Raw genomic sequence first — 59,095 nt, 5'->3', positions numbered from 1 at the left:
GAATTAGTTGGCGTAGGCTCCGATACCAATGCAACCAATATAAGAAAAATCACTGCATGGTACAGCTATCATGCACAGTTGATGCCAAAATAAAATAAAATAAAATAAAAAAAAAAAAAATTGAGATCATTGCATAAAACTTGGGAGCATGATACTTTTTTTTTCTTCATAAGCACACATTGCATAGAAGTTAAGATCATTGAGATAGTAGTATACCTTGATGTTTAGAGTATACTTGAGCCTAATAATATCTTGGATATTACAAAGTGTTCAATTCGTAGAATAAAATGGATAATATTTTATAGAAATTTTAACAGGCTTAAGAAAATAAAATCGTCTAAAACTCTCTCTCTCTCTCTCTCTCTCTCTCTCTCTCGCTCTCTCTCTCTCTCTCATTTTTCGTGTAATATGATTTTGCTGCGTGAAAAAATATGGCACTTATCAACGCGAACTTGTAGATTAATATTGATGAAGAGCAATCCCAGTAATTGATACGTAATTCCAAAAGGTAACTGTTATAATAAGATTCCGAGTTTCCTTAATTTGGGGTGGAAATAAAAATGTGATTCAGTGCTAAATACGATTGTCGTGGTGTGAAGAAAAGTATGACCTTAGATGGTTGACATTTTGTTTTTAATTTGAGATTTGTAACTAATTAGACCACTTATTTTGGATCTAACCTATGTTTCATAATTTTTAGCGATATAGGCAAATGACTTATGTGACAATAATTAAGGTCTGATTTGCCCATATTTATTACCGAATTCGTCACTTTCTCTCTCCTATTTTTTTTCAAATAATTTTTTTTTGCATCAAAATTTTAAAAATTCGTATCTTTCTCATACGAACTCGAAATTGAGTGATTTCAGATCTTACAAATTCGTGGCGTCGAGATCTTAAAAATAGACCAATTGTGTTTGATGAAAAATAGCCAACAAGTTTATGTGGCAATAATTAAGGTCTGATTTGTCTTTACTTATTAACAAATTCGTAATTTTTTCTCTCGTACTTTTTTCATACACTTTTTTTACATAAAAATTTCAAAAAACCATATCTATCTCATATGAACTCGAAATTGAGTGATTCGAAATCCTACATATTCGTGACGCCGAGATCTTTAAAAATAGACCCATTGTGTTTGATGAAAAATCATGTTTAATACCATAGATGTAGAAAAATCATGTTACTACCTTAAATATGGAAATAACTGAAATTTTTTGAAATTATCGACATAAATATAATTTTTCATCAAACACAATGGGTCTATTTTTGAAGATCTCGATGCCACGAATTTGTAGGATCTGAAATCACTCATTTTCGAGTTCGTATGAGAAAGATACGAATTTTTGAAATTTTGATGCAAAAAATATTATTTGAAAAAAAATTGGAGGGAGAAAGTGACCAATTTGTTAATAAATAAGGGCAAATCAGACCTTAATTATTGCCACATAAGACATTTTGCTATATCCCTAAAAATTGTCAAACATAGGCTAGATCCAAAATCACATGTTTAAAGTGATCTAATTAGTTACAAATCTCATTAATAATTATAAACATTGAATTAATAAATATGCTAATATAAGAATGCATATCAAATTCTTTTGTTTTATTTTATATCATTATTATGGATTTTAGTTTATTTTTATTTTATTTTATGTCTTTATTAAATTACTAAAGATATTTTCCATACATTTTATTTTTGTAATTTATTTATTTATTTTTACATTGTTATTAAATCTATGTTTGTATGTTTAACCAAATTATCAATTTATTTTTGTATATATTTCCAAATTGCTAAATTATTTCTTAATAAAAAAATATAACTTATTTTTTTGTATACATCCATTAATTTTAAAGGCGGAATTACCTACGGCGCAACTAAAGTGTAACATTAGATATTTTTGCCGCAACAAAATAAAGATTAAGTTTATAAGTATAATTTCTAATAAACATTAAATATTTTCCTGCCATTTCCTCAAGAAAAAATTACCCTAGACTTTCAAGAACATACAAAACGATTCGATAAATAACAACTACATAACATAATTTATCTTAAAAACTGATCCATAGACACTACTACAAACATTGCGTTTTAAGACATCAAAATCATGACTTAAAAAACAATCCGAGTCGTACCAGAAAATGTAGCGACTCGAAATTGTAAACTTAATGTTGTAAATTAAGTTTAACCAAAGGACGAGAAAATTATGTGATTAATTTTCTATGAAGTATTTCCAGTATTTTTGAATTTGAAATATATTAAGGTAAGGAGAAATCTCGGAATAAAATAAAGGATTTATCGAGTTCGTTTCGTATAATAAATTATTTTCCGATGAGATATTCCGGAATTTAATTTAAGAAAATAAATTCTAAAGGACGAGAATTAATTCCGAGAAACCTTAAATATATTTTAATTAATCGAGAACGAATGAGAAAATTCTCGGTTCGAAACATATAGTTATAATCCGTTTGGTTATGGATTTAATTAAATAATTATATGAAAGGACGTGGTTGTAACAATTTTTAAGGGACCCATTTGAAAGAAAACAAGGAAAAGAGTTGGTTTGTAATTAAAAGGATAAGTTTGAGCTTGCCACGTCATTAGTGTGTGGAATCTTCTTCAAGTGATTGGTGTCACTCGGCCAAAGAAACCAGAGAAAGGTAAAACGCAAGAAAGGAAAAGAAGAGAAAAGAAAAGAGAAGAAGAAGAAGGAGAGAACCGAGAGGGAGGGAAAGAGAGATCGAGCGAGAGAGAGGAGAAGAGAGCGAGGGAGCGCTACTGAGAATAAGAGAGAAGGAGAGGACGCGCTCGGCCACCAGCTCCAGAACCCGAGCTCCAGCGCGCGCCCCGACCGAGAGAAATCCACCGCCGCGAGCTCACACCAGCCGCCGTCCGAGAAAGACACGCCGGGAAAGAGCGGGAGCTCCTTGTAGACGTCAGATTTCACAGCAACAAGGTGGGAAGAATACTTGCCTGAATTGATTTGAGATCTAGGGTTACACATGACAATTTGGGATTTTCGATTTCTAAAGGGATTTTCACGAGATTGAGTGTTATTATAGTTGATTGAGTGGATTTGTGATGTTTAGAACTCGGATTCATGAATTGAAATTGTCATTGGATTTATTTCTTGGATTTTTGGCCGAATTTCAAACGAGTTAGGGTTTGTTCATATGGGAATTTGGGGGTTTTTGATTGTTGAGCTAGATTTGATGATTCTGGACTGAGATTGTGCTAGAATTTATATTTGTGATGGATTATTTTCGGATTTGTGGATTACTCATAGGATTCTGATTCAGGATCGATTTGATTTACTGTGATAGGACTCAAGTCAAGACTGAAAGTCGTTTAGAGGGTTCACGGAGTAAGTGAACGTCTGGATTCTCGGTTTTAGTGAACATTTGGGTTCACAGGACGAGCGAACGTCTCGTGGACGAGCGACATAGACGTTTAATCTCGAGGTAGGTTATTATAACCCTTCTCTCCTGATTTTATGGTTTGGCCTCAAGTATATATTATTTTCGAAATGAAAATGGTTGTGAACGTGCCACGAAACCTAGACCGTTCTTAGAAAATGTGGCGGAACTTCATCTCAGGATATCTGATCATGAAGTTGAGAATATTTTCAGTATTATACATATATCCCTTATTTGAAAAATATAAATATAATATTTTTCTTTATTGGCCTGGGATAGCCGGATCCTTATATATACGAAGCGGAGAATGCATGCGTATATATAAAAGGGTGTGGAGAGTGCACCATTCTGATCAGAGGACTGCCACGAGTTATATGGGCAGGCGGTGGCAGGCCACCAGCATAAAAATCGCATTTTGCATTTGCATATTTCATCATTCAATGCACGTTTACTTTTCTGCAAGCTAGACTCGTACGTGGTTGGATATCAACACGTGACGATGGTTATACTTGTACGTGTATGAAGATCTGCACGGGACAAGGATAGTACTATTATATGAAAGTATTATTGTTTTTTTTTTAAAATGATATATGAGAATTATTATTCTTGAAAATATATTTTTTAAAAAGCGAGCCAAATATTATAACACCTACTGAGCTTAGGCTCACCCCTATTTCCCTCAATTTTTTCTTATAATCAGGATGTGAGAAGGAGAAGGGTTAGGAAGACCTCGGAGTTAAGTGTGGTCGAGAGTTGGAAGGTTTTCGCTGGATAGTCTATCAAGTGTCGAAGGTTGGTTTTATTTTTCGTTTTCATTCTTTTATCTTTGGACTTGTAAAGTAATCAACTGAGTATGCACCGTGGGTTAGTTTTGTAAAGTATATTAGTTTATTTTATATTCTATAATCGCACCCCGCTTTTTCCCGGGGCGTGAGAGGGTGGTAACAGAGCTCTAGGTTAGGAGTCTCTAGGGAATGCATACTCGGTTTACTTTACATTTATAGTCCATCGATAGTCGTTTTAGAAGGTCGTCGGATGCGAGTCCTTCGAATGTTCCTTTGTTACAAGGATCTTTTTGTTCACTTGAGCCTATTGAGTATGGCCGAGTAATGAATCATTTTTCAGGAGGTGACAACACGTGTTTAGGATGAAGCGCGTGTACGTCTAGAAGTCGATGTCTTTGAAAGTTTTAGGACTTCTACATTCACGTATTTAAGGATATATGGTTCTGCAAGTTGCAGGTTTTTGGGTTCAGAATATCGCAATGCAGTTGGATATAGTCAGAACTCCGCTAGAGTATTGCGTAGAGTTCATGGTAGCTAAGCACGAAGCTCGTGCTAGTTTAACGTAAGGACTGCACACGAAAACGTACGATGCTCGTGACGTAGGAACAAATAGAGGGATTGTTCTACGTACAATGCTTTCTGGATGAAAGTTGGTGGACCTCGATAAAGGAAGATGATAGCGTCTCAATAAGGGACAAGGCTACGATATGGTGCGTTATGCACTCTCAGTATCGAAACGAAGCATATGAAGTGCATAAGGTTTGAGGATGGCTTTGAGGCTTTTGTTTAAAGATAGCCAAACGTATGAACAAGGATGAGCTGGATATCGAAAGTCTTCTAGGATATGGCCTAGAAATGTTGGTTGAATACAAGGAAAACCTATGTACGTGAAAGGTAATGTTCTGACATAGATTGATTGTCAATGTATAGAGTTCAGTTAGATCTCCATTGGCAAAGAGTTACGCTACGTATGGAATCTAGGGAGATAGTTCCTTATTAGGAAGGCCAAGGGGATGCAGAATCTCATGAAGTCCTACGTTGGAGGACGAAGAAACTTTTCATGATATGCACTTCTTTCGGCATCTGAAGCCAACGTAAAAGACGCTGATACATGATTAGTTATTTCTGTTGTGGATGAATTTCCCAACGTTTTCCAGAAGAGTTAACTAGTGTGCCGCCTGATCGGGAGATAGAATTCTGTATTGATCTTATCCTCGGTACATTGCCAAGGGTTGACGAGTTGTTTGATCAATTGGGTGGATCTCGATTCTTTTTCAAGATAGATCTGAGATCTGGGTGTCATCAGCTAAAGGTTCGTGAAGAAGATATTCCCAAGACGGCTTTCAGGACTCTTATGGTCATTTTAAGTTCCTGGTAATGCCTTTTTGGATTAGCGAACGATTCTACAGCTATCGTTCAACTCAAAGATGTACCGATCCAAGAGGATGTCACTTACGATGAAGTTCCAACCCAGATTGTCGATAGAAAGATGAAGAGTCTTCGTGACCGTGAGATTCCGTTGGTAAAGGTTTTGTGGACACACCATCGAAGCGAGGAAGCGACTTGGGAACTGGAAAGCGATATGATGGAAAAATATCCGTACTTATTCCATGTACCCACTTAGATCTTAAATTTCGGGACGAAATTTCTCTAAGGAGGGGAGAACTGTAGCGACTCGAAATTGTAAACTTAATGTTGTAAATTAAGTTTAACCAAAGGACGAGAAAATTATGTGATTAATTTTCTATGAAGTATTTCCAGTATTTTTGGATTTGAAATATATTAAGGTAAGGAGAAATCTCGGAATAAAATAAAGGATTTATCGAGTTCGTTTCGTATAATAAATTATTTTCCGAGGAGATATTCCGGAATTTAATTTAAGAAAATAAATTCTAAAGGACGAGAATTAATTCCGAGAAACCTTAAATATATTTTAATTAATCGAGAACGAATGAGAAAATTATCGGTTCGAAACATATAATTATAATCCGTTTGGTTATGGATTTAATTAAATAATTATATGAAAGGACGTGGTTGTAACAATTTTTAAGGGACCCATTTGAAAGAAAACAAGGAAAAGAGTTGGTTTGTAATTAAAAGGATAAGTTTGAGCTTGCCACGTCATTAGTGTGTGGAATCTTCTTCAAGTGATTGGTGTCACTCGGCCAAAGAAACCAGAGAAAGGTAAAACGCAAGAAAGGAAAAGAAGAGAAAAGAAAAGAGAAGAAGAAGAAGGAGAGAACCGAGAGGGAGGGAAAGAGAGATCGAGCGAGAGAGAGGAGAAGAGAGCGAGGGAGCGCTACTGAGAATAAGAGAGAAGGAGAGGACGCGCTCGGCCACCAGCTCCAGAACCCGAGCTCCAGCGCGCGCCCCGACCGAGAGAAATCCACCGCCGCGAGCTCACACCAGCCGCCGTCCGAGAAAGACACGCCGGGAAAGAGCGGGAGCTCCTTGTAGACGTCAGATTTCACAGCAACAAGGTGGGAAGAATACTTGCCTGAATTGATTTGAGATCTAGGGTTACACATGACAATTTGGGATTTTCGATTTCTAAAGGGATTTTCACGAGATTGAGTGTTATTATAGTTGATTGAGTGGATTTGTGATGTTTAGAACTCGGATTCATGAATTGAAATTGTCATTGGATTTATTTCTTGGATTTTTGGCCGAATTTCAAACGAGTTAGGATTTGTTCATATGGGAATTTGGGGGTTTTTGATTGTTGAGCTAGATTTAATGATTCTGGACTGAGATTGTGCTAGAATTTATATTTGTGATGGATTATTTTCGGATTTGTGGATTACTCATAGGATTCTGATTCAGGATCGATTTGATTTACTGTGATAGGACTCAAGTCAAGACTGAAAGTCATTTAGAGGGTTCACGGAGTAAGTGAACGTCTGGATTCTCGGTTTTAGTGAACGTTTGGGTTCACAGGACGAGCGAACGTCTCGTGGACGAGCGACATAGACGTTTAATCTCGAGGTAGGCTATTATAACCCTTCTCTCCTGATTTTATGGTTTGGCCTCAAGTATATATTATTTTCGAAATGAAAATGGTTGTGAACGTGCCACGAAACCTAGACCGTTCTTAGAAAATGTGGCGGAACTTCATCTCAGGATATCTGATCATGAAGTTGAGAATATTTTCAGTATTATACATATATCCCTTATTTGAAAAATATAAATATAATATTTTTCTTTATTGGCCTGGGATAGCCGGATCCTTATATATACGAAGCGGAGAATGCATGCGTATATATAAAAGGGTGTGGAGAGTGCACCATTCTGATCAGAGGACTGCCACGAGTTATATGGGCAGGCGGTGGCAGGCCACCAGCATAAAAATCTCATTTTGCATTTGCATATTTCATCATTCAATGCACGTTTACTTTTCTGCAAGCTAGACTCGTACGTGGTTGGATATCAACACGTGACGATGGTTATACTTGTACGTGTATGAAGATCTGCACGGGACAAGGATAGTACTATTATATGAAAGTATTATTGTTTTTTTTGAAAATGATATATGAGAATTATTATTCTTGAAAATATATTTTTTAAAAAGCGAGCCAAATATTATAACACCTACTGAGCTTAGGCTCACCCCTATTTCCCTCAAATTTTTCTTATAATCAGGATGTGAGAAGGAGAAGGGTTAGGAAGACCTCGGAGTTAAGTGTGGTCGAGAGTTGGAAGGTTTTCGCTGGATAGTCTATCAAGTGTCGAAGGTTGGTTTTATTCTTCGCTTTCTTTCTTTATCTTTGGACTTGTAAAGTAAATAACTGAGTATGCACCGTGGGTTAGTTATGTAAAGTTTATTAGTGTTTCATTTTTATATTCAATAATCACGCCTCATCTTTTCCCGGGGCGTGACAGAAAACGACCTCCAAGTGAGTGACTTAAAAAGTCCATATTTTTTTAGACAATAAAATATTGTCTCCAAATATCTATAAAAAATTACTACAAATCCCTAATAAAAAGACTTAGAAAAGGTTCCACTTTAGCATAAAAATGTTGACGTGGAGAGGTCTACGAAGACGTTTGAAAAATATCTTCATTTCTAAAAGAAAAATGACTTTATATCTTAAAAAACGACTTAAAATTGATCCACCTGGGCAGCAAAATGCTGATGTGGACTCCACTTATGAAGACGTTTATTGTTTAATAGGTGGCTACTCTTATTTTGTAACGGTTCCTCTTTTCTATTTTCTGATTTATATTTAATTAGTTTAGATAAATTAATATGGAAATATTATACAACATTCAATTTAAAAAAAAAAGACAAATAAATAACTGTACCAAACAGCTTTTTGAAAACAACTGCAAAATAATTTTTCAGTAGAACTACAAAAATTAGAAAATAGAAAACAAAAACTTTTTGAGTTAACTACCAAACACAACCTAATAATTTGGAATACATTTAAAAAAATTATCGATAAGGTTATAGGCAAAGTACAATAATTTACATACGAAGTTAAGAAATCAAATAAACTACAACATAGATTTTATGTAGACCCTAATCCTGGTCATCGTCCCCATTCCCCTCCACGCTCGGGTTGAATCTCTAACGCCAAAAATGTAATACCATTGCATCTTGTAGATTTCTAGAACTACGTCAGTGTATCATCAGCCCCTTAATCCCCCTTATATTGGTATTATCATCAACAAAGTCCTCTGAAATAATGGGATTAGGATAAAAGACACAGATAAGATTAAGTGGCTCAACACAGGCTACGACTCCAAACAATCAAAGGTTATTTACCATTTCACATTTGAACAAGCAAGTTATGAGTGTCATGAGAATGAGACAGTCAGAAGAAACTCGATCGAGGTTCTATTCCAGTGCTCAAATGCGTGGCCATATCTCTCATGTTGTCTTGTTGAGTCGCGACGCTCCTGAAAATGTCGATTTCTGTAATTACAATCAAGCTTTTAATCACAATCTTGGTAATAAAAAAATAGAAATTAAAAAATTAGTAAGCATTTAAAATCAAGAACATAAGGTTGGTTATATTTAGAGCCGAGAAGGGATGACAGAGTCAGATCTGGTGAAAAAGTGTCAAAAACGTAGAGGCGGTTCATGAATCATGATGGTCGACTTTCCGACTCCCAGTGGACCCATTACTCCCAAATCTATACAACAATCTAAACCGTTCGTTATCTTTTGCCGACCCCATTGTGAATTTGGATTTCAAATTGAATTGTCAATTTGAAAGTACGAATCGAATATTTATCAAATGAAAAATTAAGTTGAACAAAATTCTAAGTCTAGCCCTTAATTCTAGATTCAAATCGATGTAAATTCGAATTGAGCTATGAAGTAAAAACTCAAAATCAAATGAACACAAAAATTCATGTACAAGAGAAGTATCAAAACTTGAAAAAAAAAAAAAAAGAAAAAAAAAAAGGTATTCATGTTGTTCTTACCATTTATTTTCAAGAAAACATCCCTCGAGCCATAAACCTTCTACACAAAAAATCGACCGTTTGAATCGGCGACGACGGGGTAAAGCAAGGACGGAGTTGGGCCCGGCTAGAGTGGAATGAAAAAAAAAATAGTGCGAGTCTGAGAGGGGAAGAAAGAGAAAGTGATAGAGACAACCCTGAGAGGCGGTGGCGAGGAGCAACCCGGTGGTGGGGTTGTTTGGGAAATGGTGGGGGTCTTCAAATTTTTTTGGCAGCGAAGTGTTTTTTCCTTTGTGAAATCGCAAGGAAGAGGCAGAGAAGAAATGAAATTTGTTACTGCGTAGAATGAAAGAATAGATAGAGATGTGTGGTAGAACTTTGGGGGCGGTTATTAAAGATTAACATAACCCTAACAACATTGTTTTTTAATTTTTTTTATTTAAAAAAAATCTGTTTTATAAAACGATTTGAAAGCCTTTTTAAAACTTATTAATAGACGTGGATTTTCTCTTACACTAATATTAAAGTGGGCTTTTTATAATAAAAAATTAAATCAAAGAATACGTGTCAAAATATTTTATAAAAATACTTATCTCAATATAGACATATTTGAGACATTTATAAAATGACTTAAAAGTAAATAAATTAAATCTATGTAGATGATATAAAGTCGTTTACCAAAAATACTCAATATATCCTTTAGAGTCGATCTTTAAACGTCTTTAAAATATATAAATATTTGAACTCTTTTTTTTATTGTCCTAAAATATTAATGTAGACATTTTTTAAGTTGTTATTCTAGTGACTGAAAAAGTTTATTAGAGTCGTTTTAGAAACGACTTGCAATGCGATTTGATAATTTGGACTTTTTAAGTCGCGCGATTTGAAATATGTCTTAAATTTCATGTCTTTAAATCTACAATATGTAGTAGTGAGAGAGTGTAGATCTACCATTTTCTGCTTGTTTTTATTTGTGCTGTTTAATTTCCATTAGTGCTTTTTAGGTTGTTTTAAGTTTCGTTCTGAGTGCAATTAGTTGTTGAGTGCTTTTAGTTGTTTAGTGCACCGATATGTGTTTTTTTTTGGAGTACCAATATGAGCTATATATTTGGGTTTATGAATTTTTGGAAACAATAATATAGGATGTCTAGTTGGAGATACATGTACGACGTAGTCTCTTGGCAGGTGTTGAGTGCCTTGTGCATTGGCGGTTGGTGTTGGATTCGAGCTCTTGTCTATTTCTAGACAGTGTTTCTTGCTCGATCTAGGATTTCCAGAAGATATCTATTTAAGGAGGTTAAGGGAGTTTTTGACAGGCTTGGCTTCATGATAAAATAGACCCTTGGTCTCATTTGTTTGCTATTTCCATCTTCAACTTCTCATTTTCTTTTGGAATAATTTCACTTTTGCCCCCTGAATTTATTGACGAACCACAAACCTTATCCCGCCTTTTGTTTTGTAACAACCGGCTACCATCAACTTTATTAACTTTTTCAAAACTCATCCTTCCGTCAAATATTTAACAGATTTAAGGGTAAAATCGTAAAAAAATGACATTTATCATTAAGCAGCTTTTATTAATTGATAATTAGATATGCTTGGAATTCGGGAGGATAAGAAAAGTCAATATTATATTAAAATGTTTAATCTTTCACTAGCAGATTGTTTCTTCAACTACCCACACTTTTTTTGTTTAATCTTTTCGTATTTATATTAAAATGGCTTTGCATAACTGAATTTATTTTAGTCTAAATAAAAAAAACACAATATTCGTTCCATCATGTAAATACACTAATTAGTCCATCTATTTAAAAGAGTAAGCCGGCCAACATGAATCACGATGGATGATTTTTTTTATTCATTTCTTTATTTATGTTTTTTTTTGGGACTGTGATGATTTTATTTATGATTCAGAATTTTGATCCTATATATATATATATATATATATATATATATATATATATATTGAAAAATAAAATAAAAAATAACATATTTCTATCTATGATATTTTAATTACAATTTACAAGATAATGTACTACTACTATTAAATTAATTTCCTAAATAAATACACATTGTTCGTGTTCAATAAAACCTACTCATCAAACAGAGTCACATAATCAAACGAACACGAGACGTAGCTCAACAACTATGGGATTTCAATAAAACCTCAATCTAACCTCAATCTGATTCATGAAATTCAGATTAAGAAGAAAACGTGATGTTTTCCTTGCCTTGACGTGAAATATGACGAACGCTTCTTCAGTCTTTGGGCCATCCCTTCTTTAACTCCGCCGCTGCATCACGGCGGTCGAATCCCTCGAATCATGCGAGCCAGATTTCGAACCCTAACAAGGAAATCCCAGTCCACGTAATCAATCAACCATAACAAGAACATCTAAACCCAATACCAGATTCAAATTTCGGTTTCAACGCCATCTCAACAAGAATCCGAAATTAAACACATATCCAAGCAAAACAATGTTCAATAAACGTTACCCAATACTTGTATCAAGGTTTTAACCTCAAATCCATCATCAATTTGAAGGTCTACGCTCGGAATAAGAAAACCCCCAATTATATGAACGAACCTTAACCTCAAAATCCATTTTCGGGTTTGATTTTCTTACCCAAGTTTTCTGCGAATTCAGACTCCTTGGCACTCTCTCCTTCCTTTCCCGGCGTTCCTTTCCCGGTCGGCCGGCCACGGCGGCTCGCGGCGATTTTCTCTCGGCCACGGCGCGCGCATCCACGGAGAGCGCGAGTCATCAACTCCTCGCCGGTCTCCTCTTCTTCGTCCCTCTCTCTCCGTTGCTCCTTTCTCAGCGGGTCTCTTCTCCTTGTTGAACACCGTCGAACACCCGCGAAGAACCCCCGGCGAAGCTCTACTTCCTCCTGCGGGCTCTCCAACGAAAGTCAAGTCCTCGTGCGGGTTATATTAAAAAAAATTAACCGTTAAAAATACAAAATGTAAGGGTATATTGGTAAATTTATGTTTAAACTCATTTTATACAACGACACTTGTCAAATTCTGTTAGAAACTTTAACGGAAGGATGCGTTTTGAAAAAGTTAATAAAGTTGATGGTAGCCGGTTGTTACAAAACAAAAGGCGGGATAAGGTCTGTGGTTCGTCAATAAATTCAGGGGGCAAAAATGAAATTAATCCTTTTCTTTTCCATGGCATCTATTCCTTTTAATGAGGTACCAGTCTACGTCCGGGATCTTTGTATAGTCGAAGTCAGTATGAAAATTTCCGTTAAAAAAAAAATTATCCTTGAACTATTGATGAAATCGAAAATTAGAGGCTAGGGAAGAGAGATAGAGAGTGTGTGTGAGAGATATGAATTTAAAATTTGAAAATATTGTATGGATGATATTTTTTACACATAAAAAACAAAATCTCCCTTAGAGTTTGATAAATTTCATTTTCTAGACCCAAAAGTTATGGAAATATCTCAATTAGACCCGCTAGTTAAAAAATATCTAAAATTGGACTTTTATACAAATTTTGGACGAAAATACCCTTAATTCAAAATAAACCCTCTCTCCATCTCTTTCATTCTCACTCTCACTTTCTCTCCACACCAAAGAACACCAAATCCGATGAGTTCCAACGCCCACCACACCAAATCCGACCGAAACCACCATAAATCCGACCTCCACCGAAAATACCCTTGATTTGAATGAGATTTGGAGGTCAATTTTTTTTTTTTTTTTTTTAAATATGGGAATTTCCGATGAAGATCATCGGAATCCATCGGATTCGGTCGGATTCTGACACGTTCCGATGGATTCCGACGGGTTCCGATGGATTCCGACACGTTCCGATGGATTCCGACACGTTCCGACAAGTTTCGATGGATTCCGACACGTTCCGACATGTTTGAATTTTTTTTTTTTAATAACTTAAGATAAATAGAAAGAGTTTTTTTATTTATTTTTTATTTAAAGCCCATATAACACTACTAAACAAAATTCATTCTCTACTTATTAGTATGTTGTTCATAATAAAAAAAACAACTAATCATTAATTAGAAAAAAAACAACTAATTATGTTGTTCATAATTAAAAAAAAAACTAATTATTAGTATGTTGTTCATAATTAAAAAAAACTAATTACAAAAACAAATAATTATTAGTAATGTTGTTCATAATAAAAAAAAAACAACTAATCATTAATTAGAAAAAAAACAACTAATTATGTTGTTCATAATTAAAAAAAACTAATCATTAATTAGAAAAAACAACTAATTATTAGCATATTTTATTAGTATATTTTGTTCATAAATAAAAAATTTTAAAAAAAAACTCTTTCCATTTATCTTAAATTATTAAAAAAAAAATTCAAACATGTCGGAATCCATCGGATCCCGTCCGAATCCATCGGAAATTTCCGATGAAGACCATCGGAATCCATCGGATTCGGTCGGATCCGACCGAATCCGATGGATTCCGATGATCTTCATCGGAAATTCCCATATTTAAAAAATAAAAAATAAAAAATTGACCTCTAAATCTCATTCAAATCAAGGATATTTTTGGTGGAGGTCGGATTTATGGTGGTTTCGGTCGGATTTGGTGTGGTGGGCGTTGGAACTCATCGGATTTGGTGTTCTTTGGTGTGGAGAGAAAGTGAGAGTGAGAATGAAAGAGATGGAGAGAGGGTTTATTTTGAATTAAGGGTATTTTCGTCCAAAATTGGTACAAAAGTCCAAACTTGGATATTTTTTAACTAGCGGGTCTAATTGAGATATTTTCATAACTTTTGGGTCTAGAAAATGAAATTTCTCTATAGTTTTGGTTGATTTTAGTAAATATATATTCTCAAGTACTATTATGTCTATCCGAAACCCATTTCAAAGAAGGAGAAATTGTACATGATATTGTGTTTTTTTTTTTAAATTAGTCACAACACAACATCTGTGAAGTTTTTATCCTTAAATAGTTGTAAACTTGTAATCACTAATTTTTCTAAACATTTTTTTTTTATGAAAAATAATGTTTATTGTACTTAAGTTTTGTTTAATATCGACAACTTCACTTATAAGAAAAATAGTTTCAAATATCTATTACGAATAAAATTTAAAAAAAAAAAAACTATTTTCCCTAAGAATTAAGACAACCACTATTTTGGAAATTTTTGCATTTTAAAAACTCTATGCATGCAATTTTCTCTGTTAAGAGTACCTTATATTTTCAAACTTTTTTATAAAAGAAATATTTTATTTAATTATTAGATGATTTTTCCCTTAGAATAATAAATAAGAGAATTTTTTTTTTAATGAAACTAGAAAAATAAAAATCATCCAACTCCTGTGGGCCAATGCATTTAATTAAGACAATATCATTATAGATTCTTTCTTATCAGTTCCATATAAAGACGTGGTGATGCGTTTTAATAAAATGCCATCGTTTGTTCTCTTTATTGGTGATGTTTCTTGTTTATTTTGTACTTGGAGCATTGAAATTATAAACCATATGATTACAGCACATGTTATCGTATATAGTAAAGAAATATGCGATAATCAGAATGTCCAACTTTTATTGTGTGCCTCACGTTAAACATCTGGCGGAGATGAAATGACTGACAACTCTTGTGCTGATTATTGTTCCGGATTGCTAAGCAGGTCACAATTTCCGAGCATGCCATTCGCAGCAGAAATCCCGGACTGCAAATGTAAAGTTTTTTTTTTTTTTTTCTTTTAAATTTTAAATCTTATAAGAAGAGAAAATTGTGATGCTTATAACATTCTTTTTTTTCTTTTTCTTTTTTTATTATTACCTTTAGTCCATGCTCATGGAAGCCATAGCCTGAAACAAAGCAAAAGGCACTGAAAATTAGTACAAAATTTAGTAGACGTAGAGCAGTGACCACAAATAGTTCATGAATTACGGTGACTATATTTTTAAGAGCAAAGTAGTCCATAAATTATAGATTTTGTAGCAATATAATCAATCATTTAAAAAATTAACTATACACAAATTTTTAGCTTGTAAATATATTTCAAGCTGTTTAGGTGTTGAATACATATTGAACAGAATTTCAATAGGTTTGCAAAAAGGAACTAAAATGCTTCAAAATTAATAATTTGAACATTATTATACTCATAAAATTAGCTTAACGACAAAAAGTGATCCTCTGTATTCTAGTTCAAGGATTACTGCACACAAATAATTCATAATAAAATAACCCCAAAATAAAATATAATTCCTCAAATAAAGGCTCACCGATTTATGCTCCCCCAAAAAGAAAAGATATGTAATAAAAAAATAATAATAAATAAAAAAAGGCTCACCGGTGTATGCTCCGCAGAACCAAATCCCTCTCTTGCCTTGAATTTGATGAAGCTCGAGTGAAGCTTTTAACGCAGCAACGGAAGGTATTGAGTGGCGGGTTGACCACTTGAGCAACGTGTTTTTCGGTGCTTCTTCGGGATCGAGTGTCAAAAGAAAAGGACGCTTTGTTTCGCCGAGGTTCTACATAGAGAAAATATCACTTATTAGGTGTGAAGTAAATTGTAAAGAAGATCTCATTGATTTGTGTAGAACAACGTACTTGAATAGCATTGAGCCAGTATGTCAAACACACTTTGTTGTCTCTATAATTTCCCAGAAAATTAAATGCACTCCATGCAGATGAGTTTTTAGGCATCAATGTTGTATCACAATGCAGGTAAATTTCACTGCCCATAAAAGAAAATAAGTATAGTTATATTGATCTGAATAATCTATACTACAACAATTATAAATACATAAATAAACAACCTCTCCGCATATTGGAAAGTACCAAGTACTCTTCGTTCGTTAGGGGTTGCTTGGTCGCCAAGAATTTTAATGGCATCAGGGGCGGGGACGGCCAAAATACACTTATCGTACAAATCGTTAGAACCATCTTCACAATGTACTAAGCAACCTGAAAATTAGAAATTTAATTCAAAATGCTAGTTAAGGTACAAAAGTACATTTACGCTGCGTGGTTATTTATATTTGATCGAAAAGTATTTTTTTCTTTTAGTATCTTACCTTCACCAGTTGTTGTAATCAATCGGACCTCGCAATCCGACCTAATTTGACATCCTTTACTCTCGAGTGCATTTCTTACCTGAATTTTCATCTCGAATTACTTGTACATATTTTATAAGAAAAAATAATTCTCTTTGAACTTGTAATTGAATTGCATGATAAGAATTTAAGAACTACATAGGTAGAAGTACATATTGATTCGGATTTTAACAAAATTGAGTTACCTTCTTCACGTAAGAATGTGAACGGCCTTTAACGGTAAGATATTGAGGCGGGCTTAAGAGCTGAAATATAGATAACGTAACTTAAATTCAACAATACTTGAGAAGCAAGAGACAAGAGACTAATCTCTTAATATATAGAATATAAATACCTGATGAAGGTGGTGATGGCGAAGAAATGAAAGTACTGTGAAAGCTGAGAAATTCAATACACCTTCAGATGGACAAGCCTTGATTACACTACACAATGGAATCTGCAGAAACAATGTGATTTGTTTGTTGAGTAAAAATAAGGCAGATAACTTATTTAAAGAAGAAATAATTAGAAGCATTTATAATCTCACAAGGAAAACTTTCTTGAAGAGCTCAGAGTAACTACGAGACTTGATGAACTCTCTCATTGTTTCGTTTTGGTCGATATCTGGGTTGCTCTCAATCTCATCAAGATAACTATTTCAACCAAAGAGTATTAATAATTAAAGAAACGTAGATCAATGAATTAAGTTAAATGAAATATTTTATAAATTACCTAATCACATCACTCTTGAACTTGGTGATTTCTATGATCATTTTGTAGAAGTAAGGGTTGAAGAGGTTCGTCCTTTGGGAAAATAAGCTTGAGAAGCCATTTTTGCTCCCCCACTCATATCCTTTGCCTTCTTCCAAACTCACTGAAAGTGACATATCTGATCTCTCTACTTCAACTCCAATGCTGTGGAAGAATTCCAACATATTTGGATATGTGACCTGCTCATTATCCACACATTGTTTGTAAATTAGACACAGTAATCATACCAAATCAAATATATAGGGTATTCTTTACATATATTGTTTCTCAGTTTTTTCCAAATGATTTTGAAGCATATTTTTGATATTTTGACACCTAAAATCAATGGCGGTCTAGTTTGCTAGCCATTTTGAAACATTAGATTTCAATTTGACCAAAGTTTTAAAACCTTTAACTAATTGGCCATGACATATTAGTTTATTACTTAAATACCCTTTATTATTTATTTTCATGATTTAAAATAAGGAAAGTAATTAAATCCCACAAATTAAGTAACAACTTCCATAAAACACACAAAATTAATTATTTCTAAGAACTCAATATATATATATATATATATATATATATATATATATATTTGTTACACTTAAACTTTTCTTTTAACGAAAAAGTTAGAGTTGTTACTGCACCAAAAATCCTAAAACGCATTCATTTATTAACAAAAAGTAACGATACTGTAATGAGGATTCAAAAGTAAAAAAAAAAAAAAAAAAAACTCAAAACTATACTAAATAAGCAACCTAATAACAATATATAATTATCCAAAATTAACTAACAATTCACAAAGAAAAAATCAACCGAAGAAAAAATAGTTGTTACTGATTATTAACTACACAATTGGTAGAAAAAACAGAAAACCAGAGAAATGATGTACATTAGGAGTTAGGAAAGATGAAAAACCATGAGATCAAACGAATTCTACATAGAAGTTGACTAAAATCATCGGATGCTCGTGACAAAGTTATGGGGTTGTATTTGTTGGCCCTTTTACCTTCAAAAATCACTACAGATTTGCGAAATTTCGACGTCGCATATTGTTCCAATACTGTATCGGAGATAGAAGATATTTTTCTTGGAGAGAGAGAGAGAGAGAAAGAACAATTTTTGGAGAGAGAGACTAATAAATTCGAATTCCAATCAGTTTGTAATATCTTATTAATTAGGAAATTTATTTTTTTTAATTTAAAAAATAAATATAATTACTTAATTAATAAGGGTAAATTAGGTATAAAATAATTAATTTTATTTGCCACATCAACGTGAAGACCTTTTTTTTTTCTAGAAAGATTGAAAAGTTGGCTAACATGAAAGTCCAACATTTCAATTGGATTAGTTGGTAACAAAACTCTAACATTATTGTAGTTCATTGCAAAAACATTGTGTAGCTACGTTGATAAACTAAGTTTGTAGTTTGGAAAATTCTTCTAAGATATCATATATCATGTTCTTAATTAGTATCTTTTAAAAAAAATATGTTGATATGTTTTGCAAATCTCCCTAGATTCAATTTTGTGAGTATTTTGCTAGTTCCGTGTTTATGAAATATGCTTTCAATTTATCTTCACCTAATAAGATCAAGACAATCTTCAGGAAACCCTAGCATGGCATCATGACTATAGTTAAGACTCCTATTGAAGAAACGTTCTTCCTTACAAGAATCTGACTATGCTTTTTACTTTTTGAGAGGTATGTGAGCGTAAGCTTATTATGTCTTGTGAGTGTGATTATCGATATATAGTTCATCAGTATCGCTTATTTGCGAGTGACATAGGTAAGATTTATGTTTCGTGATATTGTAAAGATCACATCCTGTTATAAACGTTGATTGAACATTTGGTGAATGGTGTGAGTGAATCTGAAGCTATTTAAAATCAAGGAAAGCTTAAGTTGATCATTCAGCTAAAACCATTATATACTATATTTTTTTATCATTGACTAGTAAATTTTCTTTCAATCCTAGAATCATCGGCCAAACTACGTACTATTTATGTGTCTTATTTATTTGGGTTATTAAGTTATATAGCCACACGGATATAGTGGATTGAGATATAGCCCACCTTTGGTTAATTTCTTGTAAATAACCAAGTAAATTTATTTACAAATTAATAAAAGCCTTATTTAACACAACCAAACATATATTTTAGGTAGTTAATAGGTTGCCACGTATGCAACTTGGCTATTTATAAATTATTTACCAAAGGTTGGCTAATTTACAATTCCTATAGTTTAGGTGGCTTACGTAGCCAATTTTTTGTATTTATTTTTATGCTTTTACCTTTGTGCATCTAATCAACCTTATCCTATATATTATCAGTAACATTATCATTGACATCATAACACAGCAAATTCAAAATTTTATCATTTTATATTGACATTTTCTTGTTTGGTGAATGTATGTCAATTATTTGATGTTCTGCCATTAATTGTGATGATTTTAGTCGCACTCAAGCAGATAAAAAAATATACTTTTTTTTAATAAGTTTTTTTAATGTATTTAATTGAATTAATTGGCTCCCATATAAATCCATAACAAATTAAATTAAAAAAACCATATTGAATTTCATTTTATTTTTTTACAATGATAAAAATCAGTTAGATCGAAATGCATAAGAAAAAAAAAATTGAAAAAATAATAATGATGACATTTAAAAATAATAACTATCCTGTCACTACGACTAAGTAACCATCGAAATCATTATAAACCATTGCAAAATCGTACTGAATGATTAAAAAAATGTTATATATTATTATTTCTGCCATCGAACTGAAAGCTAATGAAGAAAAAAAAATCGTCATTAGTTTTCACTCTAATCACAAGTGATCAACTGTCCATTTTTGTGTGTGTTTGAGGGGAGACAAAGTGCGTTCACGAGGCTGAAGGTGTTATTTCTCGGGCAGTGAAATACATATTTTTTTTCTTCTCATTTTGACAATAATGATAATTAAAATTCAAATATTTGAATATATTTATTTCAAGTTTATCTTTAAAAATTAGGCCAATGAGAGATGGATCTAGATTAATTTTAGAGCATGGCACTTTCACAAGTACAATAATGATGTCACAGCAAAAAAGAAAAAATAATGATGCAATAGAATTTCGTACCAATAGAACAAGATTGTGGGCCTTAAAGACCGACTCAAAATCAATTGATATCAAATGAGCAGGTTCAACCGATAAATAAACACATATTCATTTACACATATTATCAATGTGAGATTATCTCATTTTAATACTCTTTCACACACATAGTGTGATTAGACCGAGTAACAATCTCTCTCACGCTTCGCGTGAGTCGGACCAAATTCAAATTGGGTGAATCGACAAGTATCTGATATCATGTTAAAGTCCAACTCAAAATCAATTTGCGTCAAGTAGAGAGGTTCAACTGATATAAACACATATCTATTCACATACACACATATAACCAATGTGGGATTATCCCACTTTAATAGTTGAAAATTCAAGTCTCATGACAATATCGATTGTGAATAATCAGGTAGATAATATCCCAAAATAGTTTGTTAAAAAAAAATAAAAAAAATATCCCAAGATAATACGAATTAAACAATAAACAACTTAAGTACAATAGAAATAATACAAATTAAAAAAAATGTAAAACTATTCCTTTGGTTTAAAAATTACATTAAATATTGAAGCATTATTTTAATTAATTCATGATTGATGATTAAAACTACATAGTTAATCTATATTTAATTTGTTGGATCATCGGTGTCACGGTTTAGTTTGGCAAAATAAGTTTGTTAAAGTTGTTTAAGATCCGGATCACTTAAAATCACATGTATTCTGACGTGAGTAAGATTGGAAACATTATATTTTTAGTTCAAAATATTATGAATAGATATTCTCAAATATTATGTTTCATTGAAAAACATATTCGCGAGAGATTTGGTACTAACCTAATAAAACTCTTCTAGGGTACAATTAAGTTAATCACTTTACTCTGTTTGGTCAATTCACGTCGTCCTTAACTTTGAACTTGTCTCTCTACTCTAGAAATCCTCATCGACAACAAGTTCAACGTATTTCCTACTGTTGTATTGTGCTTGTGCAGATTCTATGAATACGTGCTTTGCATGGACGTGTTGTCTCAATCTTCGGGAGAGGATTGCGTGGAAAAGAGAGAGAGAGAGAGAGAGAGAGAGAGAGAGAGAGAGAGAGGGGCATAGATTATCATCAATTGGAGAAATCAAAGAAATTAGGAGCTCGAGAGAGAGTCTGGAAACTTAAGTTTTGTATATTTGATTATGGAGATTCCGAATCGCTTTTCATCACCGGACATATCAATCCCCTTGAATATGTGCTTTATTACCAAACAGAGTTACCAAATCTTTGTGTCCTATAGTGTTTTCTATATGTGATTGCTTGTTTGACTTTTTATTTATTTAATCGTGCTTAATAAATCAGTTTTTCAATAATTTGTCATAACTACTTATTGAACAACCATCTTGAAACACGTTTAGCAATTTCATAATCAATATGCTTTTAACTCTTTGGAGCTTTTTTCATAATCCAAATTATGTTCTTCAATACAACTTAAATAAGTTAGTATACTTAATTTTTTTTATAGTAATTATTTTGTAATATACAAAATATGTTGTATTATCTATGTAATGAAGTTTCTTAATTTTTCACATTAATTAATTATTTATTTTAGTTTTTGAACAATTTATTATTAAGTTATACATAATATTACACATAATTAATAAATAAAATACAATTACACTTAAAAAATATAATTAGACATATAATAATAAACTTAAGAAACTTAATCTAATCTAAAAGTATTTTAGATTAAAAAACTTATATGTTACAACTAGCCAATCTCCTAATTTTTTATTTTTTTTTTTCAAATTTTCATTTTATTAAGAAAATAGCACACCAAACCAAAGTAAATTAAATTAACTAAAACAATTAATTTAGTTTATTTTGACTTGTTTAGATATTTTCTTATTAAAAAAGAATTTTGGCTATTTTCAAAAAATGGAATATTTGGCTGTTGACCTAATTATTCCTTAAATATATAATTTAAAAATATATTATTAGAATATTTTCATTGGTGTAAAATATAGTGTAGTATTATTGAAACAAAAAAAAATATTGGTGTATAAAATTACACTATATTTGATGCGTAAAGTTGCATGTATTAGTGCGTGTGAAGTGTGAACGGTGTTCTTCGCTTTTTTTGGTGGGCATGGCGACCAAAGCATTTTTGTACGTTTCTTGAGTATGTTATTTTAGTTATCTGATTTTGGGGGCAATCAGATCAATCAAATCATCTTTATAAAAATAATAAATTAAAAATACTATTAATAAAAATTTGTCACAACTAGATAATTATCTATCTCATTTTAAAAATCTAGTCAAAATTTCATTTTATTAGGAAAATCGTCCACCAGGTCGAAATAAATTAATTTGGTTAGATTAATTTATCTATTTTGGTATGGTTGACTATTTTCTGAACTGAATTAAATTAACCTAACGAATTAATTTATTTATTTCGTCCTGATGTGCTAATTTTTTAATAAAATAAAACATTAACTATACGTTAAAAAGGTGGGTGAATAGATTATTGGGGTACACACCTAAATGCCTCTAACAAAAATAATGAAGAGAAAAAGAAAACTAAAGATTAAAGGATCTTCAACGGATGTATTACATTATACCTTACATAAAAATGAAAATTCTAATAATACGTTTTTTTATTAAATTTTTTAATCTAAATGCTTTTAGATTAAGTGTCTTAATTTTATTAGTTATTTGTAATGTCTAATTAGATATATAAAAAATGTAATTGTATTTTATTTATCAATTATGTATAACATATAATATAAATCAATAATAAATTATTTAAAAAATAAAAAATATAATTAATAAAAGTGAAAGTTAATAAATTTCATTACATAGATAATACAACATCTTTTAGAAAATAAATAATACACTATTAAAAAAATATATGAAAATTAAATATTCCTAACTGAATTAATTTCTATTCATTAATTACATAAAAGATCTAAACATCATCCCAATGATAATGAGGTTAATTCATTGTAACCATATATTAATTACTTCAGTGGTGATGGATCGTCTGGATTACCAGATTGTTAGAATGTTTATTTGTTAATCCGTTCCAACCATATATTGATTATCGACTTAATTTGGTTTGATATCTATAAGTTTTTATTTTATCTTATTATTATTGGCATAATTGAAGTGGCGCGCGCTGAAAAAATTAATTTGGATTATACACAAAACTTCAAACAGTTAAAAATATATTGATTAAACTTGGATTACATAAAATATGTATTTTTAATTAGGATTATGAATTAATTATATTATAATAATTCTTAAATATTTGGAGTAATTTTGACACCAAATGAGCAGTGTTACACTAAATATGGTGTAATAATGTTTATTGTGTGTTAAATTGTAAGAACTTATTACACATACTAAAGATGTTCTAACGACAAGAACACGTTAAAGAGGAAGCGAAAATGATCGAGTTACCTCCGGCCATTGTTGTGTTTTCCGGCGAGTTTCAGACTCCGACTCTAGCGAGCTATTTGGAGGTTCTTCTAAGCTCTCGCTATCACCCCTAGATGGTGTTGGTTTTCTCAATGTGTGAGTGAGCTTAGGGACCCCAAAGTCCTTGTATTTATAGCCTCATAGCCATCAATGAGGAAAATCACAATCCTACTATTGTAGGTAATTACTTGATTTCAGCCATTAATTTGAGCATGATTTTGGCCATTAATTAGTTGGTCAACTTTATATATATGGACCATTATATATTTTTTCATTAATGAAAATATTCTTACATTCTCTCACTTGGTCCATATAGCTCAAAACTTACAAAGAAACAAAATATATGAATCATGGCGATAGGTTCTCTATGAGCGAGTATTATCTTCCATGTATTACAATATATTTAGTCTCTTAACTCAATAGCCATTTTATTCTTTAGTGAATAAACCATATGTTTCTTCTAGGTCCACTTAAACGATATTTCTCGATAAATAAAAATGAATGTGCACAACTATATGAGAAAATATCAAACTGAAATAAGAGTATATCAAAATAAAGTATCGTACAACGAAAGATTACATTATGTGTTGGATGGTCAAATCATCAAATCAGTGCTAATGTGTTGGATGGTCACTTTATCATCTTTAACACGTTCTCTTATGGCTAGATACTTGATGTCGATGTGCTTGCTTTGACGTCCACTTTTATTATTCTTAGCCATAAAAACAGCAGCTGAATTGTCACAGTACAACTTTAGCAGCCTAGAAATAGAGTCGACAACTCTAAGCCCAGTTATGAAACTCTTCAGTCAAACACCATGTGATGTAGCTTGAAAACAAGATACGAACTCAACTTCCATAGTGGAAGTAGCGGTCAATGTCTGCTTGGTGTTTCTCCAAGACACGGCTCCGCCAGCCATAAAAACATATTCTGAAGTGGATTTTCTTGAATCCATATAGCCAGCAAAGTCAGCGTCAGAGTAGCCAACCACCTCTAATTCATCGGTCCGTCTCAACATAAGCATGTAGTCCTTTGTTCCTTTAAGGTATCTCATAACGTTCTTTGCAGCTTTCCAGTGGTCAAGACCTGAGTTACTCTGATATCTACCCAATACTCCAACAACATATGCAATATCAGGTCAGGTACAAACCTGAGCATATATAAGGCTTCCTACTATGGAAGCATATGGAATATCCTTCATTTGTTCCCATTCAAGGTCATCCTTTGGACATTGATCCAAGTTGAATTTGTCGCCCTTCATGATAGGAGCTACACTTGGTGAACAATCTTTCATCCAAAATCTCTCTAGAACTTTGTTGATATAGGTCTCTTTGTTGGAATTGATCTAGGGTTTAAGAAAAAGTTTAACGCTTTGGGTAAGCGACGGAATTTAAAAATTTTCTTTTGACAAGTAAAACGATTTTACTAACCTAGACAAAGAGCAAGTACACGTAAATAAAAACTATTATGAGCATTATAAATTTACTAACGTTTTTAGAAGCTTGAACGTTGAGAAGCTTTTGGAAAGTTGCAACGTTCGTCTCCCTTTGCAGCACGTCTCTCTTCTTTCCTCGGCAACACGAGCAACCACGACAGTTTCTATCACAAGAATCACTCGAGAGAAAAGGAATTAGTGAGTGGGCACTTTTAAACACGACGGCTTGAGAACAAGTCTCAAAGTCGAAGAGCTAAAAACGCTAGGTCAAATGAGGACCTAGGTGCCAAAACAAAAACGAAAAGAACTTAGAGAGAGAAAGAGAGAGGATGGGCGGCCAAGCTAGAGAGAGAAGCTCTCAATCTCTAAAACTTGGGATGAATGAAATGTGAAGAATGAGAGCTCTATTTATATGAGAGGTTTCACCTTCAATAAGGTAGTTTCCTCTTCTATAGAATATCACATATTCATGAGCAAATATTCCCTCTTTCCCTCTTTCATTTGGGCGGCCAAACAAGGCTTCTAGAAGCCTTGGATTTGTTTCCTCTTTTGCTTCCCTTAAGCCTTGGCCGAAATCCCTCATTCCTCTTAGAGAAAATTTGTTTCCTCTTTTTCTTTTGGCAAGTATATTCATACATTAATGCACAAAATAATCTCTCTTTCACACTAAGGCTGCACAAAATTTTATCTCCCATTCCCTTGGGTTGGACGGCCAAAAGGTAGAAAGACTTTCTAGATTTTTCTTTACTTGTTCATGACAACATAAGAAAAGCCCATTAAGAATTTTTAAGTAAAATTCTATGAAATGAAATTAATTCACAAGGCCCAATGAACACATCATGGCCGAGTGATTTAAGTCATCATATGACCATGTCAAAAAATTTATTGACATTCATTTCATGTCATGTCCAAAAAGACAAAATTACCCTTTTCGACAATTTTCGTAAAACTTGTCTCGTTCTTGTTTTGACTTAGCTTCTAGTTTAACTATTCCTACTCAATATGATTTGTGACAGTGACCTCATGGATCCAAATGAACAAAGCTTGCGCTAAATACTTGGACTCAAAAGTTCACAAACCTTTTCCAAGTTTAGCTTAATGTCAACTGACTCCACTAAAGAGTTGACACTGAAAATCTCTCGGTTCAAATGAATTTATTTTCTACTCAAGAATTCAACCTAATTGTAATGAGTGGATCCATTGAATATTATCTATGTTTACCCTTCATGAATATCATCAGCTAGTCGTGATGTACAAAATTACCATTTTACCCTTCTAGCTGTTATTTCCTCAACTCATTTGTCGCTTGTGAATAAGTTAGAAACAGTGTATTGACGAGGTGCTAACAAGTCACATTGTTTCATCCAAAAGAGTCAAGACTCAATTTGGACACTGACCAGTTCATTTATTCACATTCCAAGGAACAAAGCATGAGGTGATATACATTGCATTTCAGCAATCGTGTACATGAATTCCATATCTATGAGAACTTCACAAAGTTACTCATGACATCTTCACAACTTAGTACTTCACCAATAGGTCATGTTCAGAATCACATAGTGAGTCCGAACTCTGACTTTCTCAAATGAGAATCCGTAAGCTGTGAAATGACATGTCTCATTTCAGGATTAAGGTAAGCATGATGCAATTCATACGTAGTGACTTCGAGACATAAGAGGTTAAATGGTTTGTTCTTATCTTGTCTCTAGAAGTGCACTGGTCAATTCAGTACCTTCGGAAGATACCTAGAAGAACTATAGAGTCTCCAACTCTCAATGTCCCATAACCAGACATCATAGATTCTCCTAGCAATCGTACTGAGGTCAATAGTCCTTTGACCCTTAGATTGCGAATATATCGTTTTAAGCAAACTATGAAGAGTTTGTTCATGCAAATCTACATTTGTCTCTTCGTAAGTTGTTAAGTTTGTTTATGGACTAAAGACTAATGTTTTATCATAAAGCTTTAAACAAACAAGGAAGAATGAATGAACGTTTCAACTTTTTATTAAATGAATAAGTAATTACCAGCAAGAGTCTTCGTTAGACTTTATTACATCAAATGTACAAAATAAAGACTACAACTCTTCTTGTGGGCACCATTGACAACACTCTTGAGACAAACCCAAAATTCCCCGTGCTCTTTCTCTAGTATCTTAATGCCAATGACATAAGATCCCTCACCCATATCTTTCACATCAAAGCTCTTTGAAAGAAATTGTTTCACATCATACAACATTTCATTATCATTAGTCGCAAGCAAAATATCATCCGCATATAAAACAAGGAAGCATATCTTACTCCCACTAACCTTTTGGTATATACATTGATCCATGACGTTCTCTTCAAAACCGAATGAAGTGATAACATCATGGAATTTTAAAAACCATTGGCGGGAGGCTTGTTTCAAACCGTAAATGGATTTATTAAGCTTGTAGACTAAATGCTCACCATCACTAGAGGAGAATCCTTCAGGTTGTTTCATGTAAACCTATTCATTTGGATCCCCATTAAGAAAGGCCGTTTTCACATCCATTTGATGTAGTTCAAAGTCAAAGTGAGCTACTAATGTCATAATCGTGCGAAGAAAATCTTTCTTTGATACGGGAGAAAATGCATCTATGTAATCGATTCCTTCTCTTTGGCTACTAGTTTTGCCTTATGTTGCCTTGTGAGTCTTTCTTTGTTTTAAAGACCCATTTGCATCCAATGGCTTTTACACCATCAAGCAATTTGACGAGATCCCAGACTTGATTAGTTTCCATAGAGTTCATCTCCTCGATCATGGCTTTCTACCATAAGTTAGATTCTTTAGAACTTACATCTTTGTGAAAACGTTTCGGGATCATTCTCGGCTCCAATGTTGCAGTCCATTTCTTGCAAATACACTTTACAATCACTAGCGATTGCTGATCTTTTAACTCTAGTAGATCTTTTCAATGTTTCTTCATCATTATCTTGAGGATCTTGTTGTTCAATTGGTTGGTCGATTGGTTGTTCAGCATGATCTTGATCAACAACTTGATATAAAGGATCAGCATTATTAGCTTATGGAATTTTAACACTTGGTTGTCTTACACACGATTGAGCTTGATGAGTGTGTATGATAATCAGTCTATCACTTGAACTAGAAGGTTGAACTTCATTGTGATCTAATGCAGACTGAGACATGCAGTTGGTCACTCATACTAATTAAGTCATTCTCAAGAAATTTCGCATTTCTTGATTCCACAATCCTAGTACTGTGAGATGGACAATAGAATCTATAACCTTTAGACTTTTCGGAATATCCAATGAAATACCCACTAATAGTCCTAGGGTCTAGTTTCTTTTCTTATGGATTGTAAATTCTTACTTCAGACGGGCATCCCCAAATGTGTATATGTCGCAAACTAGGTTTTCAACCTTTGAATAACTCAAAAGGTGTCTTCAACAGCCTTGGTTGGAACTCTGTTTAATATATACACAACCGTCTTTAGTGCTTCAGTCCACAAGAATTGAGGAAGTTTTGTGTTACCCCTCATACTTCTCACCATGTCCATTAAAGTTTGATTTCTTCTTTCTGATACACCATTCTGGTCCGGAGTACCAGGTATAATGTATTGGGCAACAATCCCATGTTCTTGAAGAAACTTCGAAAATGGCTCAAGTGATGTCCATTCTCAGTGTATCATAACCAACAATTTCGGATTTATTTAGTAATGTAAAACCAATATCCGAAAAGTTAAAGTCAAAACCAAAGGGCACAAGTCTTGAAACTGAAATTAAATTCCTTGAAAAACTAGGTTAGTCTTTTCCAAATGCAAAATAAATCCACTACTCAACACCAAATTGCAAGAACCGACAGCCTCCACATTTGAGCTCATCCTACTCCCTAAATGGATGTATTTCTCACTTCCCACTGGCTTCTGTAGGTTTTGCATACCCTGCAAGGTATTTGAGACATGAATTGTAGAACACACTACTACAAATGTTGGATTCTACAACGCACTTTCTACAACGCTTATAATAAGCGTTGTAGAAACTATGGATTCTACAACGCTTACCATAAGCGTTGTAGAAACTTGATGTTTCTACAACGCTTATGGTTAAGCGTTGTAGAATCTTGGTGTTTCTACAACGCTTATGGCTAAGCGTTGTAGAATCTTGATGTTTCTACAACGCTTATGGCTAAACGTTGTAGAATCCTTTTGTTTCTACAACGCATATTATTAAGCGTTGTAGAATTTAATATATTTCAGATCTCTTACAACGCTTAGTCGATCCGTTGTAGAATCTTCGCTGCGGCGACGTATTTTTTTCGCCGCGGCAAGACTTTTCTACAACGAATCGACTAAAGGTTGTAGGAATATTGATATTTTATGAACCTCGCCGCGGCGAGAATCCTTCTTTGCCGCGGCGAGAATGTCCTACAACGGATAGTATATCCGTTGTAGGAGTTTATGAAATCATCATTAATACCAGTCTTTTCTCTTATTTTCCAAACTCGCGTAAGGACGAGAACCAACGACGAGAGTCGAGACTGAGCCTCTCATCAACGACGAGAACCAAAATACCGTACCGGAAAACCCGTAGCGACGATTGATTACGTTCCTTCGAAGAGCCTCGAGCCGATTCCAAATCACGATTCGAAGATCCAGGTTAGTCTCTCTTTTCGTAACCCTAAATTTTATCCACGACTGGTTTCTGATTTTTTTTCCCCAAAAAATTTTTAGAGCTTGATCGACTGTGTGGGTCGTTAAATGATGCAAGGCGTTTCACTATCCATCACGCCGATCTTCTTTTTCCTTTCTTGTAAGTTGTTTGATTTGATCCAATTTTATTCACGACTTGTACGTTGATGTGAAATTGTCATCTGAGTATGATTTATTTTGTGCAGCTATTACTTTCGTACATAGGCACGCAACGCTACGAAGGCTTCGATGTTGATAGAGAAACGGTTTTGAAGGACGCGAAATCTCTGTACAAGTCGGGCGAGAAAAAGCTAGGGACTGACGAGAAGGCTTTCATTCACATATTCAACGAACGAAGCAGAGCTCATATCGCTCCCGTTGCCGAGGTTTACCATGAGCTCTACGCGAATTGACTGAAGAAGGTGACTTTATTTAATTTTTTTTTTTCAGAAAGCTCGTGGTTTTAGTTACCGGATCGTACTATTAGTTTCATTGATCTTTAATAAACTGTTTTGTATGCCATAAAGAGTGAAACATCAGGGCACTTTCAGTTCGGGCTCTTGACAATTCTACGTTGTGCCCAGAACCCTGCTAAATATTTTGTTAAGATAATACTAGGTAGTATGTTGTCACAAATTCTTCAGTTGCTATTGAAAGCATGCCAAGACAAGAAATTCTCGTGCCTTTGCCTTCTCCAAAACCTTCTGATTCACAAGGGACGTATTGACGATGCTCGTTAACTGTTCGATGAAATGCCCGAGAAGGATTTAGTGGTGAGGACTAAAATGATTGGCGGGTATTGCAAGGCTGGCCAACTGACCGAGGATGTTTATACCTTAATCTGATTTGGCACCCTCAAACTTCGATAAACTTTCAGTTTTAATTAGCTTTATATTTTCCATTAGAGCTTCAGTTTTAGCTCCGAGAATTTGCTAGTTTTGCAGGGAAGAGATTTTCAATTAGAGCTGCAGACACTGATGCGGACAAAGCTCTTCTTAGTTTCAATAATAATACTGTTTTTATTTTATCTTCTGCTGAATAGATATCATTGTTATTATATTTTTAAATGAAAAATAGATGTAGATAGACTGATATTTTTGGTGAGTGAATTAGGGTATTATGGTTTATTTATGTCATTTTAGGAGTGAAATCTGCGGCACCTGAGACGCCACCGCCAGCATGTAATGGATCAAGCTTCAACCAGCTTCTGGGGATTAAAGGAGCTTCTCAAGAAACTGTAAGGCTTGAAATTTGATTTTGATTTTTTATCTTCGTCTATGAATCATGCTGGTGATAAGGTTGAGTGTCTACTTGATTTGGTAAGATTTGGATGAACTTAATGCTCAATATTATGATATGGGTCAAAACAAAAACACAAAATTGATTAACTGGGATACTAGGCAAAATGAGTTGCGTTATTTGTGTGTGGTAGAGTTTGAGTGGGTGACATTAATATGTACAGAATAAATGGAAGATTCGTCTTCAGCTGACAAAGCCTGTTACTTGGCCTCCATTGGTCTGGGGAGTCGTCTGTGGAGCTGCTGCTTTAGGTAACTACTTTTTATGAACCTTTATCTTGTACCAAGTGAACTCTAATAAAATGTTTGTCACATTGAAGGAAATTTTCATTGGACTCATGAGGACGTCGCCAAATCAATTGTTTGTATGTTGATGTATGGGCCATTTCTCAGGGGATATACGCAGGTATAGCTCAATATGTTAGCCCAAAAGTGGTTTTGATTGAAAAAGTACTTTGACATCCCACCATTTTTCTTCAGACAATTAATGACAAGTATGAACGAGAGATAGACGCCATTAATGAACTTCTTAGATGTTTGGGTGAGTTTGCTTAAAATTGTTTAAATCCTTTGAGAAAAATGCATAAATGAATCAAAAACTTCTTAGTCCTTACCTAGCTTTTCTATAGTCAGGGCATGATTTCCCGACGATTTTTTACCTTGCTTTGGGAGCATCCCTGCTATCATATATATACTCTGCCCCACCTCAAAAGGTATAGTTTTTTGTTTCTTTGTCTGACCAAACAAGTTAACTCTCTTTATGCAAGCTCTGCATGTATATTTATTTATATTTTGTTATGACTTTTTTCATGGTTACTGATTAAAACCCACAACCTTGTCGATGTGGCCGAGGATGATTACCACCTGAGCTAACCAATGTTGTCAATTTGATTTCAAGAAACTATATTGTTTGACATTGAATAATGATGGTTTTGAACATCTTCTGCAGCTGAAACAGAATGGATGGATTGGCAATTGTTCCCTTGGAGCTAGTTACATCAGCTTACCATGGTGCAATAAATTTTCCATTCCTTAAAGCTTTAGATTTTTTTTTTTATGTTTTTTTATTTTCGACACATACCTTATATCACTATTAAGGAGCCACAATTTCCTATATCACTATTAAGGAGCCTCAATTTCCTTATATTCATAATGGCTTGTACTATCAAAGAAAACCTGTCAGTGTGGATACCGGTAACATCTTGTTCAGCCTCTTTCCGTTGTGTAAATTTTCTCTGCAATTTTCTTGTAAATTTTCTCCGACAATTTTCAATATATACATTTTTTTCACGTTGGTGTAATATAAAATATATTCTTTTAATTGCTATGACATTCTGGAAAATATTGGGGTTGAAATAAAAGAAATATAACTTTGTAAAAAGAATATTGCAAGTCGCTCTATTGAAAAGCGACTTTTAATTCTTGCCGCGGCGATGTACATTTCTTGCCGCGGCGAGACTTTCTACAACGGATTAGAGATCCGTTGTAGAAAGTCTCGCCGCGGCGAGAAATGTACATCGCCGCGGCGAGATATTTTGGAAGCCTTGAAGCTTCTACAACGGATCCGTAAGCGTTGTAGAAGCCTTGAAGCTTCTACAACGGATCCGTAAGCGTTGTAGAAGCCTTCAAGCTTCTACAACGGATCCCTAAGCGTTGTAGAAGCTTCTACAACGCAGTATTCTACAACGCTTAATAAGCGTTGTAGAATCATTCTACAACTATTTTTAAGCGTTGTAGAATCCCAGTTTTGTAGTAGTGACATGAGTCAATCCACCAAGTATTATGACCGAACATTTGTTAGATTTAATTCATAACATACAAACGAAAGTTGAATACCTTTCTTGTCAAGCCAATTTTTGAACTTAGAGTGTATTCTTTCTTTATGTGTCCTTACTTCTTGCAAAAGAAACACTTTGACTCTTTCTTAATGTCCGGTTTGACAGGGATCTTGCCTTTGTCTTTTGCATGATCTTTCTTCTTCCTTTCAGAGAAGGACAGATTCACTTTCTCACCCTCTTCCATAGTCAGCCGATGCTCTTCTTGAACACACATGGTCATAATTTCATTAATTGACCATTTATCTTTTTGTGTGTTATGAGAAATCTTAAAAGGGCCATATTGCTGGGGCAGAGTGCACAGAACAAAGTGAACCAGAAAGGTTTCTGACATATCAACTTCCAAAGTCTTTAATTGAGCCGCAATATCCCTCATGCGCATGATATTATCACGCATACCTCTGATAGGTGCATTAATCACGCCTAAAACTCCTATATCTCGAACCAAAAACCGATGAGTCATCAAGTATTTTAATGGTTTTTAGTAGGTTTTTGAGTAGTTTCAGGGTTCAGAGGAGCAATAGAGTGTCTACAGTCAATTTCGTGGAAAGACTTTGGGATTTGGAGACAAAACGGTCGAAATAGAGTCAAAAAGCGATGAGCAAGAAAATTGGCGACTACGCGCGCCGCGCTCATTCCCTCGCGCGCCGCGGGAAGACAAACTTCGAGACCGCGCACCGCGTGCTTCTGGTCGCGCGCCGCGCATATGGGGGCACAAACCGTGAAAACGCACAGAGTCTTATGCGCGGAGCGCGCGTAACCTGGAGTTTGGTCCGCGCGCCGGTTGCCTCCGGATTGCTGGAATAGGAAATTAACGTTTTCTGAAGATTTTTGACCCTTGGATTGAATTGGAAGACTCAGATAACTCCGAAAAACACACATTCAGGGCTAAAAACACCTCTTGTAACCTAATTAACTCATTCTAGTTTTTGGGAGAGCTGTTCCTTCTACTTTTTTTGCACTTTTTCTTTGAGAGCTTTTGCTTGGGAGCGAAGTTGAGTCAAAGATCCGACGAACAAGCAACCGTGAACTCCCGTTTTTAATAGTTTTTCCTTCTTTCCCTTATTCTCTATTACTCTAATTTTCGTTAATTAATAGTTTCATTCCTCCCGTCATGAATTTCATAGTGTTTCTCTTATTTATGGTTATGTTGATTCTTGTCTTGATCATTATGTTATTGAGTATGGATTCCGTTAGAGGCTAGGTTTTTAGCGGGGTTGCGATGTAGTCGGATTGATTTGGGTTAGGGGGTTCGTTAGGGTGAAATTATGCTTTGATTTACTTAATTATTCAAGCTTGTGTGGATGTGTTCTTAATGCGTTCTTTAGATTGGCCATCTCTAGAATTGTTTTTAGGAGTTTTCTGTCACTCGAGAGAGGGCGAAAACTCACGCTCATAATTCATGCTTCGTTTTGTTCTTAGGTTGCTAGACGGCTTAAGCTTAATGTAATCGTTTGAATTCTCGTGTTTATTGCTCGTAATTGTTTTAATAGGATTAGAGGCCGAGAGGATACACAATCCGTCAATTGCATAGGTTGCTAGATCACTCGAGAGAGGCTAGTAATATCGTAGGGAGAGTGAGATTAGCATGAATAGAGTAGTTCAAGTTGTTCGAACATGAAACTCCCGAGTCTTGATTTTCCGGTGAAGTCGTAACCCCCATTTTCTCTTATTCAAAGTTTCGTGTTACATTTCCATTGCTGTTTTTGTTAGTTTAATTGCAGTCAATTCCTGCACCACCCACTTTAATACCGTGAAATCAATTCGCTTTAGGTTGTTTAACGTCACTGTAGTAACTAGTCTCTGTGGGATCGATATCCGTTACTTACGTAACACTACTACTTGTTCGATACGTCCGCTTGCGTGCTAGTTATAAAAATATCGCAACAACCTCCAATCCCAGTAAGCTTCATGGATGAGAATTGCATGATAAGGGTACTTGCCAAAGCCGTATCTGAAGTGACAAATTGTTCATCTATTGTGTTCATTAAGAGACAATCATTGTCATGTTGCTCAATAGAACCCCTAATCCCAGTAGATACTTTGGTCTTTATGAACATAACGCAGAGGCGATTAGATCGCTCCCACTTTTCATAAAGATCAACCTGATCTGGGGTACTCATCTCAGTGATTGAGGTGGTTCAGGCTTTCTTATGGCATAGTCAATATCCATCCATCCCAGCTGAAGGAGAACTCTCTCTTTCCATACCTTAAAATTGTCCCCTTTGAGTTCGAGAACATCGCATTTAACATCAGAGTAACTAACAGGTTGACTAGTTGCAATTTACAGAGATTAAACATGCTTATTAAAATTTGTTTTGAAGAAAATAGCTATATCATGTTTTACCAATGTAAAATCATGTGTTTACTCAATGAATTTTGAGACATAAAACTTGCATGTGGACTAAAGTTTTAATTCCATTAGATTCACACGATCATGATAAAACTATCAAACTATATTTCTTTTCCTAATACATGTGGGTTAATTAGGAAAAATAATTTGATATTTTATCCTAATCAATCATACAAATATTAAAAAATTCATGTGGGTAGATTCCATACTATATAATATGATTAACCACAACTATTGTTTTATGTGATCTTAACTATAAATATATAATAAAAAAATTGGTTACGTAAGCCACCTAAACTATAGGAATTGTAAATTAGCCAACATTTGGTAAATACTTTGTAAATAGCCAACTTGCATACGTGGCAACCTATTAACAACATTTTTTACATGTTTGGCTGGATTAAATAAGTATTTTATTAATCTGTTAATAAGTTAACTTGGCTATTTACAAGAAATTAACGAAAGGTGGGCTATATCTCATTTCACTATAACCGTGTGACTATATAACTTAATAACCCATATATAATTTAAATTAATTAAAGATGCTGTGACTACTCTCTAATCAATTAAGACCATATAATCACTAAACAATATAACAGTAATATTGTGCTAGTAATTCATTTTCTAAATGTTATATGCATATTTAAAATTTACACACAAAACTTAATAATGCAAATTAATTGGATATCATGCATCAAGAAGCTTTATTTTATTTTTCCATATAATATGATCATTAATCATTTACTAAATAAATAAATAATAAATATGCATGTGAATCATTCGTCCACAATGATATACAAACACCAAATTGTAATATCACAAGCTAATAAGCACAGTATTAAAAAACATGTACCGAGTCTGGAGTGGACCTCATATTTGAAATCATGTAATGAAGATGTTTTATGTGTATGAGCCAAATTAATAAGAGCAGGCCCGTCAAAACAGCTCAAAACATGCTGAGAAGAAAATGACAGCAAACACCAAAAATGATATAATTAAAGTAAAACGAAAATATTCCTGAAATGATGCAAATAACGTCAAAGACCAAACGACATGTCGTTTCTTATCTTCTTCAGCATCTAGATGAGTTATTACGACCCTTTGAAATCCGTTTCAAGATCGGGCTTGTTCTCACTCATTTCAACACCGAATTAAAGCGATTCAAAAGCCAAAAGAATCACAAAACAATTTTCCGACAGACAAGTTAATTATTTTTCATGTTTTAAAAACATAAAACTCATAAACACCAAAGATCATAGAATTTTTCTAAAATAAGGCAGATATTATGTGAGACTCTAATACCACATGTAAGAACTTATTACACATACTAAAGGTGTTCTAACGACAAGAACACGTTAAAGAGGAAGCGAAAATGATTGAGTTATCTCCGGCCATTGTTGTGTTTTCCGGCGAGCTTCGGACTCCGACTCCCGGCGAACTATTTCGAGGTTTTTCTAAGCTCTTGCTCTCACCCCTAGATTGTGTTGGTTTTCTGAATGTGTGAGTGAATTTAGGGATCCCAAAACCCTTGTATTTATAGCCTCATAGCCATCAATGACGAAAATCACAATCCTAAAATTGTACGTACTTACTTGATTTTGGCCATTAATTTGAGCACGATTTTGTTCATTAATTAGTTGGTCAACTTTATATATATGGACCATTATAATGGAGAGAATACTTCTTTATTAAGGAAAATATTCTTACAAAAATTATACAAAATATAAGGGCCCGTTTGGTAGTTAACTCAAAAAGTTTTTGTTTTCTATTTTCTAATTTTTGTAGTTGTACTGAAAAATTATTTTGCAGTTGTTTTCAAAAAGCTGTTTGGTACAGTTTTCATTTTTGTTTTTGAGAAATTGAAAAAACTGAAAAAACTGTTTGGTACAGTTTTCATTTTTGTTTTCGAAAAAATGAAAACTATTTGGTACACCTTTTGAAAAAATTTTAAAAATGAAAACTATTTGGCGGCGATGGTAAGACTCGGTGGTGATTGAAGAAGATGGCCGGATTTTTTTATTTTATTTTTACAAGTCTTGCGCGCGGGTGAGGAGAATGAGGAGAGAAGAGAAGAAATTTTTTTTCTTCCAAAAACACTTTTTATTTGTTTTCAGTTTTCTTTATTCTTTTATAAAACAGCTTCAAAAATTTTTAAAAAAATTTTCCGGAAAATTTTACCAAACACAATTTTCACTTTTTGTTTCCAATTTTTTTATCTCAAGCATACCAAACACACTCTAAAGTTTAGAGTTTTTATCATCGGAGAACTCTATTGAATATCGGATCTGTTTTGTTGAAGATATGCCTCTCTCTCTCTCTCTCTCTATATATATATATATATATATATATATATATATATATTAAAAAAGCGAGGTCACTGGAGCCTGTGATGCTGTCGGTCGTTGCTAATATTAAAAAAGCGAGGTCACTGGAGCCTTTGATGCTGTCGGTAGTTGCTAATATATTATTTGTAGCATTAATATATATATATATATATACAGTATTTAATAGATGTATAAATGAGCATTCAATTGATGAGGTAGATTCAATTGATGAGGTAGGCTCGAATACCAATGTGATCAAGTAGCAATCAAAAAAGGTTCATTAGGGAAATAGCAAACGGAAACGTTTGATATTGCTAAATAGAAAATATTTGATAAATATTAGGTAAATAACCAATTTCATATATTTACAATCGTAAATCTTAAATAAATAGTCACTGCCATTTATGCATAGTTACCTAAAATTTAACAAACGTTGGCTAGTTAGCAATATCAAACGTTTAAATTGATTATTTCCCTAATTTTTTTATTAAAAAAATGGCGTTGATCACATTATACGGAAAACATGCATATATACATGTTTTTTAACCATGCATACATAGATATTACATATATATATATATATATATATATATATATATATGTATGTTAAAAAAAAAAGTAACAACGAATATTTTATGTAAGATAAAATTATTTTTTATTGTACATTTTTTAATATTGAATTACAATCTCAAATTTCTTAAATTAAGATACCTTTATATTTTCACATTTTTTGCAGTTTCAAATTCTTTACGAAATGATGATATTTGTGAAATTTAAAAGATCATCAATAATTAAATCATGTTTCTTACTAAAAATGATTAAACAAATGTATTTGTATTAGTTTAATAAGTTCGATACTATAATATACTAAAAATAAATCGGGCTAAGTAACTAGCCCAAACATCTGTTTTTTTTTTTATTATAGCCCAATTTGTAATATCTTTATGAAAGTCATAAATATTCTAGAATAATATTTTAACATTCTAATAATACCTTTAACGGTTCATATTATTAGTTGTCAGAGTAAATAATATTAACTTTTATATTAGCCTTCATAGCTAATACTATTATTACTTTCGCCACCCTTTTGAGTACTTTCGTCATCCTTTTGATGTTTAGTATATCATTCAATTAACTTTCACTGTTGTAGATTGCTGTGATCTACAATGACTCTGTCCAGACCTTGTCGAAGACCGAATACTTCGACTTGATTTTTACGACAACCAATATAGAACGAAAAACAAACAACCATATAAAAATGGGCAATTAGATCATAAGAAACAAAAGACCTATCGAATCAAATCCCTAACAAGAACTAATTGGCAATTATTTCTAGCGCTGGAAAATCTCTACAGCATAGCTCCGATGTCGATTCCGATGGCGATCTGCGTTGTGCCTCGAACTCCATCGAGGAACAGGTGATCTCGTCGAACTCGATGCTGGGTAAATAAACATTCACAGTAAATCAGATTAACCTTCAGAGCAAATCAGGTTAACTTTTACAGTCACCAATGCTCTATGGAAAGCCCGATCCTCCATTTTTGAAACCAATGCCACTGCCAGCTCCACCGCCGTAACTCTCTCCGTGAAGACTCGCTCGCAGAGTTGGACCGTCGTCGCGTACGGTTCTCCTCTGACCTGGCGCTCCATTGTTGTGATTCTAGATCCAGATCCAAATTCGACTCCGTCGCTGGCGGCGATCTTCACGTTATTTGTGGCGCGTGACACAGCGAGCGGCGAATTGGCGGAGACTCCGGAGAGACACTAGAGCCAGGCGAACCGGACGACGGCAACGAGCAACATTCCAACATAAAGATGAACTTCTTCTTCTTGTTGCTCTTGGATTCCACACCCACCGAGAATTCCTCCTCAAATGGAAATTCAGCATCGTCGAAGAGAAGTTCTCTCGCAGATTCAGAGGTGAAGCGTTGGGAGTGGGAGAAAGTAAGGGTCGTAGGCGATGATTGGATAGAAGATTGTGTGATTGAGGTTTCTAATAAATCTAACGAAAGAGATAGGGAAAAGGGTAGTTTTGAAAACCAAATAAAATGTTGGTCATTATTTTAAATTAGTTGATAGTTTAGTCATTATTTTAACTTTCCCTTTATAAGTTAAGATGTTAACAAATCTCTTAAAAATACGAAAGGAAAAAAGAAAATAATGTTATGACATATTACAGAAATATATTTGTTATTTTCCCAAGAACATGTCACGTTTATGACATATTTTTTTAGAGCATCGTAAAATTTCACAATGTTTTATAATTATCATCATATAGTTCATCGGCGAAACTAATGATTGCGAATAAGAAAGAGATAGTGCGTACCGGATTGAAGACCATGAAGCCAAGGTCCAAATCGACGCCGTCAAAAGTAACGGTTTTTGCATGGCCACCCAAGGAATCCTTCTCATACAGAATCACTTTGACGCCGTTTTGGGCCAAAGTATAGGCAGAAACCAATCCACTAATCCCACCACCAATCACACACACTTTCATCCTTCCTTCTTTCGATATGAAATATTGTCGATCAGTAATGGATTAAAAAAATAAACTGATTTTCTCAAGAGTTAATATAAAATTGCTTGTACTAATTTGAATCATTTTCGTAACTTTTTTACAATATAATATTGGTTTGATCAACTAAGGGAAACAAAACACACATATTGAGATCATTGAGATAGTACCTTGAAGCTTAGAGCTAGCGGACTTCTTGAAGCTTATGGAAGGAAAAGTAGAACAGGCCTGAGGCGAAAAAAACAGTCTAATAACTCTCTCTCTCGTAGATTTTGCTGCGTGAACTTGTAGTTTAATATTGATGAAGCAGGTGCCCAATAATCGATAGGTGATTCCAAATAGTTGCTTTGACCTTGGTCCCACTCTCATTAGTGTATTTTTCTAATATATTTTTAATTGTATGAGTGCATGTATGACTTAGGCATGACACTTCAATGTATATTATATTTACAAATAATTGTGCTGGTGATCCAAATTTTTTTTTTTAAATTAAAAAATTCAACCATTCAGTGACTCTTTATACAAATTCCAAACCAATTAAACAAAAAAAAATTGTTGTAACTAGTGACTGAATGTAGTCCATCCTCAAACTTTTTTATTTTTTAGATTTTAACCAAAGTTTCATTTTATTTACATAAGAGCTCATTATGTCAAAGTAAATTAAATTAATTAAAAAAATTAATTTAATTTATTTAAGTTAAGCAAAAGTAAATTAAATTTACTTAAATAGTTAATTTAATTTACTTCAGCCATGAGCTATTTTCATAATAAAATAAAACTTTAACTATTTTCTAAAATGAGGGTGGACTATTTGTAAACGTGTATCAAATGAGAATAAAATTAAGTAATTAAAAAAGTCAGGTATTATCAATGATTCACGCAAAAGTTTTAATGGTCGACTAAGCTTTAAAGTTTGGGTGATAAATATAAGAAGATGAATTTTAATTGCGGTCCAACGACAAAATCATTTTTATCAAATTTGCAATAGGCAATATAATAATTCAACTTTCATTCTGTTTTGATCTAGTGTAGAATGACTAATAAAGATTGAAAGACGAATTCTAATTGCGGTCCAACAGCAAAATCATTTTTATCAAATTTGCAACAGGCGATATAATAATACAACTTTCAAGCTGTTTTGATCTAGTGTAGAATGACTAAAAAAGAGTGAAAGTTAAACTATTATATCATCTCTTACAAATTTGATTAAAAATGCTTTTTTCTGTTGGGCACGACTAAAATTTATCACCTTATTGAAATTTCATTTAGTCAGAGACAATATATCGTACACAATGTAGAGTCAATGTATGCGGCAATTTGTTCTGATGCAATATATGATCGATATAAAAACACTGCGTTAAAGTTAATGACACAAAAAATGGCGACCTAGTTCGGTACAACGTCATCTACTCTGGAGAGCAATGTGTTGGTGATTAATGCACCTTAAATAACCAATTAAATGCGGAAAAGAATAATTACGCTAACAAGAGCTAATTATTAACATGTTTATTAAACAAGATCTAGATTACTTAATTAATTAATCATAAGAAACTTCATCAAGCTGCCATATCAGATAAAAGATGAGTTTAAGAAAACTTACAGTTTTTGGCTCACGAACCGAAAGCTTTCACAATCCGTCTTCGTCTTGAACGTACAAGCCTCCACACGATCAGATCTGGAACTCCTCCTTCAAGGACTCGATGTGATGATACCAAAGTCTTCCAAAACGTAATCTTCGAGGAAGATAAGACAAAAGAGTGGGCTTCGTTATATCTCACTAGATCTGGAAATAGGGTGTTTCTGATTTTTCTCTCTTATTTCTAAGAATGGAATTGAAGCAATTCCGAGGGTAAAAAGATGAGGAAGAGTCGACCAACTCAAGGAGAGAGAGAGAGGCCACGAATTTCCTTGGCAAATTAGGTTAAATTTTGCTTCACATCAGCCATCTATTTATAGCAGTTTAAAAGGTATCTTTATAGAATATTCCAGAATATTCTAAAAGATATTATTTCCTTTTATTGTGTTCACACTAGTAGATTAAATCTCAGCCATTAGATCTCAACAAGTGAATCCTATTTTTTCTCTTATTCGTCAGTTCAGTATCTTGGATTTTATTTTATACAGCAATATAAAATATTTGCTGTTGAGAAAATCTAGGAAAATATATTCGATCTCCTAGATCTTCTCCTAATTATCCTCCTAATATTTAGCCTAAATATTAGGAGCGAAAATAGGAAAATATATCTCCTATTTATTCTCCTATATTTTAGGAACAGAAAAACAGAAAAAATACTGGTTACCACACCAGTGCAAAAAACGTCCAACACCGTAAGGGGTATGCGATTTTTGCTTTTTCAGTTAAGCCCATTAAACACTTATTTACTTGTCCAACAATAAATAATAAGTTTATTTACTTGATCTAGCAATAAATAAATAGCTTTACTATAAATATTTATTTAATTCCCAAAATACCCTTTTTGGAATTTAATGTTGTCAATCACTATTACAACAAGTGAGATTATAATAATAATACATACTATTATATTAACGTTCTTATCCGCCTTTATCAAAGCCGAATCGGGGATGATAGACCTAGTAGTAGAAGCGTAACAAATTCGATAAAAAAGATGAAATAGTCATTTCTCTTTTTCGATCGATTTGTCTAATCTTAGTCAATACTCCACCGTGTAAGTTAAGACTGCACTCTCCTTTAATACTAGAATTATATTTACTCATCGTGACGAGTGTCCACTGATATAGTCAGTACGTGATCATGACCCTCTAGATTCTGCCCGTATCGAGATAGGTCAATTTGTTCCGTTATACCTTTCTCGTTACATATAAGCCCTAAGCATCGTTGCTTCCCCAGCGAAAGATTAAACCGAACGTAAGCCAACTTCGGAAGTGTGCACAATCAATCGATTCTGGAATCAACCCTGAGGTGAGAGAACATTAACCTTCTTTCAGGAAGGCTGGATTCCGTATTTGTAAAACACTTCCCTTCTACGATCATGTACTGAGTTCCCAAAACATCCATTTATTCAACCTTTATTGGCCTTTAACGTGATCAATCAAAGAACCGGTAACATGATCTAGAAGTCCATGATTACTTCAGGATATAGATCAAGCGTCATTGTGACCATCATATGCGGTCTCAGCTAGTGCATTGTAACGGTCCTTAAACTTCAACGAAGCATCTATCCAAACCAAAGCCTATCCAGGTCGTACACCTTCTTCAAGTGTATAATGCTCCCACTGAGTGATCAACCCTCACTCATGTTCCACATATATGACTTTAGGTAAGGCTTTCCAGGCGCATATCAGTCATCGACCAAGTTTTAGTTCACCGCCCGATCTCGGATGCCTAACATGCGATTCAGTTTGATACGGAGACTATGAATGATAGTTGTTATTGATTCTGAATATTATCAGACCTCAACCCACTAATCATATGATGCTAATAAAGTAACTTATTATCTTATTTAGTAACCATCATCTTCTAGTGGGCAATATTCCTAACACAATGTGCCCGATGGAAAAGAAATTCAATATATGAAAAATAGCCAATAGTACAACAATGGACTGATATGAACAATCCCTGGTTCAATGCTCTATTCCTATTACTACCCATGAATTTCAACTATGACTCCTCTTGAATGTGAGATCCCTTACTTTCACTGTCAAACTCACCTCAAGTGTTTCGTAATCTTCCACAACAACGACCGTGAACAATAATCACGAATTACAAAACCCAAAAGAAACTCTAACACTTAATAAGAAGATGAATATCGCATAGAACATTACACCACAGACACAACACAATCAGTTTCCCAGTCCACCGGACTTGCACGTCTAAGAACCCTAATTGTATGAATGCATCAAAGACCACTAAGGACAAATGATCTATTTTATAGTAGCCATACATCTTTGGAAGTCGAAATACGGTTTTCTTACTACTTCACGCGGAGAAAATATATTTCGTAAGTCTTCCGCTGACAATTTTGGCGAAACACAAAACTTGCCGAAAGTACATATTCTGCGCACAACGGCCATGATAACTCAATATATGCTGGAGCATATTGCAAGACATCTTGCCGCGGCAAACTTGCCGTAAAAAAATAAGCCAACAACACACGTAACAAGAAACTCCTCATTTGGCTATTTTTTAGGCAAACACTTCCAAAGCATAACTGATCATTCAAAGTTTAAGAAAAAAAATAAATTGACAAGCCACACGGGGATGAGTAATTAAAAGTGCCAAAATAAATGACAGATTATTTACCTCTCCCCCTGATTGCCTAAAAAGTAGACCAAATACAAGGATAGACCAAGTCAGAGGGAGGCACAAGTCTAGAAACCACAACGAGTACTTAAGCAAATAAGTAGAATCAACACAAGTAGAAGAAAATATCTAGAATACAAGAAAAAAGAGCATACCATCATCACGCATCTGAAACATTAACACACCAGCAAAAAGGCATACTGTGACGACCCGACTTTTTGGACCGTCTTACATTACTTAGTTATTTTACTTATCAAAATTATGTATAAAAAAAAAGAGAATTTTTTTCTTCTATCATGTAATACTCTTAGAAAATCATAATCTAGAAATTCTCAATATATATATATATATATATATATATATATATATATATATATATATTTAAAAAAAAAAAAAAACTTATATCCTCAAATTCTAAGTACAATAATATCATACTAGTCCTTATCAAAATAATTTGATTGAAAATATAACAAGTAAATGAATAAAATATAAACCTTTAAACTTTGATAATGGTAAGGCTTTGACATTGAAAATATTTTGACTTTTACTTTAAAATGGTATTTTATTAGTAATCTAATAGAAATTAAGTTATAATAAATTTGCTAATCAAGCTAAGGATAAAACAATACAAAACTATAACATACTATTTAATCTACATAAAAAAATTATTTTAGAAATTATAATAAATATAATTTATTTAATGTGTAGCGAAAGTCTTTCTTACGTAGTGGCAACCATAACCCGACCCTCTTGTTATCGATGCCGCTGCTCCATACTTATCACTTAGCAGTAAGTTGATTACATACAACACACACGTAGCATTTTCGTGGAAATGAGCTATTGCTCAACGAGAACAATATAAAACTCGTAAAACAAGATGAGTAATGCAATGCATGAACCGATTATTAGTATTTTCATTCTCATAGGTGACATGGTCATTCTTAACATAAATCTTATCAAGATATGGGGTTGCAAGGTACCAATTTCAGTGTAAACTTTGGAAACCAAGATATGGGGTTGCAAGGTACCATACTTCACTCCATCTTATAAACTTATAACATATGAGAAATTTCCCCATTTGGGTTCGTAAGTCGGCTCGAGAAATTTTCCTTAAGACCTTCGTAGCTCGAGGCGGTACGACTCTCTTACTTATCTTTTCACTTTATTACTGAGGTGACATGCAATGACATGTAATATAAACAAAACATTACACATAACATCATACGTGACATGATTATAAGATGACATAGCTTACCAATGCATATGAAACATAACATAGCTCAACATTAACTAACATCTCATGTATCGTACATAAATTTAGTTAGCATAATGACATGCACAACTTCAACATACGTAACGTCATATAAATTCAAAAATATGTCGTTACACTACTACAAAACTAGGATTCTACAACGCTTAAAAACAGTTGTAGAATGATTCTACAACGCTTATCAAGCGTTGTAGAATCCTGCGTTGTAGAAGCTTCTACAACGCTTAAAAATCCGTTGTAGAATCCAACAGCTTTCTACAACGCTTAATGATCTGTTGTAGAAACTAAGCTTCTACAACGGATATATAAGCGTTGTAGAAGCTTCCACAACGGTTTGAATCCATTGTGTAATTTTTAAATATTTTCAAACACCTCACCGCGGCGACGTATAATTCTCGCCGCGGCGAGATATTCTACAACGGATTATCTACCCGTTGTAGAATCATGTCGCCGCGGCGACTTGTTTGCCGCGGCGAAGTACGTTCCGCGCCGCGGCGACAACATTCTACAATGGCTTGTCTACCCGTTGTAGAATCATGTCGCCGCAACGGACATTATACTTAGCCGCGGCGAGATTCTCGCCGCGGCGACGTAGGTTATGCGCCGCGGCGAGGGGATTCTACAACGGATACACATCCGTTGTGGAAGCTTTCTGATTATTTTTTTAAAAAACCCGCGCGGCGACGTTTTAGCTTAGCCGCGGCGTGGTGTATATCGCCGCGGCGAAACCAAAACATCGCTGCGGCGAGATTTTGATGTATGAATAATGTGCTCTCGGTATCTTTTTTGCCGCGGCGACTCTTATTTTTTGCCGCGGCAAACGTTATACTCCGCGGCGAAATGTCTACGTCGCCGCGGCGAAGGCTTCATTTTGAACCTGGAAATCATTTTTTACACGTACTAAAACCCGTTGTAAAAAATATGGCACCTGAAAATAACCTTCAATCCAAAAAATAATATATACATCTTCAAAACATTCAAAAGAAATATTTACATCTAAAACCAATCCAAAATTGAATATAAAAACTAACTAATCATCACAATTAATAAATGCTAAATCCTCTTTTGTATAGTTTTTCTTACTTTCTAATTTTCCTACACCTCCTACGACTATATCGCGCATATAAGAAATAACAAAATACCCGCATTCCGTGTTTCCGGGTTGTCTCGGAGCGTTCCAAGCCTTGATGTACGTTGACTGTCCGTTATTATGGGTGTTTTGGTGTTCGAGCTTGAAATCCACAAAAACCCTATAACACGGAAATCATAAGATAAAAAACCTCTACAATGATTATAATAAAAATAGTTTAAAAAATCAAAATATTACCTTTTTATCAATCGAGTTAAATCGATTGGAATTTTATTTCTTAACGGGTCGAAGAACATAGCACTATCTCTCCAAGGGTCGAGGACAACGAGCATCTAATGCGCACCTTTATTGTACGGCATCAAAGCTAGTTCACCAAATTTTCATTTTCGTACCATGTTTCCAACGTCCTTGACTCGTTTTGACAAATAAGCGTCCTCGTCGTTGTTTGCGATGTACGAACTTAAGCCCGGATTTATAAAACAATAGTCTCGACTCTTCTTCGCCTTTTCTAGCCTCGAGCGTAGATTGCTATGACAAACAAGTATTCGATTTATCAAAACACTAAATATTGAATATTTATATTAAAAACGCATATAAAGAAAAAACTTACTCCATATAGACCGTTATGCTCCCCGCGCCAATTTCCAAGTATTGCAAAAAGTCGGAAACATCTTCAAATGACACCGGAATCGGGATAGCCGCGAGACTTGGACTAACATTGACCATAATCACATCCCCTTCCGATAACATTACTTTGTTGGCATGTTGAGCGAGCAATTGAAACTTTGGATTAATCACCCTGTACGGAATCTTCTTAGCATCATCGATGCTAGGTTCACTCTCAAAACCGAGCTTTGAGAGTTGTTTGACAACCGGACCGCGACTCTCTATTCCCGTGTCCATTTCGATCAATCTCTTCAGCCACGAGACAAATCCTCCTATTGCATCTTCAATGGTTTGAGCTTCTTCGGTGGGAATTGGCAATTTTTCTTTTTTAATCAAAACCCCCAAAACGGTCACACGTACATTTCCTTCCTCCAAAGGTAAAGAGTGAACGACGCTCCCATTTACGTATGCTTGCCCATTTGCAACATGAATCATGCCTCCTTTCACAACATCATCTATGAAAAGAAGACACTCGACGCTTTCATCCGAAGTCGGTGTCACCGGGGTGGTTGGATTCAATGAGCAACTAGCACGAACACTATTGGGTTTTTCCACAACAATAGGATCGATCTTCGGACGATCATCAACAATGATATGATCGATCTTCGGACGATCATCAACATCGTCGTGTTCTAAGCGAATCAAGAATATTATCAATAAATTAATACCAAAACATTTATCTTTATTAATAAATAGATAAAAAAAAATTAAACATACCTAAATAGACCGCTTCATTGACGTGTTCTTCAACATTTGCCATCTCTTTATCATCAACAACCTTCGCGTTGAGATTCTCTTCCACACGCTCGACACTAGGCGACTCGACATTAGCATCTCCGACATTAATGCTACCATTTCCACCGAAGGCCTTCATCACCAAAGACTTTAACTCGCTCATTTCCCGACGCATCTTCATTACTTCTTCGTTGGGCGTTGGAGGAACAAAGTACTTAAAACGCGGCGTGTGTTTGGATTGACCGCAAACTCGCGACGTTCCCAAAGCTTCTTGCAAAACGCTCTTTCCCGATTCCGGCAACCATGTCCCTTGCGATGCTTGTTGTGATAACGTTTTCTACACATAAAATTATTTGAAAATAAAATTACAAGGTTAATTGTTATAACAAAGGTAAAGAACTTACTATTTTTTCTCCCATCAATTTGTCTTTCTCATCCTTGTAGTTATCTACGTCTTTCATTCGCGAGTCAATCCAAAGTTCCTCTTTCGTAGGCCATTCCCCCGTTTCGTCATGCTAGTAAGAAGTAATTATATAATAAATTAAAAAATAATTGCAACATTTGGAATAACTAAAAGAAAAAAATGAATCTAACCTTTTCTTGATCAAGCTTTCGATATCCATTTCGGCCCGTTCGAGATTTGTACACACTTTTTCCGATATTTGATTTCCCATGTTCCGATGTTTGTTTGAACATTTCGGTTCATCTATACTCAACAAATGCTATCCAATCTTCTTCGGTGATACTTGTATAGAATTTCAAAATACAAGCCGGTCTCTTTAAGGCGATTGGTTCGTTGATTATGTCTTTGAGTAGATCGTTGTATATCTCATGACGAAATAACCTTGCCGCTTCTCCGACTCTCATAAGGCAATCGTGTTTTTGTTCGATAGGAATCGTAAATCCTTCTTTCATTTCGTTCCAAATCCGTTCTTTAATTTGGGCGTTGTCTTTACATCTCCAATCACGCATCGAAAGTGGAACGTGTTCTCTTGCTAACACGCCAAAGTAACTCGACAACTCATCACCCTCTTTACCCATTGGTTGCCCTTTATCATCAAATTGTACCGGGATTTTTTTACCAAGTGTTTTAGCCTTATTAACCCGACCCATAAGAGTGTTTCTTCGTTTTCCTTGTTCATCGGAGTTAAGCGCTAGTTCTCTTCTAATTTTTCTTTTACCACTACCGCTAGAAGTAGTAGTAGTGGATGACATGGAATCTAATATACAAAATTCAAAACATAATCTCAATTTCTAACTCAAATCCAATCCGATTCCAACTCAAATACAACTTCAAATCAATATCAAACTCAAATACAACGAATTCAAATCCAATATACTAAAATCCAATACAAATTCTTCCTAACTTCAAATAAATACCAAATTCTAACTAAATAATAACATAAATCAAATTAAATTCAAAACAAGTTGGGAAATAACATACCTGGTGGAGGCGAGGACGTGGCGAGGGAGAGGCGAGGTGGAGCGGGGCGGGGGCGAGGTGGAGGCGGGGCAGGGGCGAGGTGGAGGCGGGGCTGGGCGAGGTGGAGGCGGGGCAGGGGCGAGGTGGAGGCGGGGCTGGGCGATGTGGAGGCGGGGCAGGGGCGAGGTGAAGGCGAGGCGGGGTCAAGGCGGAGGCTATGAGGAGTGAGGGTGAGGACTGGAGAGATATAGGCGGGGAAAAGAGAGGGTGAGGGCCGGAGAGAGAGGGGCGGCGAGAAGAGAGGGTGAGGGCCGGAGAGAGAGGGACGGCGAAAAGAGAGAGAGAGAGGGGCGGAGAGAGAAGGACGGCGAGAAATAGAAGGTGAGAGAGAGGGGCGGGGAGAGAAGAAGAAGAATGGAGAAGTATAGAAGAAGAATGAAAGAATGAAAAAGATGGGAAAAAAAACGCTTAAGTCTGAAAAATAGGCAGGAGGTTTAAACAAATGAAAATTTTTGGTTTTAAAAGGCTTCTACAACGCTTATTATAAGCGTTGTAGAACCCTTGCCGCGGCGACGTCCACTTTCCGCCGCGGCAAGTTGTTTCTACAACGCTTATAATAGCCGTTGTAGAAGTCTCACTGCGGCGACGTGTATACCACGCCGCGGCGAGTCAAACCCAAAAAGGTTATGCCACGGCGAGAAAAATTCCTAGCCGCGACGAGTACAGACTCCTAAACCTAAACGTCCTCGCCGCGGCGACGTGTAATTCCAGCCGCGGCAAGTTGTTTCTACAACGCTTTTAAAGGAGTTCCAGTCAAGGTACGTACATTTTCATTATTTGATTAAGAAATACATGTAGCTCAGATTCATTATTAATTATTGATTTTCTTTAAATATATTTCAGTCATTATGGTACATTCCTCCAATGCCGCGCTTCCGTCGAATGTTTAATAGTGTCAAACACGCGAAGAACATGGTTTGGCACTCCGAAAAGCGTATCGATGATGGTATGTTGAGACATCCTGCTGATGCTTCACAATGGAAATCCTTCAATTTAGAGTATAAGGATTTCAGTGTTAATACTCGAAATTTACGACTTGGTCTAGCGTCTGATGGTATGAACCCGTTCAGCATGATGAGCAGTAAATATAGTGTTTGGCCGGTTATACTCGTGAACTACAATCTCCCTCCAAAGCTATGTATGAAGAGAAAGTTCTTGATGTTAACGCTTCTGATTTCAGGACCGAATCAACCAGGAAATGATATCGATGTTTATTTGGCACCGTTGGTCGATGATTTGAAGATGTTATGGGAGAAAGGGATAGAAGTCAAAGACGCTTACCGTGGAGATTCGTTCAACTTAAGGGGAATGTTAATGTGGACTATTAACGACTTTCCTGCCTATGGAAACTTGTCAGGATACTCTGTGAAATGCTCGATTGGTTGTCCGATTTGCATGAAAGACACATCTTCCATCAGGTTGAAGCATGGTAAGAAGACCGTTTTTCTTGGTCATAGAAGATTTTTACCAAGAGATCACTCATATAGAAGGTTGAAACAGGCATTTGATGGAAATACAGAAGAACGACCGCCTCCTAGAATTTTGTCTGGTGAAGATGTCTATGAGATGGTTAAAAACGTCAATGAAGTGCTTGGGAAAAGAAAGCGGAGTGCTAGTACTAAAGACTCCTTCAAAGAGAATCCTTGGAAGAAGAAATCGATTTTCTACGACCTTCCTTATTGGAAGTCACACTACGTTCGGCATTGTCTGGATGTTATGCACATCGAGAAAAATGTGTGTGAATTTTTTATCGGTACGCTTCTTGATGATCCAAATAAATCGAAAGACGGATTAAAATCTCGAATGGATCTCAAATAGATGAATACAAGAAGCATTTTGCGTCCCCAAGAGGGGGGTGGAAAAAAAACAAAATTGCCACCTGCAAAGTACACTCTAGATCGAAAGGAGAAGAAGAAGTTGTTGAGAATATTGCCCACTTGAAGATAATGATTACTAAATTCGATAATAAGATTACTTTATTAGCATTATATGATTAGTGGGTTGAGTTCTAAACAATTAGAATCAATAACAACTATCTTCCATAGCCTCCGTATCTAACTGAGTCACGTGCTGGGCACCTGAGTTCGGGCGGTGTGCTAAAACATGGTCGATGACTGATATACGCCTGGAAAGCTATATCTAAAGTCATATATGTGGAACACATAGGTGATGGCTGATCACTATGTGGGAGCATTCTACACTTGTGGTAAGTGTACGACTTGGACAGGTCTTGGTTGTAGATGTGTCGTTTAAGGACCGTTACGACACACTAACCGAGGCCACTATGATGGTCACAGTGAGACTTGATCTAAATCCTGAAGTGATCATGGACACTGGGTTATGTTACTGAGCTCTTTGACTCATTCGCTAAAAGGCTATTCATGCTAATCACAGCTTATGTCTTGAGAGTTTTCTCAGAGCATAATTCGAGTGGGAAGTGATTTACAGATACGGAATCCAGCCTTCCTGAAAGAAGGTTAATGTTCACTCACCTAAGGGTTGATTCCAGAACCGATAGATTGCTAGCACTTTCGAAGTAAGTAACGTTCGAAAGAATCTTTCGCTGGGGAAGCAACAATGCTTAGGGCTGATATGTATCAAGAGAAGTATAACGGAAAAATTGACTTCTCTTGACACGGGTTGAACCTGGAGGATCTTGATCACGAACTGACTATATCAGTGGACACTCATCACGATGAGTAAATATAATTCTAGTATTAAAGGAGAGTTCAGTCTTGGCTTACAATGTGGAGTATTTGACCAAGATTAGACAAATCGATGGAAAAAGAGAAAGGACTATTTCGTCTTTTTCATCGGATTTGTTAAGCTTCTATTACTAGGTCCATAGTCTCCGATTCGGCTCTGATAAAGGCGGATAAGAACTTTCATATAATAATGTTTATCATTGTTAATCTCACTTGCGGTAATTGTGATTGACAGCCTTAATTCTGGAAAACGGGTATTCGCAGAATTAAATAAATATTTATGGTAGAATTGTTTATTTATTGTTTGATCAAGTAAATAATCAATTATTAATTATTTGTTTGTTGTTGGACCAAGTAAATAAATAATTAATTGAGTTTTAAGCAATTGAGCCTTGCACAAAATATGAAAATCGGATTTGGGAATTTTTGGCACTAGGGTTTGCGCAAATTCCCCCTTGGCCGTGTGCCTAAAATTCGAATATTATAATATTGGTATTTACCAATATTTTCTCTTTAGTTGTTTAAATAAAGGAGAGAGAAAAATATAAGATATTGTCCTATATTTTCTCCTTATTTAAAGGAGAATATTTAGGAGAATAATATATTCTCCTTTATTATCTCACTAAATAAATTATTCTCTATTTAAATAGAGAATAATATCCCATAGATATTGATCTGATGGATGAGAGAAAAAGTAGGATTCACTTGTTGAGATCCAAGGGCCTAGATTTAATCCACCAGTGTGAACACAATAAAAGGAAATAAAATATTCTGGAAGATTCCATGAATATCTCCTTTTACTACTATAAATAGGGGTTCATGAGAAGGCAAAAATTAAGGATTTTGACCTAATAATTTCGTGGCTCTCCCTTGGCCATGCGAAATTTTCTCTCCCTCCCCTTGGAAATTCGTTTCCATTCTTAGTAAAATAAGAGAGAGATCTCGAAACACCTAGTTTCGTGATCTAGTGAGATAAAGACTGTGCCCACTCATCTTTCTTATTCGTCTCGGAGATTACGTTTCGGAAGACTAAGGTGTCATCCTCGAGTCCTTCATCAAGACGACGCAAGGAGTACGCGATTGGATTGGAGCGTTCTGTAGCTGAACCGAAAATCAATGTAAGTACTCGTTTACTCTTATATCGGTTTCTTGATAAATATGCTCTCGTGAATTACATTAATTAAACATAACTAGATCTTGTTAATTATAACCATAATTTAATTAGCTTATGATCAGCGTAATTAATTATTTTTCCGCATTAATATGGTTATATGGTGGAATAATCTCAAACGAGTCGCATCGGAGCGATCGTTCGTGTCTGATGCGAGCTCGATCCACCAACAGAAGTTGTGTACCTGGTTTGCTTCTATTAAAGTCCCCGATGGTCATTCATCAAACTATAAGAGGTTCGTGTCTTTGAAAGATTTGAGACTTATTGGAATGAAGACTCACGACTGTCATGTACTGCTACAACAAATGTTGCCTCTTGCTTTGCGAGGAATCGTGCCAAAAGATGTGAGATTCGCAATATCAAAGATATGTGTATTCTTTAACTCAATTTGCTCGAAGGTCATCGATCCTACGCGCCTAGATTTAATGCAGTCAGAATTGGTGAAAACTCTCTGCTTGCTCGAAAAGTTCTTTCCACCTTCGTTTTTCGACATCATGGTTCATTTAACCGTCCACTTGGTACGTGAAGTGAAATTATGCGGGCCCGTATTTTTACGGTGGATGTATCCAATCGAACGTTACATGAAAGTGTTGAAAAGCTACGTGAAGAACTACAATAGGCCCGAAGGAAGCATAGTTGAAAATTACATAGCAGAAGAGTCGGTTCAGTTTTGCTCTGAGTATCTAGCTAAAGCAGATGAAATTGGGGTACCCAAAAACACCAATTTTGATTCAAAAGCTCTATCTACAGGTATGTTTTTGACACTTTATTTGTTACTTTAAATTATGAGCGTTCTTTTTTAAGTATGTTTTTATTTATAGGTACCTATTCGAGTGTCAACCGAAAAGAATGGGAGCAAGCCGGTCTCCATGTGCTACACAACGTTTCTGAGGTCACGCCATTTGTGGATATTCATTTGAATGAGTTGAGAGTGAATAATCCAAAGAAAGGCAGAAATGAAAAATGGTTACAAGAAGAGCACAACCGTTTGTTTCAGAACTGGCTTGAAAAACGATTATTTAAAGAGGCAGGACATTCATCTACATTGAGTAAACTATCTGGCGGGCCTTCCTCAATGGTTACAAGGTACACTGCTTGGTCTGTTAATGGTTTTACATTTTACACAAGAGAGAGAGAGACAACAAGCATCCCGTTCAAAATAGTGGTGTTACATTGTTTGCCGAAGCATTACATGTTTCGTCGGCCAAAGATAAGAATCCAAAACATGCTTTTATGAACTATTATGGATACATTGAAGACATTTGGGAACTTGATTATTGTGGGTTGCGAGTCGCTTTATTCAAGTGCAAATGGGCAGATAATAATCATGTTAAAGTTGATAATGACGGAGTTACAGTTGTCGACTTTAGACGGATTGGCTACGAGAATGATTAATTTATTTTGGCTTCGCAAGCAAGTCAAGTGTTTTATGTTTCGGATCCAGCCAATCCAGAGTTATCGTTAGTAGTTCATATGAAAGCGAGAAATGGTAACGATGAAGAAGACGAAGACATGTCTAGCATTCCACCGTTCACATCGGGATTACCTCCTATTGATCAAGAGATGGATGATTTTGATGATGACGATGTTTCTCATCTACTTCGTAAGGATGTAGATCATATTTTTGTTTGATTTAGAACAGTTAACAATGTATTTTCATTTTGGATTTTATGTTATTCTCTTATGGACAACATTTCTATAGTGTTTAAATTTAAAATATCATTTCTAGACTCTTGCCGCGGCGATGTATGTTTTCCGCCGTGGCGAGAGGTTTCTACAACGCTTGAGGAAGCGTTGTAGGATCTCTCGCCGCGGCGACTATGTCATTTCGCCGCGGCGAGATAAACTTGCCACGGCGAGAAAATTATGTCGCCGCGGCGAGGTTATGTTTTCAAATATGCATGCTCTCGGTAAGTTTCTCGCTGCGGCGATGTTGTTGTTGCGCCGCGGTGACATAGTGTCGCCGCAGCGAGAAAATGATGCCGCCGCGGCGAGGCTATGTTTTCAAATATGCATGCTCTCGGTAAGTTTCTCGCCGCGGCGATGTTGACTTTTCGCTGTGGCGAAGACTTTCTACAACGCTTTGGAAAGCGTTGTAGAATATCTCGCCGCGGCGACAATGTAATTTCGCCGCGGCGAGATAAACTTGCCACAGCGAGAAAAATATGTCGCCGCGGCGAGGTTATGTTTTCAAATATGCATGCTCTCGGTAAGTTTCTCGCCGCGGCGATGTTGACTTTTCGCCGCGGCGAACACTTTCTACAACGCTTTTATAAGCGTTGTAGAATGCCTCGCCGCGGCGAGGTAGAAAACACGCCGCGGCGTTGACTCTATGCCGCGGCGAGTTTAGTAAATCGCCGCGGCGAGATTAGAATATAATCACCTCAGCCTGCATATTTCACTTTCTTTCCCATTTTAAACCTGGTTTTCAACAGAAAAACATTCAAATAAAAAACCATCACACATTCAGATTTCACAATCTTTAAATATTAATCAAGTCTCAAACATACATTAACTAAAACACGAGTCTTAAAACATAAACATAACCATAAACATAAACAAACCATGCGAGTCTTAATTTAAATTTAAAATGAAGCTTAAACAAACCAAGCGAGTCTTAAATTTAAAATTTAAAGTTGGTGTTGTTGGTTTACTCGTCATTCGGAGGTGGTGGTGGTGGTGAGTGCGCCGGATATTGAGGAGGTGCCATATGCGGTGGCCACTGTGGTGGTGGGTACGGATAGTCGGAGTATTGAGGATATGGAGGAAATAACACCTGGTTCTCTTGGTTGATGTCCCACCGAGAGTAGAGATTGTTCAGTTGGTTGATGTGAGAGGCGCCATACTCCGCTTGTTGGTGCATGTACTGTTGCGTGTGTTGGAACCCGCCGACGAGATAGTTGGAGCATTGAGCCATGTAGTCGATGGTGGCGGGGTCGACTACCAGAGGTGCTGGTAAGAACAATAGAGGCTCGTTGACTGGTGGTCCCTCTTCCCCTTCCTCCTCCTCTTCCTCCGCTTCCTCCGCTTGTGGTTCCTCCCTAATCTTGTAGCAATCGATGGTGTTATTCGTAATAGGCCCCATAGGACCCTTGATCGTATCCCTTTTCGAGCGTCCTACCCCCACATTTGTACAAAGGCTGGTAATGATTGACGGATATGGCAAACCGTGTCGTTCATTAGTATAGTCTAGACTCTTTATCCACATGTAGATGAATCGACCGACGTTGATAGAATAACCTTTTATGATGCTGAACAACACCTGGATACGACCCTCGTCAAGAGTGGTGAAGTGCTTGATCGGAAAGAGGCGAGCGCAAACAAAGTAAATCCAAGCTTTAGCAATCCTGGTGAGTTGGTCACGCTTGAGTACCCTTTTCCCTTTTTCAAGGACCCAATCCTCTCCTGGAATGCACAGCAACCTCGCCATCTCCTCGTGGCTGCAAGTTCTCAACCATTCCCGATAGCCTTCATTCTCGAAAGGCACATCTGGGGTCCCAAGCAAATCGTTGATCGCTTCGACGCTCACATCGACCGGTCTTCCTCGGACCGTCACAACATCTCCATTGTGATCTGGTAAGTTTGCGTAGAATTCGTACACGAAGTTTAAGTTCGCCTCGAACTCGGGAACGGCACAATACTTCACCCAGTCATGACCTTGAATACTGTTGCGGATTGACACACCTATATCGGTGTTATATGTAATTATCGCATAATATATATATATATATATATATATATATATATATATATATATATATATATAAACTCATAAATAACATCATCATACTTAAACATATCATACCATGTATCAAGTAACTTATGATTATAAACAGAACCACATAATACTATCAAACAAACCATGTCATGAATCGCAAAAATTCATCATAATTTTATTTATAACTAATATGTGATGTAGTTCGATTGTGAATGGCTAAAACGCTCTATTCGGTTAAAAACCTAATAGAAATTATTAACAATTAGGATATCACTTAATAATCACAAAAAACTACTATTTTGGACAGAAAATGTTTATGGGAAAAAAAATATTCAGAAGTCATCGCTAAGTGAAATTACTAAAATACCCTTAGCTATGAAATCTCAAGAATATAAAGCTGTTGAGATAAATTATGAGAAAATTCCATAAAAAAAATAATAATATAAACATTTTCTTCTCATGTGGAAAGACCAAAATCAATTTTAAAATATTAAAAATGGTTTAAAAGGCATGATGAGCAAAATACTATTTCTATAAAAACTGGACAGATCTGCGCATATGTCGGAAAAGCACTCAAATGCATAATTTCTTTCATCTACAAGTCACCAAATTTTTATCCTATAACAAAAACACATCAAGTAATTATGTATAAAGTTTTCAGTTGAAAATACAGATTTTAGCTGTTTTAAAAAAAAATCAATTACTACGTTGCTTCAAAATAAGATACTATGTTTGCACACTAATCGAAAACAGATTATTAGAATAAAAAAGTTCATCTAAAAATCATGAAATTTTAAACACCTATGGAAAATATCGTAAATATTCATGTATAAAAATGTCGAATCAAAATAGTAATCGTAGCTATTGAAAACCCGATAAACATTTTTGTAACTTCTCAAAAACCCTTGCAAAAACAGAAATTATTTTAATGATTATTGCTCATAAGAAAAACAACATAACAACCAAATTCATCAAAAACTAATGAAAAAGATACGTTACACAGGAAAAATGCCTCCAAGGGAGTTGAATAGAAAACTCATTAATGCTTAATAGAACCCAACGTTTGATAGGAAAAAAATGCATAAGTCTACGTTTCTTTAGTTTTGTAAAGAGAAGAAGAAAATGGAATATGGAGATATCAAATCAAGGCCGATAGCGTGTGTCAGAGAAAATAAAATGGTATTATGAACGACATTCAAGAGCTAGCTATAGTGATAAAAGCATTTCAAAAGAATAATTAATTGGCTATTATAAATGTCTAATATTAATACCATTAATTCTCCACTTTATTTCTTTCAAATGTAAACGTACACCAAAAAGTATATTTGCTGCTAAACCCTCAATGTATATCCGGATACACATATTCATATATATATATATATATATATATATATATATATGAATTTATATACTGATGCCATTACTATAATATATTATCATTATTACTACTATCTTAATTGATGACGAATCTCTTTATTCCTTATATATTATATATATATATTATATATATATATATATATATATATATATATATATAATATCTTGTATGGTTATTAGATGTATAAGTGATATCATACA

At 34.8% G+C, this 59,095-nt stretch overlaps 1 protein-coding gene, 2 long non-coding RNA genes and 1 pseudogene across 3 annotated transcripts; 2 read left to right on the top strand and 2 right to left on the bottom strand.

Moving 5' to 3' along the window:
• Positions 1 to 6,330: 6,330 nt before the first annotated feature.
• On the top strand, positions 6,331 to 8,067 carry LOC149393542 (uncharacterized). The gene is made up of 3 exons (XR_016299865.1): positions 6,331 to 6,682; positions 7,050 to 7,187; positions 7,842 to 8,067. It is a non-coding gene; the product is annotated as an uncharacterized LOC149393542 (long non-coding RNA).
• Positions 8,068 to 8,794: 727 nt separating this feature from the next.
• LOC149393541 (uncharacterized) lies at positions 8,795 to 9,651 on the bottom strand. The gene is made up of 3 exons (XR_016299742.1): positions 9,633 to 9,651; positions 8,968 to 9,117; positions 8,795 to 8,879 (listed from the first exon to the last, which is right to left on the bottom strand). It is a non-coding gene; the product is annotated as an uncharacterized LOC149393541 (long non-coding RNA).
• A 5,351-nt stretch (positions 9,652 to 15,002) lies between these two features.
• Positions 15,003 to 40,658, bottom strand: LOC149393539 (uncharacterized). Its single transcript, XM_089617120.1, has 13 exons — positions 40,568 to 40,658; positions 40,209 to 40,387; positions 25,456 to 25,530; positions 17,383 to 17,600; positions 17,198 to 17,303; positions 17,006 to 17,107; positions 16,857 to 16,916; positions 16,633 to 16,711; positions 16,375 to 16,522; positions 16,166 to 16,292; positions 15,906 to 16,086; positions 15,392 to 15,420; positions 15,003 to 15,278 (listed from the first exon to the last, which is right to left on the bottom strand). The coding sequence occupies exons 2-13, from the start codon at positions 40,377 to 40,379 to the stop codon at positions 15,213 to 15,215; spliced, it is 1,362 nt and encodes a 453-aa protein (XP_089473246.1). The 5' UTR covers positions 40,380 to 40,387; positions 40,568 to 40,658; the 3' UTR covers positions 15,003 to 15,212.
• LOC149393540 (chlorophyll synthase, chloroplastic-like) lies at positions 30,825 to 32,649 on the top strand (annotated as a pseudogene).
• Positions 40,659 to 59,095: the final 18,437 nt, after the last annotated feature.

This window comes from Urtica dioica, chromosome 6, assembly GCF_054948205.1.
Source record: "Urtica dioica subsp. dioica isolate 48M chromosome 6, U.dioica_male_clone48M_v1_H2, whole genome shotgun sequence".
In the NCBI taxonomy this organism is placed as follows: domain Eukaryota; kingdom Viridiplantae; phylum Streptophyta; class Magnoliopsida; order Rosales; family Urticaceae; genus Urtica; species Urtica dioica.
This window is presented reverse-complemented; position numbering and strand designations above follow the sequence as displayed.

Excerpts from the sequence above, each read along its gene's own strand:
- LOC149393539 (XM_089617120.1), bottom strand. The coding sequence starts at position 40,379 with ATGAAAGTGTGTGTGATTGGTGGTGGGATTAGTGGATTGGTTTCTGCC. Across the intron at positions 16,523-16,632 it reads GATTACAACAACTGGTGAAG|GTTGCTTAGTACATTGTGAA; the intron begins GTAAGATACTAA and ends TCTAATTTTCAG. Across the intron at positions 15,279-15,391 it reads TCCATGAGCATGGACTAAAG|TCCGGGATTTCTGCTGCGAA; the intron begins GTAATAATAAAA and ends TTACATTTGCAG.